This window comes from Dromaius novaehollandiae, chromosome 2, assembly GCF_036370855.1.
Source record: "Dromaius novaehollandiae isolate bDroNov1 chromosome 2, bDroNov1.hap1, whole genome shotgun sequence".
In the NCBI taxonomy this organism is placed as follows: domain Eukaryota; kingdom Metazoa; phylum Chordata; class Aves; order Casuariiformes; family Dromaiidae; genus Dromaius; species Dromaius novaehollandiae.
In genome coordinates this window covers 13878264-13950352 of record NC_088099.1, presented here as the reverse complement: position 1 = coordinate 13950352, position 72089 = coordinate 13878264, and the positions used below count along the sequence as shown (strand labels likewise).

The following is a 72089-nucleotide window of genomic DNA, read 5'->3' as shown; positions in this document are numbered from 1 at the left end:
CTTTGTTGAAACTTTGATCTTATCCTTATCAGCATTAGTTCTTTGAGCTCCTCAGATAATACGCTGCATAGAAGAGTAATGATCACAAGTTGGATAATTCTGCAGAAAGGGAGTGTTTCATGGAAAATGTAGAAAATCTTCAAGAGGTCGGGGGAAAAAGGTAGTGAGTGTTTCTGAATTGTGTTGAAATATCTCCTACGGCTCTTCTCCTCCCATTACTACCAGGATGTTTTAACCTTCCCAGGCAGTGGAAAATATTTTAAAGGGAGTTTACTTTGTATATTTAGCAATGTGGGAAAGCTATGAGAGGGGTGTTCCCTGAAAACAGTGACTCATCCCTTGTGTTGATCCTATAAGAATAAGGGCTTTGTTTACTATGGAACTGCTGAAATATGATACATTTCTATTTAGGCAAATAGCTTTCATTTTACGTACCCGAAATTAAAAATCCACAAAACTGAATGAAACTCTAATGATATTCTTACTTCTTCCAGGAATGGCCCCCATTTTTCTACTGTTTCTCAGACAGAACCCTTGGTCTTGAAGGCTCTGAGTATATTGGCATGTTTCCCATCCCAAGTCGCAATATAATTTACAGTCTTACTCTGATAAGAAAATTCTGAACATTCTTTCTCTCGGTTTGTGGTTGAAGGAGATACCTCTCCTTATGCCCAGGCATTTAATGACTAGAGCATTTTTCTTGTGCGACAGTGTTGGAAATAGGGGTATCTCTGGATAGCCAGATGATGCCGTATCCCCAGTTTGTTCTCTGATTTGAAGCACTGAATCCAAAGAGCACATTGCTTTGTAACTCCAAGGTTAAGTGTTTTCAGTGTAGCACTTTCTCTATTATTGAAAATGGTCCATTTTATTTGGAATGTTAGACTTCGCCTTCAGGTGAGGTCTCTCTCTAGCTTCTAAGCTATTAAGGCTTGGTCCAATAAATATTTAATTACTCCATACAAAAGAAAGCAGATTTTGATAAAAGAGTCCTTTTTCTTTCCCCACTAGCTACACAAGAAGCTTAATCCTTTACCTTTGTCTTCTTAATTCTTCCTGAATTAGCCACCTAATATAGATGATGTGAATACTGCGTGTGTTACTGAGGGCTGTGAATTCTATCTGGTGACCAAACATCTGAAAGCTGATGTTGTAATGCTGGGTTTAAGTACCTGCATAACACCTAGCCTACATACATATGGGAGCGGCCACAAGAAACTCTTTAAATCAAATTACTGTGATTCAGACTAATGTGAACCTTCCATCTTAATGAAGATCAATCTACATGTTTTAGATGTTTTTGCAGGGTTTGTAGTGTGTGGGTCGCATGTGGTATGTGTCCAGTCAGATAGTTTTCTTCTTTAGTAATTGGACAAAGACCTAATGATTTTGCTTCCTTGCTTAAGACAGGAGTTTAAGAAAAGTAGGATAGATTACACTTAAATTTCTGCTCATTGATCACTGAGAGAGTTCAGACTATTATCAATGTAAAATTTAGATATCTAGTATAAGCTGAAGTTAAGTAAGATGAATCTTACCCCAAATTGCAGTCTTCCTGTCACAGTTCCACTCTTCCAACTCTGGGAGCAGGAGCAACATATGTTCAATGAGAAACAACCAATTATAGAGAGGCCAATCTGAAGCAACAGAGCTCAACATCTTCTTCACATGCATTACTAGATCTTGAAAAGGTTGAAGAAAAGAGAAAGGTTTGAATAGACTTAAAGAAAATTGACTGTCACAGCCACTGTCTGTGGTGAAAGCAGTCTGGAAGGCTAAAACTGTTATATGTAGGGGGAAGAGTGTCTCCTTGCAGGTCATAGCTGCAAGCTTGATTGAATTCAGATAAATGATATTTTGGTTGCGGTTGCACATGAAATGCAAGAATAGTGGAAATATTTTATATTCTCACCCTATCTGAATAAACTTTCCAGCATTATGTAGGTCTCAGGAGGAGGAGCTGGACTGCAACATTCAATTCCATAAATTAATTTACCCTAAATATCTTGGAAGAAATATTTTGGAGTTATTAGACTAACTTTTATTGCCCTGATAAAGCAGGCAATAAATTGACCTCACGGAAGAAACTCTCTCCTCCCTCTTTTTTTAAGCTAAACTTAAAAAATGGGAGTTGTCCCATTTGTTAAGCTCAAATAATTGAACTACAACTATTCACTAACTATTATCTAAGTAGATTGACACTTTTCATGTCAAGCAAGCTCTGTCATACTATAATTAGTTTAACTTTCTCTTAAAATTCTGTTTCAAGGAAAAACAGCCTTGAAAGTATTTATTCTGAATTGAAAGCCCAGGTTCATTTCTTCCACTTGTAGTCTGATACTTCCATTAGAGCTATAATTCTGCTCTTTTAATGGCTTCAATGAATTGTTGCTAGCTGACCACAAAAGAGTACAATCCAAAGTTTTTCAGGCTTCTGGAATGAAACCATAATGCAACAGTGAGAGCTCCTCCTGTTTTCCTAGGAAACCCCACTGACAGCTTGGTCCACATGTTAAAGTCAGAGTCACAGCATGTCAAATCCATTATCAGTCTCACATCAATTCTCATCTGAAATTCCCAGTTACACAGTCCAGAACACAAAAAGAGAAACACTGCAATCAAATGCAGAAAATGTTTCACTTGAGTATATCTCTGTGTATGTATCTATACACATCTATATGTACGTTAATTTTAATATTGCCATTATAAACAGCAACTTCTGATGCCTGCTTATAATGCTCATAAAATGTTCAGAGTTTCGACTAATAACACATTAGCACTTAGCCAGCTGGAGAATTGGTGACGGCTGCCAATTACTTAGAATACTTCTGATAAACAATTGTTCCTCCCCCTCTTGAAATATATGGAAATGGACTATTGTTATTTTAAGTGATGCTGTACTGAAATGGCACCTGTGCTTGCTGTAACATAGAACATTGTATTCCAAGTGAGAAACAAAGTTACATGGGACTCCATGTCCCAACCTTTTTTCTGCAAAATTTATGAATCCATTCGAGACAAAAGAAGGAAAAAATGTGACAGAGTAGATATCTTCATTGCTTTCATTTGGACCAGGTTAACCTGTCACTTACTATGCCATGTACCCATCGTACCAAAAGACTGAGCACATTTGTGAAGCAATGAAGATGGTCCAGAGAGTGGGGTTCTTTTAGTCGTTATTCATGAGATATACATATACATTAAATACAAGAACATGCCTCAAGGGCTCAGTAACTTCTGTGCTAACAATTTAGGCATGCCTCACATTCCTGTTCACTCAACTTTTTCCATGAAGTCACCTAGTTCCTTCCAGTTGTTGCTATTTCATATTCCAGTAATAGGGACAACCCATATAATTTGTTTTTATGACTCATGAACTGGCAAAATGGGATTTAAATATTATTAAAATAATCCAGCATTCTTAACTTCCTGCATGAACCTCTCTTGCTCCAGTGCAATTCATGAAATAATTTCATAGCCAGTAGAATGGCTAGTTATGGTAAAACAATATGCTATTTTTGGGGTATATGGCTTTTTTACAAAAAAAAACAGTGTCCCCTTTGATCGAGTTAAACCTCTGCATCTTGATCAAGAACAAAGCAGCACTTTAAATATATTTATAGTGGTGAGAAAGAGAATTTTTTCTTTAGCTCTCAAGGAAGCAGAAATATCAAAAATTTTATTTGGTTTCAAGGACTGTGTTTTTCTTTGGGGGGAAACAAGCAATTACTCCACCTCCTCATTCTCCCATACAGGTGGGATAAATGCAAAGATTTATGATCGCATGTAATTGCACAACATACCAGTAGGAACCAATAAAACATTTGGAAAGCTATAAAAATCAATGTATTGGTCTCTGTTCTCCTCCAACATTAAATAGATAAACCAATACCAAAATCAAAACCATTTTAAAAAATATGTATAAACCTCTCCAGACATAAAACTATTTAGACATACTGATATTCACCTGTAGGACTAGGGCTGTGATTCACAGAGGCTTCGAAGTCTAATAAAAAGATTCACGCAAATTAGTTTTCCAATGCACAGAGTTGTTAGGATTCAGAGTCTGGTTGTATGTGCATACATATATGAGCCTGATATTACTAGTGTCCTCAAAGTGCAGGCTCAGGCTCTAAATTTCAAACATATCTGGAATTGTTCCAAAAGAAGGTTTGGGGTCAAACCCTTCTCCAGTCCATCCCATGTAAAACTGAGGTCTCTTCTCAGAACGTATTTCTGATTTTTGTCTGGGTCCAAGAAAATCTTTCCAAGCACTTCACTCACGCCCAGAGGTGCAGTCTGCTGAGTATATTTTAGAAAATTATGCTTGCTGCAACCGGCCTATGAAATCAGCAAGCTGCCTTCCTTTCTCCATGCTCTGTGACAGAACAAAAAATGCTACATTGTCCTGAGATATTGTAACATGTTATTTTTTCCCGGAAAAAACATAAGTCTGATTGAAGCCAATTAACAAGATTAGAGTTAAATGATTTACATGCTGTAATAAAAAAAATCTGCTATAGTCAGTCTTCAGATCTGTTTTATCCTCAAGGCTTTCCCATAAATGTCTCTTGCCAAAAAAGGACTGGAATGACCTCCAACACAGGCTACTTGACTTCACTGTACTCTTCCTTCTATTCTAATCAGACTCTGAATGGTAAATATTTACTAATTGCCCTCTGGGTAAATAATTAACAAGTCTTGATCTGTTTTGTTCAAGTAAAGTTCATCTGGCAACGCCTTCAGATCGCAATCTAGACAGGTCTATCTTAATTAAATGTCTTCTTCCTGTACCATTTTTAGAAGCAGAAGTTTCGGTCATGTGTGGATTAGATCTGTGACGGGGCAATAGAGCCAGGAGGGACCTGAAGAGTGCAGAGCCCGAGCGGTGCCTGCTCCAGAGGGAGCTGGGCAGGGGCCGGGGCCAGGGCCGGGGCTGGAGCCAGCACCGCTGTGGCAACCGGTGGCCCCGGCTGGACTGCGATGGGGCTGGGCTGGGGGGAGCCTGGGGGCAGCCACAGCAAGGGCTGCCGGCATCCTGGGGCCATGACAATCAGCAGAAAATTTATGCTACCACTCTTAACAGCCACATGTAACCTGCTATTTTTTCATATTCTCAGAGCTTTTCCAGATCTGTGTGGAGTTTTTTTCCATGATGGCCATGGTCGGATTCCTATGTAAAAATCAGCTTTCTTGCCAAACGCAGAGACTTTTCAGGAAGTCAGGAGTGTTAGAGCTCCTCAAAGAAAAGGTTGCAGTATATATATTTTTTTCACTGACTTCTGAAACAGTGGAATAACAAAAAACTTCCATGCACATTTCATGCCAAACCACATGCTTGAAGCATGATAAAGTCGTAAGTACCTAAAAATCACCATCTTACAATAGTATCTTATCCTTAAGAAGAGCTCTTGTCCCATTTTGTCCCAATGCCACGACTTGCAGAAGTAGCAGGTCTGAGATGAACGTTTTTTTAAACCACTCAGTACTGGGGAAGATTTTAAAGAACTCCATAAATGCTTACAACTGCTAGATGGATGGGCATTGTGGTCTGTAATTACTTAAAAAAAAACCAAAAAAAGCCTATACTGTGGTGAGTTTAATAAAATGATTTGCTCGACGAGAATTTTGCTTTAAAAAGAAAGTGTGAGGATGAATAAAGAACATAGAAGTTAATACTTTTAATGGCGTGTTAAATTAATAAGACATGCACATCTGGAATAGTACATTCATTTTAACTGTAATCTGTCTTAAAGGTTCAGGAACAAGTGACAAATTATTAGACATGAGGAAGAATGAAAGGAAGGACTGATTAGGTTAAAGAAGAAATCAGCAAAGGGAAGAGATGATAGACATACACAAACAATAATGCGAGAATGTTTTTGAGCATGCTTTGTTACCCTTTGTCAGTCTTTCTCTTATGGAATTTCAAAACAATTAGTTTTTGACACAGATAACAAGAACATCTAAAAAACATCTACCATATGCTTCAGGGCATACCTCAAATAATAACCTTAAGGTAGCAGGAAGAAAGTTCTCCTATTTTCTTAATTATCTTGTACATTTTCACCATGAAGCTGATCTTAATCAATTGTGTTAGTAGAGAGTGATCAAAGGGAATTTAAAGTTGTATATCACCCTAGTGATGTAGGACATTTCACAAAGTGTCTGAAGTTCTAAGTTTCTGTTCTGCTTTCCTGAGTCTCCTTGGATCATGCCTATTTTTCTTGGATCCTGTATTAGGTTAAGAAAAAAAATATCCAAACCAGGTATGTAGGTCCTTAATTTCATCTTATGCTGATATACAATATAAGACCCCAATAACCGTATGTTGTACTTAGGGAATTTCTTTTAGTCTAAGGCCAGAAGTACTAGACAATACCTAATGTGTCCCAGTATGGAAGTCATGCTATTAAATTATCAGTATTTGCAATAGAATTCAGTGACGCTGAAAAGAAAGACAAAAAAAAGGTGACAAGCCTTGTCAAGGCTTCTCTGGTGACTGTGGCTTTCTCTCTCTGATGAGATGAAGACATAAAGGAGATGCTAGTGAAGCAATTTTCGACATCAATTTATTAATACATTTAAATGACTAATCAGAGAACAGAGTAGTGTGCTAAACTGCATTAGAGTATAAAAAATCCTCCTCTCATGTCCTTTCTGATCTTTTCCCTTCTCAATATCTATTAAATGTAGATTACAAATAAAAGAATAATAAAATAAAATACAATAAAATAATATTAAAATGTTTACATAGCTTTTCCAGAATAAACTATCTTTTCTATTGTGGCTTCTGTTCATTTTGATGGTGTTGGAGGGATTTGGGTTATTCTGTTTTTGTTTTTCCTAGAAGCGTACAGAAGCTGGCAGCCAAAAAAAAATATTTGCTAGGTAGAAATGCATGGAAAGGGATAATTTCTCCCTTGAGACATTTACAATTTAAGCAGACATCTGGGTGGCAGGAGAAGAAATGCAGCACTAAAGAGGGTCACAGAATAGGTCAGTGGCAGAGCTGTGAAGAGAAGCCAAGTGTCATGTCATCAGCTTTAGGGTCCCTAGACAACAACAGCTTCTTGGGAAATTTCACTGATATCTACATACTTTTTTATCAAAATCCACTCAGCAGAAATAATATTTTGCTCTAATTCTCTAAGGCCAATCAGGCATGGCGAGATGCTTCATCACCTAGAACTGTAATAGAGTGCTGCAGTTGCCTCCAAAAACCTTAGGAATGTGTGTGCTGGGGGCGAGGGGGAGGTTTAGGGATCTTCTGAAGAAATATGAAAGTCGTTACATGACCAGAGCTTGTCATCTTGACTGCTAATCGAGATTGAGCCTGGAATCTGCTCTTTGACTAACCCGGCCTTCTGCCATCCTGTCACTCGCTATTCACTTCCTGCTCCGAGTTTTAAAGTTTTGGCTTGAATGTGGATTATATATGTGGTTTACAAAGTCAGGTAATCAATAGCCAGTGAAACATAGCTGGGGGAAACCAGGCGGGGTTCAGGTTTTTTTTCACTGAATAAGCTGTTATATATCTTGTGAGAGCAAAATATGACTTTTCTCATTATTGGACTTTCTCCGTTACTCCTGATCTTCTGACTTCTTCAGGTCAAAAATCTGCTGCCGAGATTGTGTGGGAAATTCCTGTTGAAATCAGAGATATGATTGCTATTGGACCCAATCAGTGTGTAATCTACTTGTGTTCTGGTTTTAATTGGGTAAAGACAGCCAGTTTTGAATATAAATAGCAATCCCAGTGACACGGATCTTTACACATCCAGAGCACAGATCAAACCAAGTTTTCAAACATGTTTTACATCTTTGCTTTTATATTTTGGGCTTCCAACTAGTCAAAAGTAGAAGTGCCATATTTATTTCATGTGTTATGTACTTCGAACTGTGACCAGAAGGAGAGACATGGAGTCACAGGGAGGTGTGTTCCTACCTGCCTTTTCTGTTTGATTTTGCTGGCTCAGGAAGTAGTTCGCTTGGTCATCTGATACATGGTTTTTCTGAACTTTTTGAGATTAACCTGTTGTTGTCTTACCTCTATAAGGGCAATGGAAAACTATAGCAAAAGCATTGTATTTTCTCAGGTAGTGTCAAGAATGTAAAATCTCATTTCAGGTCTTAAACTCAAGTTGCTGTTGATATTGTTGCTATAAAGTATGAATTAGTACATATTTTCTATTCCCATGTATTCTGGGTTTCTTATACAATATTATACACAGGACATGTTTTATGTACTGATCTTATCACACACAAGGACTCAATGTACTGTAATTTACATGAATTACAAAAAAAAAAGACAGAATATTTTCCCTACCATTGAAAATAGGAGAGCTAGTGCTTTATTTCATGGATATATATTTCTGTAGTCTTGCTAAAACCAGTTTCATTGACCAAACACTACAATAAAACAGCAAAGTTTTTATCTTCATCTGGATATTTTGCAAATGTTTACTCTTTCTGTTGCCTTGCCTGTTTTGAAGTTAACATAAAAAAGTACTGGAAAAAGAATTATAAATTGAGTAATAATGTCACTAAGGGTCTATGTTATTTTAATTAAAATAATGTAGGGTCTTTCATCTTCAAGGATCTCAAAGTAATACATGCTCTCTATATATTTACATCTTGCCAGTACTGTTCTCATCAAAGCCTGTGTTGATATTTTCTTTGATGTCAAGAAGTGCAGTGTTTGTCTTCAAGACTCCCGAAACATTAAACATGGGAGAGAGGGAGATGAACAAGGAAGACCAGGCTTGAAGAGATGCATTTGAAGGCTCTGAAGCACTTCATGAGAAATGTCATCTGTGGCCTACTACACATGCTTAAGAAAGTGTTAAGAACAAGGTGTGGACAAGGTAATCCTCTTTTTGCTGTGCTCTTCCAGTTTCTGGGAATCAGCAGCTAAATGCCTTCCTGATCCAAAGACTTTGTTTACATTCTTGTGTCAATATTCACTAATGGATATGTTCACCATTAAACCTTGCATTTCTTTTTTGAATCCATTATACTCTTGTCCTCCATAATATTCTGTAGCAACAAATTCCACCGGGCAGGTCCTATAATTATACCTACATATCTTAACTCTATACTGTGCATAACCTGTCTACTCTAAATGGTGATATCTCTTAAGTCTGTAAATAGTACCACAAATAAGGAATGCTGGCTAGAATACAAAACTTTCTGGTAGAATTGGAATAAAAACACACCATATCAGTGGTATTTTGTGCATCAGTATAAATCTCCTCAGAAGACAATCTCTTCTCCTAACAAAGTGCTTAAAATCACGATTTATGCAATTTTGAAGGAAGTTAGGTTAAGTAAATCAGCTAATTTGAGATAATATGGCAGTGCATTGCCTTTGACAACATAATTTAGTCTCTCAGTTCACTGAGGAGAAGGGACTTGAAGATACATTTTTGCTACAATATTTTAGAAGTAGAATAATTTTTAAGCTAATGATGATCAGGTTACTGATCACAAGCATATCCAAAAAGGCCATCTTTATTTGTTACAGCTCTTAACTTCATATGCAGATGACAGTGTTTTTTCATTCTGGCAGTTGTGGAAGAAGATAAAAAGATAGATTGAAATCATAGTTTCCTATCTTTCTAGGGTTGCAGTGTCCAGTCTTCAGTTCAGGCAAGTAAATGTTCTACCAATGACCTGGAGGGGCTGAAGGGTCAGAAAAGACTGAAGATCTGATTCTCTCCTTCTGGCATAAATCAGGAGTAACTTCAGTGAAGAATCTTGGGAGGACAATCTCACGTCTCTCTCCATATAACTTTTTAACAGTTCAAGTCTGGATTTTTTATTGAGCAAAACTTCTGTATCTCCTCTGTTCCATGTTATCCAGTGAGCTCATCCATTGCTTTGCACCTAAGTGCCAGATGGTTGCAAATCAGCAGTGTTCTTTATCTACAGAAGGTAGAGGTCTTTGAGCCGATAGGATTTTTAGCAGCATAAATGTATAGTATGATAAATAGCACAGTCCTGTCTTTCAATCTTAACAGAAGTGTGACATAGAAACAATGAATTAATTATAGATTAAATTTTCTGTAAATTACACTCCTTTATTTCTTCTAATGGTACCAAATGTGCTAGTAAGTCGTAAATTTGGCTCTCACAGCAGAAGACTAAAGCAAAAAGAACTTGTAGTATGAACACATTTAGCTTATTCTTCTGTCCTTACAGCCCTGTTTAGTAATAACTACTTTGAGGTTAGTACAAATGGCACCATCCTACAGATGTAGCTCTAACACAGTATGTGGTTTATGCTGAACCATTAGACCTATTAAAGCACATTAACATTAAGCAGTGTAATAACATGAGCTGTGCTTCCTGCATTACTGAAATGTTTCTCTCCTTAGTATTTTTATTGTGGAATTCCGTATGATTTATTACTGTGCAGCTAGGCTAATTTCAGTATTGCCTGTCAATACATTTTGGCCTTGTTTGGGCTAGTCTCAAGTCTTTCAATGAAATTCAGTTTGATTAGATACAACGACTAGTCCTGTTGGCTGAATGGGTGAGTTCCTCTGGATCATGAAAACACCAACTACCACTTTACCAGATTGTAATCTGAATAGATGCTTTATTTCTGCTATACTGAGTGTTTTTAGATGCATCATTCTGGGGGAAAAAAAAAAAAAAAACGGAATACTGATAACAGAATAGGTTCTTTGCTTCATATTTTTTGGTTTTTGTTTGTTTTGTTCTTGTTGGGAAGAGCTTTGTTTGTTGTTGTTGTTTTTAAAGACAGGCCATGACTGATACTAAGGCCATGGAGTGACAGCCAGAAAAATTGAGCTGAAATAATTTCCCTGAAGAAGCTCAGTAGAGAAGTGGCAGCATCAAAATGAGAAGTAAAATTTCCCAAGTTTCAGTTCATAGTCTCTCTTCAGTGCTATCACTATTGTTTTCAGTGCTGTAGCTGCCCCTTATGTAGTTGAGTTATATTTAAAGTTGAACAGTAGTAAACTTTCTACAGAGTGTTTAGTCTTTTATTGAGAACTTTCATATTAGCCATCCTCTTTAAAGCATTGCTGAACATTTCAGATAAACTACTGACAGATAACAGTATATTATACTGGACTAATACAGTATATTATACTGGACTAATGGAAAATCTTTTCATCTATAAAGGACATAATGCTTTCTTTTTCTGTTATATAAATCCTCACGGCCAGCTCTAGCAACTGTGTACCTGATATGTTCTTACTTTATCACAGAATAACTTCACTGCAAAATTGGAAAAAAATCAGTTCCCTTCCCTTTCAGAACTGAACTGCTTTCAAAAGCCGGAGAGCAAAATGGTTCTGAGCAAAATGATTTTCAGTGCTGAGGATAAAATGCTGTATTAAGGATTTCTTCTTAAAAGATATTGACACAATACAACTCCTAGTAGATCTTAGGCTATCTTAACTGTGTGTTATTGACTTCACTGAGACCACACAGGCAAATAGGCCTCCCTGTGTGTGTTCGATCCCTTGATCTATTGTGGTCATGCATTTAAAGATAGCAAGACTAATGACCATGTTTTAACAGTGACTTACCATAAAATGAGAAGAAGTGATATTTTATCTATCCCTTCTGTTTATTAAAAGGGAATTTCCCCTCACTTCGTTATTTGCAAGATAGTTAAATAGCAAGTTCCTTGCAATACTGTTGTTTATGCTGAATTCAGTAATTCTTTCATATGATTTTTTTCTGATGCTCTGAATACATGAGACTTTAGATCATACCTTAAAGAGAAAAATAGTTAAGCACAGAGTTAATGCGAAAGAAAAATATTGTTCAGAAAGAGCTTGCCAACAGCAGATCATGGCAGGCTTTTTCTGGGGAAAAAAAGAAAAAAAACTACTGCTTCTTCAGACAGTGAATTCAGTAGATCTCTTATATCCAGACTTTAGTAAAATGTTTTGGATGTGCCACGAGGGAAACTATTAACCAATTTAGAGAAGACAGTATTCAAGAAGGAACTGTGCTATGGATGGGGAGATAATCCAAAAGTAGGTGGAACTAGGGATTATGAAAAAGAGAAGGATCAGGCTGGAGGGCAGATATTGGTGGAGTTCCTCAAGGATCAGGCTGAGGCATAATTTTGTCTTTCATTAATTATCTTTGCACTGATATTAAAAGCACACCTAGCAAACTCAATTGCACCACAAAACCAGGAGCAGGGTCACTACCAGAAAGAACTGAGACTGCATATGCAGAACGCCCTAGACGATCATGAAGACCCATGACACAGAACAGGACAAAATGCTAGGTCATGCACTTGGCAGAATTTTTTGCAAGTTCCTACATTCTGAAAGCAAACGAGAAGGAGTCTGGGCTGATTACATGACATAGCTATGAAATACAACATAGCCATGAAAAAGGCAAATGCAGAATAATCTCTAGGATTATGCAGGGAAAAAAATAGGGGTGTCTTTAGGGTTGGAGAACAGTTTCCTTTTGAGATTAAAGACAGAAAAATGTTAATGCCAATTTTAAAGGACTTTGTGACACTTTACCTGCATTACTGTTTTTCTCTTTGGGTCATGCATATTCAAGAATAAAGAGCTCCACCTGAATTTTGTACTTATGGTCTACCATGTGATCGGAGGTGAAAAACTTGTTGTGAGCACACTAATTAGTGAAGCCTGACCTTTTGATCAGCTAAAGAAAGCCAAAAACTCTGGTATCTTGCTGGAAATATATAGGAATAAGGATGCTATGCAAATCAAGGAAGAATTTAAATTGCTGCTCCAAGAATAAGTGGAAATAAATATGAACATATATTAAGGTAGAAACTAGAAGGAGATTCCTAGCCATTCCAGCAGCTGGCCAACGTGTGTCTCTTAAGCAGCATGCAAGTAATAAGCAGTTCAAGTGCAGCTTTGTGCAGGAGCTGTAACATGTGACCTGCAACAAGGCTATTCTAGCATACGGGCTGCTTAATCCTCCAGACCCCTGTTGTCCGTTCCCATATGGCAGCAGCAACCAAGGAATCCAGCACTGCAATGATCTCACTGTGTTCCCAGCCAAACTCCACCTCACTAACAGGAGCCACTTTTCTCTGGGCTGTGAAATACCCTTGGAATATCTTCTGCCTAGAGGTTTCTGAGATATGTCAGGCAGGAGAGCTATGATAAGGTGACCCAGCCTTAAAACCCTGAAGTGTCATCTCCTCTGGGATCTCTTGTAGTGAACTGAAATATATAAATGTTACCTGGTACTGAGCTAAGTTACATATATGGTTTACTGCTCCTGAGTGATGTCCTAATTGACTGAGAAGGTGACTGAAACAGTCTAATCAAAAGAGATTTTTGTGGCCTGACTTGTGCTAAATCATAGAAAGGATACTGTGCAATCATGGTGTGCATGCATATGGAGAAAATTTAAATCTGCCATTTAAAGTTCAGTGGAGTAATGCCTAAAATAAACTAAACAGGTGTGAATAAGATCTGGAGCATTAAAGTAGGCTCTAGCATATGAATACAGTAACAAATCAATTGGTGTGCACATAATATAATATGTGATATAAGGAATTAATAACAACATATGAAGGGAACTTGGCATTTTTCATACCTGGGCTACTAGACGACCTGACCCTTCTACATATTATCTGGTCATGAATGCTTGTGCTTTGCTGCTTCCTATTCTTTACTCCACCAGAAATCAACCTAAATGATAACTCTGGTGTAGAATCAAATCTGTTTTTCGAAGTACCTGATTGAAAGCTCTTGTTCATGCAAGAGGTGTTCTGGAGAAGGCAACGGACTAGACATCTAACTTTTAAGTGACTAAACATAAGTCTGACCCTGACTGACTGTCAGGGATGTTTACACTCTGGAAATAACAAAGAAAACAATGAAAGGGAAAAGGAGATGGAGAGAAATATCATTTAAGAAAGTTTGCCAGCTTTTTAAAACAATATATATTTTTACCTTTTTTTTTTCCAGGATAATCTAACTTTTCAGTTTTTCATTCTTTCTGGGTGCAGTGGAGCACTGCAGTAAATTGTTAATCTCTAGGCTTCAGAAGAAGGAACAGAAGACAGTAACGAATACCTGCCAGCAGCTATACTGACTTTTAATAAGCAACCCAGAGCCTATGGATATAGTAAAAAGCCTTATAAAAACAAACGTACACACAAATAAACAAACATGAATCAATTATTTTAAAGTATTCTGGTTTGAGTTATTCCACATAGCATAAAATATAAGTACGTGTACAGATGACCTAGATAGTCTTAATTTCAGCGGTATGTAGACCACTGAATATGGTCCATGACAACTTTTCATGTGGCTTGAGGAGTTATAATTCCCCATCCAAAGTTTAATGAGTTTAACCTCCTTCATCCACTGCAAGTTTTCCCCATTCTCCCAGGTTCATTTGACTAAGCTTTTACAGTAATCTGGCCCAACAGCCTCACCCACAGCCAATGCTCTCTGCGGAGTTGATCAAAAGTCATCATTTTTCGCAAGACCCAACCTACCACATGCTGTATGAATGCAGGGGAGGACCAGGCAGCATTAGCAGTAAGGCTAGACCTAGTCAGGTTTTGGACTACACAGTGTGCCCCGTATTTTCTAGTGGTTACACCTGGGGATGTGGAGGCACAGCGGGAACAGACTATGGTGCAATATATGAGCACACTCTTGCAGCAACCTGGCGTTTTGATAATGATGCAGACGCACTTGCTAACAACTGCGTAGCCCGGGAAACTCCTGGTCAGCCCTACTTTTACTAACCACTGTAAGGTTTGTTACCTTGTAACTGCAACATGAAACATATCCTAGACAAAATTTTGGTGCCTACGAATCAATAATGAAGGAAACAAGTAGGAAGAATGCATTTCTCGGAGTTAGAGAAGTTGCTCTATATTTTTTGACAAACTGTCAAATCTGGCAAATTTACCTTAAAGTAAGAGTGTTCTATACCTGCACAAACTACAATAAATACAACATAGATGTCACTTAAGAAGAAGGAAAAGCACATTTGCCAACTATTTCATTTTCTCCCCATCCACTCTTCATAAGTGAGCCAGGCTAATATCTTGAAAGCTTATGAGCTGAATGTCTGTATCCCACCACAAATGCCGTTACTGATTCCGCTCAGTAGCAGAGTGAGTGATGCAAAGCAAGGCTTCGAATGTGAAACAGTTGCAATAGCTTTTGACATCTACTTCACAGTTTATTTTACACTGCTTCAAAAGTAGCTGGCTCTCCAATGCCATTAGTGCTATTTAGATGAATGGGCATTGCAATGGCAGATGCAATTCTCTGATGACAAAAACAAGGTAATGAACATGGGAAGGAATAATTTGAACTGCTTGCACACATTACTAGGTTGTAAATTAACTCTAAGCAATTACTCAGAAAAATAACTTTGAGGACTGCAGTGGAAATTTCTGGCCAATGTGCTGCAGGTGCCAAAAAAAGAAGTAAAATGTAAATATATATCAGAAATTAAACTGGAAATAAAGTAGATATTTGTTTATGGGTTTATATTGTTCTTATTCACCATGGTATTTGAGAATATCCCATGCAATGCCATTAATATTAAGAAATAGCCATAGGATCCAATGTAGTCTCTGATGTTTCATCAAGTGCCTAAGTCTCAGGTGTGTGCATATGTGTGTGTATGAGTCCTTATTCCCACATACATTATGTTTCTATTATTTTACAATGAGAGCAGGGAAAAAATGTCAGTCTTGTATCATTCTTTGGTTAGTATGCTGTATGTTGTGATGACACGATACAAATCAGGCATATACCTCAGTTTTATTTGAGTAGCACACACTTATAGAAGAGAGAGAGTTAGTTCATTTGGGCAGCAAACCTGTTGTAATAAAAAGCATAATTACCCACATTTTACCTGAACTAATTAAATGATAGAATGATGATAGATTTAGGGGAAGATGCACTATCAAAATACATCAGATATGTAAAGATACAAAGACAGAAAAATCAGTCCACTTTTGTTTATAACTAAGGTCTTTTGCTTAATCTTGCTACTCCTCAGCATATAAGAATTACTCATTTTGTGCTTTAAGTCTGATTATGCCTCTGCAAAAGTTTCCTGTCAATTGAATTCCATTGACTCTAACAGCATTTCTTCCAGTGTATATAAGTGTAAATTAAATTAGCACTAATTTTTATTAAATTCAACTGTCCCTACTATTCTTAATTAAAAATATCTAGGAAGACTCCAATAGTACTATTTTATAATGGAAAAGGCTATTCTAAATTAAATGAATCTAAATGTTCACTGGAATTTTCTTTTTTGACTGATACAGAGTAGATAGATCCTGATGATATTGAGAGACCTACATTTCAAGAGGAAAGACTTGTTTGTTTTTCATTTTTATTCAGGAAGTTTCTTTGATTACTTTGATTAATTTTGCATAATACTATATTAGTTTATGTTATTTACAATTCAAAAAATTTACAAGCATAATAAAATAATTCAATCTTTTTTGAAAGAAGTCATTTGTTCAAACCTAAAACAAAGTTCAAGGAAAAGTCCTTCTTGAGTAATTTGAACTAGGGGGTGGTGTGCATGGGTACTCTGAACCGAAACAGCACAAAAATCCACTTTGAAAAGGATTTTTTATTCTCCATCATAAATTATCTTCATCATCATAAGATCTCTTCATAAGTTATGTGTAGGAAATGTTGAAAGATATAAATAACACATTGGTTAGTTGTTGTGACACTAAGAACAAAAGTAAACTGAATGTGCATAAATTATCTAGACAGGGGGCCAAAAGAAGATATAGATGTGAGTAAATACTGCAAACGTAGTATATGTTACAGAATACAATCTTTTGCATGTATGGGAAATACCCAGTGACATATTTTTTCCAAGTCAAGTTGACAGAAGTATCCATTTTAAGAAAGATCTAAGTTTTTTGGAGCTACCTTAAACCAGCAATGTTTTGATGGAAAATGTTCTCTAAGGAGATATTCTTTTTATAGCATATTCTGTGTCTCCTCTGTCTTTCCCCTTACTTTAAATAACATGATATAGGCTTCTTTGTGTTTAATAAAAAGAAGAAGAAGATGGATAATTTAATATGGGTGTAGGAATGAAATGGAACTCTGAGTTACCAAGACCAGTTCCCCATTATGCAATGGCCAAGTTGATAATGATAAATAAAATGTGCCCAGAACCTCTGATGCTGAGACCAGCTGATAAGGAGTGGTTCATGCCTATTTCATTTAAATCTCTTACTCTCCAAAACTAACTACATGAGGAATGGTCCCTGGTTGATGCTAACTCCCTGTCTTGAGAATTATTTGAGAGAGTTTAGTTGGTCTGGGCCAAAATTATACCAGGAAGCAGTTTTACAATGTAGACAACTGAGTTCCAATTCACAAGGATGTGTTTTGATATTATTTAAATATAGTATAGAGAAAACTGATATCTTTATAAATTGATTGAGCTCTCTTAAAACTACTTACTTTTTGCTCTCCTTAGGTCTATTGGAGTGGGTTCCAGAAGTTCACTGCTTTAGTGAATAAAAATCTTTGTCTAATTTCCAGTATACTTTTATCCATATCTTGATTATACTTTTATGTTCTTGTTAATGATGCTATACAAAAGCAAACTAGATCACATTCTGTTTTATCAAACTCCTGCTTTACGTAAAAGAAGAATCAGTAAAGTGCATCTTGAACCAAGAATGCTGATAACAAGTTCAAATTCAAGTTGCTCTGCACTGAATATTTGACTAAGGTTGCTGCCAACATTTCCTGTAAATTAACTTTGTAATAGTAAATGGGATGCTTTATACCATCATGATCAAGCAGAGTACATTACTGAACTCTGTGGTTTTTATCGAGGCTTATGGACCCTAAAGACATAATGAAGAATGATGAAGTGATGTTAACTATTTGCTGAAGAAATCTATTTAACAAATGTGCTCATGCAATAGTTTCACAATAAATTATCATTCTGTCTCTTTATTTTGAACTTGATAATGAGTATTTTAAGGATTTCTATGTAATGGGACTGAATCACTGATTCTTAGACTGAATGTGCATTTGCTCATTTGAATATCTCAGTTAACATCAGTGGGATACTGATGTGATTAAGTGCCACTCAGGATGTAAAATCTTGTCCAGTGCAACTTTGCCAGCAGTTCACTGCATGCAACTTAAAATGGTATGAAAAATGTACAGGTTTTCATCCTGAAAATAAACAATTAATCCAACCGAGCATATTTTGATTAAATGGCTTTTCTATCCTGATGTATTGTATGATCATTCATATTTCAGCACCTGCTGAAAATAACTGTTGTTGGCACACGTTCAGTCTGTTTCATCTTCTGTAATATTAGGTAAACCTGAGTATTTATACATATGCATGCACACATGTAGCCTTACTTTTGCCTCTGGGTTAAGCTGATAAAATTTAGTGTATAAGATGGAAACTTAACCAGAAGCCATTCTACTGTTAGTAGAAATCATGGCTCAAAGGCTGCTATTCTCATAACCCCAGCAACCAAATATTCACACCTAAGAAATGTTTACAATTGTCACTGGGTGCGTGCAATTTGGACTTTACACCCACAATAGTTGTGAAATTTTGATGCAAGCAAAAAAAAAAAAAAATCTTCAAAGACCATTTTCTTGTCCAAGGGAAGCGGTTTCAATATGTTTCATTTTCCTTCATTACACTGATGTAAAAAAGAGGACAGATAATGAAAGAGAAACTTGTTCAAAGAGCTTGGAAACTAAAGTAGCTTTACTGAAAACCAAATCCAACACCAATGAAGTCCTAAAAGTGCCTACCAACTGAAGGAAAAGGCTTGGAGAGTTAAGCTGATAGGCTGCCTTACAGTGCAATATAATAAGGTCAAGAGAGTGGACACTGAGACTGTAGTCTCTCTGCATGCCAATGGCTCGTGTTCCCATTATGCCTATAGCTTCTGGCTATTATTTCTGCTTGCTTTCCCTCTGTATTTTTCTCCTGCTGTGTACATTAGAAAATAGAAGTGCATGCCGAGTTCTCACAAGTCCCTCATTCTCTGGTTTTCTCCCCAAATAAAAAAAGAACAAAAGTGCTTTTCGTAGGGATATAGCAGTCATTCTGTAGCTAAAGCTGAAGATTTTTTTTTTTTTTTTTTAAGGGCTGCTAAAGAACGGTATTTTTTAATTTCTATGGAAAAGGGGAAAATGAAAATATCTTATTCTCCTCAAACTATTTAAGAATTCTGGTGATTTTGTCAAACAAATATCAATGTAAAATTTTCAAAAAGGACTGGCTACCTCTAGTGTTCAAAGAAATTTCACTTTTATCCAGATGTTATTCTGACTTAAAAAAAATCGATCAGCTGTGATTATCAGCCATGTTTCGCATTCAACAGTTTCTGCAACTAACGCATTTCACAGGCAGAGTGGTACCGAGGTAGTGTTTTTCTGAAATTTCTTGAAGATATTAGAAAAGCTGTTGTAAAGATTCAAAGCCATACAAATGTTACTGCATGAAAATTGTCCTTTAAATTTGTTATCCTTTAAAACTCCAGACTGAACTTAAATATGTCAAATATATTTTAATATGTTGGCCCTGTTGAGACCTATTCCTTTTGGCTGGTTTGAAGATAAGAGGTCTGATATCACCGTGAGTTCGTTTGGTTGAATAAGAGATGTAGACCACAAAAGTCATGAGTCACCTTATAGTGTACGTATGAAGGAACTTCACATTCTTGTGGAAACTTTCTAAACGGTACTCTTAGAACCCAGAGTGTTGACCTGTACCGTCATTTATCACTTCGACACAAGGTACGATTCATGTGATGAAATTTACTATTCTGAACTGATCAGCCCATGACTTTTATAATTTGTGCAGATCTAGTCAATATACTCAACATAGTCCAGGTGCAGTTCATCCCCTATTTAAATATCTGTTAAAAATAGGTCAGATGAATCACATCGCTATGGTAGCTATTTCTTTGCTTTAGCTGTAAAGAAAGATTTAGGTCACTGGCTGAGATGTTAACATCTACATTGTAGCTGTTGAAAGTCAGGTGAGAGAAAATCCAGCTGATATGTTCTGAATAAATTATCTTACCACTCTGTGTGCCTTTTTTCCGGTTAACAGAATGGTCAAGATGAATGTTCACCTGCCTGCCAGAGAACTGTTACTCTTTGATTGCCAAAATTGTCTGCTTTCCAGAGAGTAAAGATTATTTTCTTTACAGTGGACATTCCTGAGACAAGCTGGGAAGCAATTTGTGCTTGACCTCACCTCAGGTCACTTCTGATTATTGGTGTATTTTATGGGTGTGATGAACGGATTGTTCATGATTGTAGACATGATGAACTCGAGCAATTGAATGATATGATAAAGCTCATCAGGATTCAAGTCCAGAGAGCAGGCTTGTATCTCAGATGCTCTTCTCTTGACCTTGAAGGAGAAATATGTACTGTACAAGAACTAAAAGTGAAAAATTTTAATCTGAGTGGCCAGTGAATAACCTGATTTTCATGGCTCCTAAGCAGTGAGTCCTGTGATTCTATAACGGGAAAATGCAAAAACAAACAAACAAACAAACAAACAAACAAACAAGAACAAAAACTAAACTGTTTATAAAAGTCAATTTAATCGGTTTCCACAAACACTGAAATGCCAGAATCATATAGCTATTGCCTGACATGATTACAAAACACAGTCAGGATTGTTTGCCTACTTTAATTATATAGTTGCCTCATGAGTTCTTACATAAAATCTTAATTCTCCACTTCATCTAGTCTATGATACTCCTCTCTATATATCTCTTTTGAGGGATCTTTGTCTTAATATATTTTTTAGACAGAAACTATTTTCAGCTTCTATCCTGAATATTGGCTAGTTAATCTCCTTGTAGCATAGAAATTCTTCCAGGAAATTGGAACGAGTAGAGGATAATGGCTGACCTGACCAGACCAAGAAGAGTGGCCTATATAGGGGGAGAAATGTAAAAGAAAAATAAGAAAAAAATCGGAAGAAATGGATGAACTGGGCATTGTTTCCAATGTAGAAAATCAGTACATTAAGAAAGACTGTTCTCAGATTTTTCTTGGAGGCGAGTAGGCTGATCTCCTCAGTATTAAGACTTCTTTGTCTATATTTATGAAACTAATTATTGCATAATGACTTATCTACCTGAGAACAGTTATGAGGCTGTATGTTTTATAACCTGCAATGCTAGTTTTCTTTACAAACTCTACTGGTTCAAGGAATGGATGACAAGAATTTTTATTCATATACTGATGAATAAATCACAAATGCCAAATTTGAGTGTTACCCTGGGTTCCTCATATCTTACTCTGCCTCTCCTAAAACTACCTTATCCTTCAATAGATTTAAAAGATATTTCACAAATAGAATTTTCAAACACTGAAAACACACCGAAGTGTGATTATGAAAATAAGTCTACTTTGGATAACAAATAAAGCACCTGAAAAACTTAGTTATTTTCTGATTCTCTAACTTTGTCTTTCTCACCCTTGTTCCCTTTCATTTTGTTCCAACCATATCCTTCTCATAGTATTTCCCCATTAATATTTCTTTGTCCCTGTAGCTTTTATTCTCTATTGTTCTGTCACTGAGGTCTTACTTATTGAATTTCTGCACAGAGTGAATTTTAGGGCATCTTACAAATCCATCAAGGTGATTATTTATCAGTGAAACTCTGACAGACCATTAATGACAGCAACACACAGCAGGCGCCACCAGAATTAAGGAAACATTTCAAAAATGCAAATTGCAAGTGATAATATTCTAAGACTCTAAAATGAAAATTAATGAGACACATCAGAGAGATGTGTGTGTGCATGTGTTTTGAGAGAGGATGTTTGTTTCTTTTTAAGCCATTTTGTGCTTGTGGAACCAGAGGTTGTTTTTGGCTCCTGCCTCCTCAGGTTGTGCAGTGGAGTCAGTAGATCTGATTTATGATGTTCTTTCACAGGTAGAAACACTTGCTATCCCCTTACTGTGGTAGTATGGTTTGATCCAGATCATTTGTTCCAGTTTTAACATACCTAAATTTGACTCTGATTTTACTTCAACTGATTTTCCCTCAGATTTCTTTGCCATAAGCACTTTGCTGTCTTTTGAGCTTAAATTAAAGCTCAACTAACTCTTTTATATGAAAAAAATATAAAACATGTAATTACTATAATGAAGATGCATTGCCGCTCTTTGGGATTTATATCAACAATTTTGTCCGATTTGTTTAGACATATAACACTGAAATGACAGTGTAACTCTCAAGAGAAATAACTAGAGATAAGATGATCCTTACATGTAAGAGATGAAAAGAAATAGGAGGATAGCCAATTATTTATACACACATTGTCTGAGTTTTGGTACCCTTCAAAGAGAGGACTTTCTCTCAAATCCACCTGATAGCATCAGACCTCTACTGTGCAACTTATTAATACTAGCGCACTGATTTTTCTTTTTTCAACATCTTTTATTCAAGGATCTAAAAAATCATTGCTAACGTTGACAAAATCTTCACAGCATCCTCAGTGCACAGTTGATATCAGAGACAGGGATGCAGGAATATAGAGTGTCCACATCTTTCTCTGGGTCTCTGTTAGGATGCCATATTTTCAGTGCAAGGTACAACTCAAACAGGAGGAATTGCTTTGGATTTATTGGATCTCAAAACGAGTCTTCAAAGCAGGGAATTCTTACCCTTGCTGAGACTTGCCATTGACTCCCATTTCTGGGAGAAAAGGAATAATTTGTGAGAAATTTTTAGGTTTCAGGATTTATTTTTATTCTACTCTGGCATGTTTTAATCTGTCTCTCTTCCTCTTCCTAGCCCATATGACAGAACAACTAGGGAAAGAGGAGAGAAGAGGGAGACAGAGGAGGGAAAAAAAGGGGGGAAGTGAGATAATGACCTAGAGTTGAGATTAAGATAGCAAGAGGAAGTTTCCTCCCTGCATAGTCAGCACCGTGGCTGCTCACAGGAGATGTGAATGACCCACATATGAAACCTGTGCTGTTTTTGTGATACTGGCTTTGAACAAAACAAATTTTCAGTGCAATGTATTAGTTTTCTCTCCTTATAACTCACCTTGTCCATTCCCCACAAGTGACCGCACTTCTCTACACACTGTTTTGGTTTGTTTCTTGTTGCTAAAACTGGCAATTCTTCTTCTTCTCACAAATATCCATGGAGCAAGTTGTCTTGTATCTACTGGTTTGCTTGCTCGCAATATCGTAGATGGCATCATTGGGCTGTTGCTGTGAGAGCCTTGCTTCAGGCTTTATGAAAATTAGATATGTTCCAGTTTGGTCTATGCCTGAGCCTACAAGAGATAGTTGCTCATAACACCGTAGCCAGCAGGAGTTTGCATTTCACTAGTATTTCACCCCCAACATTTCCTCTGAAGGACAAGGGGTCAGGAGGTGATACTGCATTTTGACACACACTGGAAGTGTGAAAATCGGTTTCTTTGCAGACTTAGGCAACAAAATGTGTCCCTTCTCTCATGTCTAGAAAGATTCAGCTCCCAGAAACACCCACTCCTACCTGACTAGTCTGTGGGGACAAGCTGGGGTGTCAATGAGGACAGAATTTAGCTCTTTCTGTGAGTGCAAGAGATTTGCAGACAGTGACACTGGAGCTAGGATACTCCTGCCACCTTTCAAAGTGAAATCCAGAGTCCTCAAGTATTTATCAAGCTCTATTTATATTTATGTGCCCGAAATACAATCATTTCCCATTGTATGGGACCTTTTACTTCTGACCTCAGGTTAGAGATACCAGCTGTGCTGATGAAATCCTCACCAGTGGGAATCCCCAGCTGGCTGCGGTGCGCAGCCGAGGCATCATTGCCAGGTGAGCTGCGGGGAAGCCTCCTGCCAGCAGCTCTCCAAGGTGTGAACCTGCTGGAGGCTTCAGACCTCTGACAGCCACTGCCATGCAGCACACCATGGGCTGGAGCCCACTCTCACTGCACCAGGGCAAACCCCAAACAGCTTCTCTGAAGCCAGGCTGCATATAAAATACAGACGCCAGGAAAACAGTAACTGTAAGAATAGAATATCCTTTCCCAATATTAAAAATCCTAATGAGGCTCATTTTATGCATGCATCTCAAAAGGGTTTAAGTGGGATGAAAGCAGTGCAGCATGCTTGAGCTGCTTCTTTTTGCCTTATCAAACAAGTTAGTGTTTCATTTTTATGAGAAATAGGGAAACTGAGGCTGGTATTAGTTAAAACAGCAAGTTAATGTCTTAGCTATCTGACTGCAAACAATCAGAAATTAATTTATATGTAGGCCATGTGCATCTAGATACCACCTTATACATTTACTTATACATTGTACCTGTATCTTCTAATGTCTGTCTTTTTATTGTTATAAAATATAAGCTCTTTAGGCAAGGTCTGTGGTTCTCTCCATACAGTGAATATCATTAGAAAAAAAAATGCCTCTCTTTCTATCAGTGGCTACATCCTTGCATTTAATTTTTTCTGCATGGAGTTGTGATAAATATCCTCTTTTCATGCCTGAACAGTTATTATTTCTAATGATTACAGCGTTTAACTGTAATAACCAAGGCTGAGCAAATATGTCATAAACAGCCAATCATTTATTCAATTCATTTTTCTTCTTGTAGTATTTGTGAATTGTCGATGACATTTTCATGGGCATATTAACCTATTGGAAATTAGTCATCAAAGAAATACTGCAGTTAATTCTTGGTCTGTAACTTCAGAAGCAGCAGGGCTGAAGTGTCCTTTGCAACTATCAGTGGAATTGTTTTTTCTCTCCTTTTTTTCTTATTATACAGAGTTCAGAGATTTTATGCAGGAATCATCTGCTGTACTGGAAAAAATGGTTTCTCATCAAAAAGCAAAGCCAAATGCTCCATCCACAAATCTAGTTCTTTGGCTTACAAACGTTCAGTTTTCACTAACAATGTTTTACTTTTTTGTACATTTTCTGCAGAAAATAAAATTCTGACCAGGTGTTGTCAGTGTGGTAACTATTGAATATTTGGATGTTTCTTGTGTATATTTCACAGGTCACATGAAATCTACCTTTATTTCTGAAAAAACAACTACTTTCCAGGGGGAAAACTTATGCTTATTCATTTCACATTGTCTTCTCACATTCAAGGTTTTTTATGATTAATTTGACATGTTACTGTTTCAAGACCCTCCAGCCAAGAAATGAGTTCTTTAAAACTAAAGTGGGCACAAAAACACTAAAACAAATGAACTTATTCATCAGGACAAGAGAGGCAATATTGTTGAAAGATTTTTGTCCAGCATTAGGCTGGAAACTCCAGCCGGAGGAGATGAGGTGGCTGTTTTCTGCTATCTGTCCATATAACCAGGAGCACACCAGGACACAGGGTGTCTCCTGTCTTAGCTGGGACTTCTGAGTAGGACTGCATATGAGGTAGATGCTAAGAATAATACACGGAAGAGATGAACTTTTGCACTAGAAACATTCATTTTCTTCCTGTCACTTCCTAATGTTAGCAAATATGTGAATTATCTTACTGGACTAATGATTGGAAAAAAAGGAAGGAAAATGATCTTGGATTTCTGCGAGGAAGAAAAGTCTATTTACACCATAGCTGAGTAACCATGGTTGCTATGCTACAACAATTTGTGGAGTAAAATAAACATATAAAAAAGTGGCTCTGTTATCAATGATGATTGATCCGTCCTGCAAGCCAAAATCAGCTGCTAAGCCTAATAATCTCCCGTGGCACTGCTCGCTGGAAAAACGAAAGCCGCGACCACCCTGCTGAGTCAATATTTACAGCTCGATGGAATTTAGTGCCACCAGAGGTACAAGCGGGCGCTGCGTGCCAGCGGCCGGCGGGGGCTCTGCTCCAGCGCCCCGGCGGCCCCCGCGCCGCCAGCGAGCAGCCTGCCCGCCACTGCAGATGCCTCGGGCCTCCGAGGGGGTAACAAGGTACCGAGTGTCTTGTGGGGCCACGTGGTCTCCTCCACAGTTGTGAATGGTGGTAACAGGAAATAGCTTTGTTTTAGAAAACAACATAGCTCATGTTCCTCCTGTTTTGCTTGCGAGGCAGAAATATTTCGCAGCTGATGTAACAGCATGCGCTTGAATGCGTTGCAATTTTTTTAACCGTTTCCAAAGCCCTTACTAATTCGATACGCTTTGGTGCAATGTCGCCTGCGAAGTTTCGTAATATTTCTTCACGTGTTGATCAAAACTGTAATTGCTAAGATTTCTTATGAATGTGTGAAATAAACTAAATCTAGTCAATAGAATTATTGTGCAAAATTCTGACAGTCTACGCAGTCTACATTACCTGTACAAGCAACTCAAAAGAATTCAACAGATCTGCCTGTGCCTAAAGATTGCCAGAACCTGGTGTTTCCCAAGGATTTTTTTTCCTTTTGTAATTAAAAACAATAAGCAGTCATAAAAGCCTAAAAATTGTTGTTGATTTTGTTACTTAAAAAATGATGCAGTTACAAGTATCAATTTCAACAGTGTATTTTTGCTAGTATGACTGAAGTAACAGCCATCTTTTGGGGTTGTTTGGTGAGGGGAGGTGTGGAAGAGAAAAGCCCAGATGCCTCCAGAAATGTGTCTATAAGCCATGATCAAAAACATATTGTGTAGCTGGAACTTCAAAGTGAAGATTTTTTTTTAAAAGGCCTTAGAAGACCAAGGTCTTTTGTAATATGAACACTAGTTGCTTATTAAAAAAGCAAGGAGGAGATGTGAGCAACGACAACACTGAAAGAAGCTCGTGGGCAACACCAGTAACTCAGCAGCGGTCCCGATTCGGAGCCTCTAATTCTTGTGCAACGGTACCTGTTCATGCAAAGCTGAATTTTACTACTGCAGGCATGAGGAAGGCTGATCTAATTAAGGCTGGGATTTTTCTGCCGAGGCAGAGAGGGAAAGGGCAGAGCATGAAGCAAGGAAAAGGAGGGGTCACAGAGTGCTGTGCATGCTGTTCCTGCTGACACTGGGCTAGGGGTGACAACAAGTGCTGCTTTTTGAATTTGTCATTTCTTCCGAGCATATGTTTTAATCAGAGGAGCATTAACACTGCCTGAATGTAGAGCCACTGCTACAACTGCATGCCCAAACCTTATAGGCATCAAACCTGTCTAGGCAGCAGGTCATAGCTTAAGTGCTAGTAAGCCACTTGACCCATCTTCTTTCTCTCCACTAAAATTTGCTGTCAAGTATTCTTGATGTGCTTTCAAAACAGAAAATATCAAAAGCATGCAAATATTTTGAAGCACGTTTACATGCTGCCCATTACTCTGGCCTGCATACAGGGTGGAGATGGTGGGCAGCACCATCATATTTGCCTATTTGCAAGCACTTGCACTCTGCCTGCGAGAAATGCAGTAGCAATGGCTCTTGCTTGTCCGACTTCTGCATTAATTCGGCATGACTAAAACGTGTACTCAGAGCAAATTTCAGGCTACTTCTAATAGACACAGAGTATCAGGACTCTGGTCTTGACTACTGGCCCAAGAGTCTCAGAAAATCCAGATTTATATCAAGAGCTAGAGACTTTAGAGTTTAAGCCATTTTTATTGTGCCTAAATAGAACTGTCTCCTTAAACACAGTGTGAGCCACTAAATTTCTGTGGTTAGAGCAGGTGCCTACCTCTGGCATCACAAGGTAGCAAAACAGTGAATTTTAAAAAAAACAATACCTGCACAGAATATCTGTATTTTGGGGAATTTAGGCCATTTATGTATTGATAGTAAATGTAATTTCTTTTACGCGAATCCATTCTCATTTGTTTTCTGCAGTGAGCTGTGAACATCCTCTGGCACCTTGGAAAGCAGAAGTTTTTAACATATTTGGAGAAGTCATCTAATAGTGAAAGTTAAATGACCTGTTTCTTGGCCAAAGGAGTTTTTGGAAATTGGTTTTGCTGGGGAGGGGGTATCTTATAATTTCCCATAGCACAAAGTACGTTTTAGTAAAAACTAAAGGTTGTCCCATCACCCCATTTGCAAGTGCCCACGCTATCTCCCTGGCAAATAAGGCACCTGATTTCATGTGGAAAAAAAATATGGAAAATACTACATCTGTGATCAGATGAAAGTTTTTCAGGAAATTCAATGATTTTAAACAAAAAATAAATATTAAAATGTGATTATTTTTGAGTGTCTACCAAGAAAAAATGTCATAAATCACCCCCAAGAATTCTACTGGAGGGGGGATAAAATATTTGTTGTAAAGCTGTGGGTTTACAAAGGTTTGCATTATCTGTACTTCAAGTGTGATTTTAGTGAGTGTCAGAAGAAGGGAGAAGCAACAGTGCAGGCCAGCAAGCCTTCATAACACAGTGAGCATCCTTGGGAGAAATGCCAAGAACTAGTAGTTTGACCCAATGATTGCACATCAAGATGAACTAGAAAAACTCAAAAGTTTTTTTTTTAGAAATTTCATTTAAAAGAAATTTCTGTAAAAAGAGAGAAATTATACTACAGTGAAGTGGTCACTATAGTGACCATTTTAAAATAAAGGCCTTTTAATGATGAAATTTGAATAGTCTATATGACTTAGAAATCTTATATACTTTTTGAAATGATGCACACAACAAATAAGTTATTGGATGACCTTAAAAAGAATTTTGAATTTTTATCCAGATGAGATTTGGGGGGGGCTGAATATTACCTTGCTTATGTGAAGCCAAAAGAGATTATTCAAGGTTGGCCAAAATGTCTTTTTGATTATTTTGTGAAAAGCATTCATATCTTTTTTCAGCTAAAATATCTGAGCAATAATGATTTAGAAATTCTTTTAGACTTCACAAGGTACTTTGAATTATTAATTTCCTGAATCTAAAGAAGAATCTTAAAGACACCCAGGAGATTGATAAAAGCTTGTGTGAGGGAACGTGAAAGAAGCAGAATTGTCAGACAGCCAATTCAGAGCCTGGGTGGGGGGCACACAATTTTGCATAGCATAGCCCACGAGCCCTCAGGGGAGGAGCTGCATACTAGCCAAAGAGCAAGCAAACAGCAAATTGCTCACAACTTTGCAAAAAATTTTGAAAATATTTATCATACTTATGGTTTGTGGCCATTTTTAACTCTCAGACTTCATCAAGATGTATAAGAGGAGGAATACAGACATAGGAAAGGGTTTCGACCACATGTTGCAATTTTTCCGGCATTGTAATGGGGTGCTATGATCCCCTAATTTATATGAATCATGCACAGAAGTGACTCAGTTGTGGAGGAAAAAGGCAGGAGAAAAAATTTGGGGATCCTGAGTACCCTTTGAATACGTTGTCCTGCTCTGCTTGTTCCTTTAAAACACATCCCTGTAAACACTGGTATGTGTTTTATAGCTGCGGTTTGGGCCCAGTTTTAATCTCATGCTTATTTTTTTCATAGCAGAATCATCTCTCTGTCCCAGCACTGAGATCAGTACACAAAGAGGGAAAAAACAAACACATTTATCGTTATTTGATTGAATAGTGCACAGCTCTGTGGCAGAGATTACCTCTTATCTGCTAATAAGCAAATTAAACATGTTCTAGAAGTGTAGATGGAAGAGCTTTACCACAAAATGGCCAAGCAGCCACCACATCTCTTCTGGGGTCCTCCTGCACTAGAGCTCAGTGTGTCCTTCCTATTGCTGTGTTCAGCTTTATCTATTTAAAAAGTGTACTTTCTGTAGAAATACAGACCTTCACACTGACTGCTATTAAAAATGTGCATTCCCATGGTCATGTAGAGTCACTATTTTCCATTGTCCTGGAATACTATAGTATCACAATAATATTAACCAGTTAAAAAGTCAATCCTGAAATTATTAAGTGGTGTCTGTTAGTTTTATCCATTTGGAAAAGTAATTGTCCATAAACTTTCCGTTGATTTGTAATATACATATTTAGGTACTGTGACTGTCTGGGCACATAGAGTTAACTAAGGCCATTCTTATTTTCCTAATTTAGCATGACCTATTAGTCACCATTAATTGTTCTCTGTTAGTAATTTTTGTTTCATTGATTAGGTGACTCAGTGGTATCCAATCATATAATGATATCTTTAGGAAAAAGCTAGAAGGCAGCAATACTAATTAATATGAAATATTATCCAATGTGCAGTATCAGAAGCTACTACTTCACTGAAATACGATTGCATGGCCACGGCTATTGCATAGGGTGTGAAAAACAATTGCTTTTACTTTTAGCATGCACAATAGCTCATGCATTTCTGTAGCACCCATTCCCATTTTGTGTTGTGTTGATGGCTTCCTCTGTATATGAAATATAGCTTAAGCTTTTAGGTTTCAGAACACTGACTGAACCCTGGGATTTTAAATTCCTTGAGTTCTGGTGTTAGAATAGAGCAAGGTGAAGCAGCAGCTATGCTGCTAATTAATGGCATATTGATTTGTTTGGCCTAATCTAATCATAGTCTTTATAATAAATCATAAGGTGTTTTGCAATTAGGAAATCCATACTAAATAACAAAAGGACTGTTATCTTTGTAACCTTATTAAGTATGGCTTAATGCAGAAGTGTTGTTTATATAGATGAATTTTATGACTTTTCATTTGTGCCTCATTCAGTTTGGAATGTATTACTTTGCCAAAAGTCACTTAGAAAGTATATATCCAATACCCCAGCAACGCGTTTGTTCCCAAGGGAGTTTTCCAAATCCTATTCCTACTTACATACTTTCTTTCAAATGCCCTCTGCTACAGGCATTGCTTAAAACAGTAACTACCAGCACTAGTATCTATCTGGACATCTACTGGAAACTCCAATTTATAAATCTAGCATAAAGATACAGAATGTTTGTGTTTGCTTGGGGGACCATTTAAAATATTTGTTTTGTATACATATATGTGTGTATATATATATGTTTATATACATATATATATATATATATATGCATATATATTGCCTTCTAAAACTCAGAAAGGAAAAACAGTATCATTCCTGGGCTGGTCACACTAGGCTACATCTCTGTTATTGATGTCTAATGAGTAAAACTAGAGACACCGAACCAGAAAACCATTTGTTCTCTGCACACCGTGCCTTCCCCTTTCCTAAATGACTGTTTACGTAGGATAATTGTATATGTAGATTCATGACCAACATATGTTTTTCAGATGTTTCTATCAGAAACTTCTATGATAGAACAGAACAAATAGCGGGAATTCACATCCAAAGTTTCCATAAAACTTCTTCTTAACTCCTGTTTTGAACATAGCCTGTAATATCTGGGTACATTGAAAACCATAGCAAAACCCGATTATTTCCACAAGATCAGGATCTTCAGCCATAGAATAGAAACACACACATTTAGCCTGCATGTTTGATACTCGGGAGGAGTGCAAGATTAGAAGTGTACAGACTGCTTTTCTATCTTTGCTACTCTTGGATGAGATAAGCTTTTTGATCATACAAGTTCATATTTGTTTCTCTCCAAGGCAGCTTTCAGGGGGAAGTCTAACTAACATGTTTCTTCCAGTGGAGTAAAACCCAATCTTTTTGCTTGAGCTTAAGGACATATTTTCCTACTGTTAAGAAAAGCAGTGGAGATAGTTGATGTTTCTTGTGCAGTGCATCAGATGCAGATTTCTAGCTTCACACAAAACGTCTTTTCCACTAAGCTGAACATAACTCAGAAGAGAGAATGTAATGACTTAATAAGAGCTGTTAATACAAATAAGGGGAATAAAAATCAATTTAGGAGCAATTCATTAAATTGAGATTTATGTTATATGGTAAAAAATAACTGTGGTATTGAAAAAGAATAACTGAAATTAAGATTAGGAAAAGGACCATATCTTAATTTGAATTTCCATTCTTAAAAAATATAGCAGAAAGAAGAAATGATTTCAGTTAAGCCTTCAAATACACAGATTCAATGTATCTAAAGGTAAAATTTGTCTCTAAGGTAGCCTAATTCTCATTTTCACTTTATTACTCCAGCAGTGTAAAAATGGCCTGACTGTGGGTGTAAAATCAATTTTCCAGAGCAAAGTGCAAATTAGAAACAGACTGAAAGTTTCTGTAATATTATTGTGCTGCGATTCGAATATGCTCTTCATCAGCAAGTAAAGGCAAAGGTAAAACTGAAACAGCCATAATTAATAAGCTCAGTAACACCAATTCATTCTATTGTACCTTACTACTATAACTTAGGTGTATAAAGAGTAGGCTGAGTCCCTTGACAGAAGATAACATCGCCATTAATACATATAGTAAGGCTGAAACTGTGCTCTCTCCTTACCTCTGAATATTTTTGCTCTGGTAGATTAAGTCCTACCTCTAGCGTTATTGTAGTATAGTTTTTTTGTTGATTTAGTTACATACTCAAGGGTGTACTCTTCCTATGAATGGAGTACATAACTTCCATTAATGGTAGTGGGAGTCATGTGTGCATATCAAGAGGCGAATGTTCCCCTCTAGAAATTATAAAGGAAGATACCTAAGGGAATAATATTTTCTACAACTGCACCATTATCCTGTCAGAGACTAAAAAGTTAGCGTGTACAGTAATTAAGCAAGCACAACAGGCAAATTCAAATTTCAGGAGTCTGGATTTTATTGTTACAGATGTTCTTCAGCACAGCGTCTGCTCAGCAGTTCCTTGGGTTATAAATGTTTAATTTTTAATCTATTTTTTATCGGTTTTGTGTAATGCAAGTTCCTTGTACACCAAAAGAATTTTTACAAGTGTTTTTTATGTCTTGGAAGTTTAAGGTAATAGTGATTGTTTAAGATTTGTCTTCTAAAAATTATCCTCCACAATAAAAGCGCGGTGTTATTTTTAACTCTACATATGGATTCATTTGCTTTTAATCTATGCGCTGAATTTGGCAGAGATTAAGGAGCAGATTTTTTTAAAAAGGTACTCTAGGTGCTTGATTCCACTGAAATACCTACATGCCCTTAAAAACATGTCACATTTGAAAGTGGTCTTAGGCTCCAGTGTCTCCTTGTGAATCTAGGTTGCAGATACTTTTGAAAATTTTATTCTGAAGAGCTATCAAATGAAGATAGGGTACACAGCACCCTGCAGGATCAGATCTAGTGAGCAGGCATATCAAATGTACACTTCTCATTTATGATGCTGTTTACAGATGGTAGACTGTTTGCACAGATTGAATATTCTCCTGTGAAAACCATACAAGTTACTTTGCCAGTGTATTGTTGGATTCACTTTGGGTTACATCATTTATTTGCATTGAAAATATCTATTTAGTTGACACAGGAACTCAAAACAATAGTTGCTTCAGCAGATATTTATCTTTTTCAACTCAAACAGCTGTCTTCTCGTATTTGCCCGACCATGTGATGTGCGTTGTTAGTTAACAGGCGCTGATAAAAGGTAATCAGTTTTTGAAAGACTGGAAATATAATAACATCGTGATTGGGAGGAAAAACTCCTGATGGTTTAAACTTCTTTACGTTTTATCTTCTGCCATCTGCTGTAAGCCAGAAATATGCTCATCCACACAGTGATCCAGTCACTCAGCCCACTAGGCAGGAAATTACTATCTTCAACTTTACAGATTTAAATATTCCTCTGGCCACTGCCCCATCTAGTACAGCTCTCCTTGTGTTCCTTGTTAAAACAGAAAAGGCTTCTTAATTTTTAATCTATGGACAGAGATCATCTATTATATTTTGTACAATGCAGTGGACCTCTAGTCAACAGCGCAGTATAAATAATAATCTACAATTAGCTGATTTAGATGTTGATTTAGATGGTATGCTTTCTTGGGGCAGAGACACTTGTATTTACTTATTTCTCAAAGGTGCTCTAGAAGACAGTAATGATGACCGAGTACTAAAGAAGTAGTTAAATATTTCAGAAATGCCTGAGCACCTAGTTCACGGATTTCCATGGGTTTTAGACATGTGACTAAATCTGGAACCAGAACTGATGCTTATCTGTGTCTTTATGTGCCCAAATTTGCACATCTGTCTCTATACCCCCACAGGCTTTCAAAGTGAATTTGGCGCTTTTAAAGTTAGTGACCCCTAACGCTGCAACTGCTTGCAGCCCCACATCTGGAAATACGATTAATAGAGGAACTCGTTCTTTAGGCTCATGTTTTTGCAGTGAAGTTTGGAGAGAACTGAGCTGTGGGCTCGCCGTGGGCAGACCAGTGGCAGGAGCACACTGGAAATGAGAGCCCACGCGCCTGGAAGCCGATGCAGAGGCAGCGCTGGGCACAGCTCGGGGCTCTCCCAGGCAGGGCAGGACCCTCCGCCTGGCACAGCAGCTCGTACGAAACCAGGCTTTGGCTTTAACCCCACCTGAGCCACAAGCACCTCTCTGCTTGCGGCTACGCGATGAGGCGCTGGTGGGTTTGGTCTTTCCATCAGCATCATGTTTGCCTCCAGGCCACTCTGTGATTTACGTGCTACAAAGGAAAATGCACAGTCGAGCACAGAGCGAGAAAAGTGGACCCTGTTGCTGGGTGAAATGGATTCCAGCTGCATTGCTTCACCTTTTACTTTCAATCAAATATATTGTTGGAAACTGAGCTGTAATAACATTTTAATATTCTCCAGTTATTAAACAAAGAGGAATAATCCTCCCTGGTAATCCGAAGCATTCAAAAATGAGAACCCTGGTATCATAAGACTGGTATAAAAATTAAAAGATTTAAAAATAATAAGTTTTGAACTTCTTTGCATTCTGATTCTTCATTCCCATTTCACTGCTTCCAGGTTTTTTTCAAGAGCCACTAAGGCTGGAAACTCCCTTAAAAAGAAAAGGGGAAAAAAAAGATCAGGTTCTTATATGCCTCTCTGGTTGCTAGGTCAATAAGTAAAAAAACAAAATATCATGAGACATTGTGGTAAAGTCACAAAGAATAGCAGGAGCATCACCCACAGTTTCCTTGGAAAAGCATAAATCCTCCACATGGCTGCATAAGCTCGTGCAGCCAGGGTCAGGGCCAGTGCTCACAAACCCAGCCAATTTGCTGACGGAGGCCTCTCTGTCTTGCTGCTGTACCTGATGTTACAACTGTTGAAAGAAAAAGAATGTTTTGTTTCATTTTTTCCCCCTTCATGGAAAATATTTGGGGTTTTTGGCAACATGCCCCAAACCAACACTTTTAGATAAAAACCCAAACGTCTGTTTGTCAGAAAGGCCTGGAGACTGAATCTTTTCTGCTTTATACAGATCTCTGACTCGTCGTGGAACACGGAGTTCATATGAGTAATGACCAGTTTGTTCCATAACTTGAGCTTTTAATCTGGGCCAAATCTCTCCTACTACATCATACATTTTACTATTTTTTGAGGATAAAAAACAGCACAAGGAACATGTGGTCATGATACATTAGGAGGCAGAGTCTGTCACTGTAGGGATTATAGGAAGCATAAAGCACAAACTAGACACCTTTTTCCGCAGCTAGATTTTGGATTCGTGTGGCCTCTAGATAGAAAATGAAAGCATTTGGAGCTGTGGTTATGGAACATTTCCCACTAAATTAGAGACATTTTTTCTCTAGAACAGTGAAAAGTCCTCCCCTCGCATACACTTACTCACGCAAACACACGGAGTGGCTGATTTTACTTCAGTTTATCTGCTTGTTCCTCTAATATTCAGGAAAAATCTACTTCCATAAGATTTCACTCTGCTTCTATCTCCACATTTTTAGGTAAGTTTTTTTCTAAATTCTCCTTTATGTTCAAGTTCCACTTGCTTCAAATTTCAGTTCCTCACCTTACAGTTTAATTCCTGCCTATCCCTTTCCTTCTGTTCTACAGCCAAGCAAATGTCCACCCAGTTGTAGTCACAGTTACCACATGGGGAGTCTGTGTTTTCAGTCCAGGTTTCCACTTGCTTGGTGGTGGCAGAATCTGTCCTTAAAAAACATTTGAAACATTAAAACATTTGAAATCCCTAAACCTTCTAGTATTAAATTTCCTAATTAACTGTGATTTTTTCCCTATTATTTTTCCCTAGACAAAAGCTCCAACACAGATAATGGATCTCCTAGTAACACCTGAATATCTTTTATTCGATTGAATGTACACAGCTGGACTCAGCGCACTTCTTTGACTGATGGTGGTGGAAATATTGACTCTGGTAGTGAAAGATGAAAATACAATATGCAATAACACAATACATCCTCTGCTTTTAGAAGTGATTTTCAAGGCTAGATATTTAGTAACTGCTATAAGAGCTGTTTGTAGATCAATTTTTTTGTTCCATGTCCTTCGGGAAATGACCTTGCTGCTAAGAATGAATAAGGCAGCACATATGCTCCTTTAGACATACTGAACTAAAAGGAATATCCTCACACATAATGGCATTTCTTCATGATTATTTCTATACAACATATAGCTCATGACTGTAAATCACAAGGTAATCATCCTTCTGGATCACATCCTGCATCCACCGAAAATAAGTACAAATTTTGACTTCAGAAGCAGTTCCATCTGATGAGCATAGAGCCAGGTTGTAAATGATAATTAGGGGTATAAAAATGAATATTGTCTGAGTTAGACACCTAGTCTCTGTAAATCCCACTTGCCTGGAAAATTTCTCAATGACTTCTGTAGGCATTGGTACTGGCTCACTTCCAGACCAGCAAAAATGATAGAGGAAAAATATTATTGTATGAATAAAGACTGTTTTTCTTTTTTTAAAAAAATTGATTTATTATGACAGTTTTCATGACGTTTTTCATGACTGAAAAGTATTTACCATGTGTCTAAGTAATTCTTGTCCTGGAGAATCTTCACTAAGATATGAGAATCAAAATTTCATCTTGCTGTTTTGTATTGAGCACTGAAGTCACGTCATATTATACATAGCTCTTTTCAGTCAGGGTTACAAATATCCATGTATATGTTTTCAGTTTTAGCTTTCCCCCACTGTTGTATACTGCTTGCTTTAAAATATATTTTTTAATTTTTTATGTATACATCCTTGCTGGAAAAATGTATCATCAGAATGTTTGAAGAACACATCTGAAAAACAGTGAAATAAGAGTAGCAAGTAAAACAGAGTGAAGCATAACTCACTAAGAAAGACCTGAGGTAAGACCAGCTATAACTTACAAGAAAAGTATGAAGTTCTGATTTTTTTTTTTTTTATTACCTGGTTTCTGGTTTGTTCAGCAAAGAATTAGGAGATTCAGTTCATATATCTTTTGGAACAATACTGAATTCTTCAAGCATCCGTAGTCTAAGACTCCCCATAGGTATTGGTGGAACTGGAAAAAAAGAAACCATTCATATTCCTGTTTATAGTGACTAACTTCCGTCATTTGGTAGAAGGAAGAGAGAGTGATTTCTGTTCCTTTAAAGCAGCTACAGCTGTGATAGAAACTACTAATGAGTACATTTTCTGGGAGATGTCCTTTAACATCAACACAACCTTTTACATTCACCAAATAACCTGTGACTGAACAACACCACCATTATACAGCATCACTTCTTGCCCATCTCTATTAACCTGAGAGAATACAGAGAGGTAGGAGGTATCTCAGTTAAATGATGAGGAATTAAACCAAGGCTCTCCATACCTAGAAGCAAGGTGCTGCCTTCTGGAAATAAGTGGTCTCCACGGCTGCTTGCTTGTCCTCTGTTCCACCTGCCCCTGTGGTGGGAGGGAGCCCTCCCTCCATATCTCCTCATTTGAGAGAGGATCTGGTGGGCAGGGAGGATGAACTCTGCTTTGGAATGATTTCTTCACCTTTACTGACGTGAAGATGACTGGCCAAGAAGCTCGTCTCACCAGTCTTAAGGTGGTGAAATCCAAGGTCTCCGCTCAACCGGCACTCAGTGGAAACAGATGCAGGCACCTCCACAGAGCAACTCTTATCTGCGGGTGGGATGAATCGGTGAAGTGGGATGAAATGTCTGAAAGTCTGAGAGGTCATATCAAGGCTTACCTTAATATTAAATTTAAATTTGTGCCTTGTTCATCCATAGATCTTTGGAGCTCTCTAATACGAGTATCTCATTACTTCGGACATCAGTTTCTCAGTGAAGTAAATTTTAGAAACAGGAGGATAGTAGATGAAATCATTGCACCCTCAGGTGGATGAAATCATTGAACCCTCAGTTCTCTTCAGCAAGGATTGGAAAGAGAAGCAAGTAGCTCAGGGAACAAAGAGCATGAAGAATGAAGGCACAAGGTACTCCACTTTCCAGTATCAGAGAATCAAGTTTCTTCACAACGGATGTCATTCATCTAAGCTAATCTTAGGCATCTCCATCTTGGCAGTCATGTTAGGCACTCTTTTGTTATAGATGGTGAGCAACGGCATTTTGGGGTATGAGTCACCTGCATTACAGACATCTAACTAACGTTTATCAAGCCATTAACGTACCTGGGTTTTTTTTCCCTGTCACAATGAAGGAAGCCTAATGTGAGTAGCCTAAAAATTGATGTCTTCACTGTGGAAGTCTACATTTGGTCAGAGGAATCCCCTCCACAGTATGAGAAACTACTCCACCTCATAGAATCAAAACCTGAACCTTTCCTTGTGTGAAAAGTGAAGGATATCTACATTGCAGAATATACTTGACTGTGTGTATAACACCTTTATTTTATATAAATAAACAAAAACAAAATCAAGAAAATCAGATTTATTTGGCAAAAGCTGGAAGAAGACTTCTGTTTTCATAAACAAATCTTTGTTCTCTAGTCTGAGATTATTCTCATGGAAAACTAGAAGACATTCATTATTTTTACTGCCCTTGATTTTTTTTTTTTTTCAGGGATATATTATTCTAACAATATTCAGATGTCAATGGGGGTTTCAGGTACTTTCAGAATTGAGTACCGAATCTCTTATGTTAATCAAGGTCTGTGCCTTCACTCCGTCAGTTGGTTTCAATAGGTTTGCCATGAGGCTTCCCATAGACAGGATTTCAGAGATGCTGAGCACTGCAGTTATTAAAAAGAGAGGGAGCAGTTCTTGGGGCATCAAATAATACGGCCAGAACATTATGCACCTAATAACATTATACCAGAGCTGTTTTCAAAAAGCAAATATCTTCACACCTGTTTTGTCTTCTCTTTACTTCTACTCCCTTAAAGATATTAAATATTAGTTCTTTCCTACTGCTATGAGGCTGTACCTTCTGCTCACTGCACAGCCAATATATAAATACATTTTAAGTGGACTTTTTATCTTGCCTCACACTTTTTCATGATAATTTTAATAAAAAATGCTATGTACATAATGAACAGAGAAAACAGAACAATGTACCCTCAAAATACAATTTTGCTATCACAAAAAATGTTTCCTATTCATGGGTACATATTCTACTCAACTTATTTTTTTATTACATTTGAACTAACATTGAATACTGTGTATTTGTAAGGAGAGAGGTGATGATGCTTTTCCTTCATGTATCCACTTAGTCATAACTAGCACTGTTAAAATCTAGAGAGATCGACATGTCATAGAAGTAAAATGAGATGGAGGGGGGAAGAGGAGAGAGAGGAAGATAAAATATTCGGTAATTCAAATTATGTCTTGGAACTGATTTTGCAGTGATAATATATAATAGATAGAACACTAACTACTGCACACACATGCTCATAAATATACAATATGCAATCTTTTTTCTTCAGAGAAAGAGTATGTGTGTGAATATATATATACTCACCTACGTATTTTTATATAAACTGAATCATATTTACAACAATTTTTATAATCTATGATTGTTAAACAACTCCAGAAGGCCTCTTGGTAAAAAATATCTATAAGCCTACAGCAAATGTTGGCCTATGTTCAGTTCATTTTATTCATATCAGCTAGCTAAATGGTTATATGAGTTCACACTATAGTCAGTGCAGAGAGAGAGAGAGGTGCTTCCAGAAACTAATTCACACAACCCTAAGAGACACATCAAAAATATGGGGGGGTTAATAGTTTCCCTCAACAGTTTTACTAGCTGTGGATTAACTTGCAGATGGCTAAATTTAGCTGAGAAGATTAACATTAATAAGCCAACGAGACAATTCATATATATCTAAAAATGAAAAAAGAAAAAAAACCCCTAACTAAGAATTACACCAAAGCTTCAGAAATCATGACTGAGGCTTTTCAACATCATAAGGTTTACAAATACTTCTGTCTTTTTGGAGTGCACTTAGGCCATGTTTTCCACAGTTTTCATGCTTCCTATGAACAGGAGAGCTCAAAGCACACTTTTAAAGCACAAATTAACTCATACTACTTGCTTCCAGAATATGGGACTTTACAACAGAAAAAAAACTCAAATGTACAGTTGATCACTGTACATTATTTGTATTCATACTTTTCTATCTTTCTTGGGATAGAGGTAATTCCAATGGCTGAAACTGAACTGTACACTTACTAATAATTTGACTTTTTCCTTCAATAAGTATTCCTCCTTTGATTGATTTTTCCCATGTATAAAGTTGTTTCTGAATTTATTCAATTAAGTCATGATTTTTCAAGTGTTTAGTGATTTTGGATGTCCCAAGGTACAGAATTCATTTACAAATTTTTCTAAGGCTTCTGATTTGCAGGAAGTGATGAATAAATCAGAAGTCAGAGATTCAATATTGCTTGAGTTAATTCTATAGTTTGAGCGTGACTTGCTTGCAATGGGCAATTGTTAGTTGGGACAAGTCATACACTGTTTATCGGCATCTCTGTTTAGAGATTTGTTTCTCTTCCATTTTAAACTTATAAAAGTGTGCGTCTTTTGACACTGACACCTCTGAACCTCCTCTGCCTTGAATCAATCACTCATAAGCGTTCAGACTAGAGCTTTATATACGTGACTCTTGTTTTCTACATACATTAATAGGATACATATCCAGACCTGCCACATGTTTACCTCTTTTTCCATGCAGATTTTGCACCCAGAAATGAACACATGGCAATTAAATACATCTGCTTTTAAATTATTTCTGATGACACTTGGAAGAGTAGGCATAAACATGACATTCATGTTTCTATATGAAAAAAAGTAAAACTCATGTATTTGCAGAAAGTGTATTTGAAAGGATTTATGTACAATGGTAGTACATGTGACATACTTATTTGTCAACCTGACCTTTCAGGATGATGCTGTTGAAATGAATGAACACAGGATGCAGAGTAGGCTTTTATGTCTGGGAGTCATCACATTAATTCTGGGCCACCATCTGGATGATATCCATGTCACGACCACAACCAAAGTGATTTTATTTAAAGATTCCAGTGCCCCTTTCTGCTGTAACCACCCGGGTCTGCCAGAATCCACAGCAATGCAGAAACACCGAGGGTTCCACAATGTTTTCTTTTTGCTTATTTGATTATATGGGGATGGATAAACACAGAATGAGTTTTACAGCACAGTGCAGCTTTCTCAACATCCAAAAGACACATTATCATGTTTTTAAAACTAGAAAACTCTCAAATAGTCCTCTGAACTATTCTGAAGGATATTCTTCTCTGAAGGATACCCCAAGGACTCCATCACTTGAGATAAGCCACCAACACAGTCCAGGGAACGATGAGGAATCTTACTGGGTTTGAGATTCTTTTATCCCATTTGCTAAAAAAAAGGGGGGGGGGGGATGATTAATCAATACAGTTTAACCTTTTTTACTTTACCTGTGCTAAGGTTAAATATGAAAAAACACTTCATACCTACATTTTTATTCTACTATCATTTTAACTGTTCATCAGTTGTATTGCTATTTACTAGAAACTAATTAATCATTTGCTGTCTTCTATTTAAAGCTTTAATTCACTATTATCTTTTTCCTTCTGTTTGGAAACATATGAACTTCATACTTCACACTTCTCTTTTGTAAGTTGTTTTTACTCTGCTGTAACAGAAAACTCAATGAACAAATTAGAGACAAATAAATTATACTAGTATTTTCAAAGTATATAAGGAAGATAGGTGTTGCAGTCCCAGGAAAAGCAAAAGGAGCTGGGTGTCTAGCTCCCTAGTCTCTGTTGAAAGCTTTAAGTCTGATTTTCTAAATAGGAAGTTTTACTGTATAGGACAATGCTCTGCACGCCTGCCATTTTAGCCCCGGCTGGGCCTACTAGCGATCCAGCACATCTGGATCACTTCATCAAGCTATGAAATAGGAAGCCTTCAGCCAAAAGCTGAATGAAAAGCTCTCCACAGCAGTCTCCATCAGACTTTCCCAAATGCGGAGGGGAACCCATGATGCAGAGGAAAGTGTTTTGTCACTAGTTCACTGACACACACAAACTAAGCACAGGGACATTTCAAAGGAGTATGAAAGCTGCACAGAGGTCAGCAATCCATTAAAAGACACAAATAGGATTACATCTGCTTGGATCCAGAGGAGAGCCAGCAGGCAATAGACCATACAGGGTGATGCCGTACGGACTGAGGAGTCTTCACACATAGTAGGGACTGAAGAGTAAAATTGCAGAAATTGAACGATTTTTATTCTCCCAGGTAGGAAAGGAAAGAGTAGTTTTTATGCCCCATCATTTCAGGCCTGGAAAATAATTTTGGGGCAAAAAGGAAAGCTGCCTCTGCAGTAACCAATACATTTGACCATATCCCAAGGAACTAGAATACCTCCTTTTGCTGTCTTTCCAAAAGGCTTAGTTTTATAACTCTTATGTCAACCTTACACTTCTGTAGCAGGAGAATTTTCCTCAGCTCCCTGCAGTGTCCGTATAGTTGCGGCACTGTTGCAGTAGCAGCTCATGAGACAGGTCCCACCCATCAGATGTACACCTCTGCCAAAACTTCTGAGACCTGAACCATGGGCCAAGCTCTGTGCTGCCTTTCCTTGAGTATGCCCTCGCGCAGAAGAAAAGGCCCACACTTGTAATGGAAGTGTGCAATCCTGTCGCACACTCTGTCATGGCTTCAGCTTAAGCACCTTTAATTAGGTTTGCTTGCCATGTATGAGGTCAGGTTTCCAGGTTTAACAGACTGCACTATATGTACTTGCCTAAACTTAAATCAGTAATGAGACTTGGCAGTGTGGAGGGCTGGGTTCTTTCTTCTGGACATATGTTTTCAGTTATGGGTGAACTTTTCTCCTCCTCATGCTAAAGCCCTAAAACATCTTGCCGCTGCAGTAAATTTTTCAAGCAGTGTTTATTAAAGGAGTGTGTGGACATTCCATATGATGTGAGCACTTCTCTTATTAAATTTGTCATTTGTTGACAAATTGGCTGCAATTATAGTATTTGTAAGAACATTACGAGTTCTTTGTGCTGACATGCCTAATTGCATAATTTTCTATATGCATTACTAAGCAAATCAGAGGGAATGGCAATGGTGGATTTGGATCAGCAAATAAGAAAATCAAAGAAACCTTATTTAAATGATAATGGTAGGATGTGCATTATGAATAACTATTAGGTAATGAAATATACTTATTTGATTTTTATGGTACAAAGCAGACCTCTTACTGAGATGCAAACAGCTCAGGGCCATTTCTCAGCATACAATAGCTTTCCGCATTTGGGGAGGAGCCCTGCAGTATTCTGGGTTGGCATCCAACCAGCCTAATACAGACATCTTTTATTTGTCTGAAGAAATAGGACTACAATAGTTCTTTCATATAATCCTCTGCTTATTGTCTTGAGGTTTTTGTACTCCAGCAAGAAGACATTAAGAAGTGGCTCTCATAACCAACAGCCAAATCAAAGAAGAAAGGTTTCATGTCTGGATTTAAAAACACCCATGCAGAGCATGTTTTTTATGGCCTATGGAGATACTGTTCTTAGACAAACCTCAGAAGTCTTGGTTCTCTGAGGGTATCTCAGAAACACTACCAAATTCAGAAGTCGCACTCCAAACAATGGGAGATCAATGTGTGTCAGCACATTGACTGAGATTCAGGTCCAGTTCTTAGTTATACCTTATATATATACCTTAGTTATACCATTACGAAACCAGAGCTGCTCCACTAATCCCAAGAAGTTCAGATAATGTCAAGGAGAGAAGAAAATAAGGAAAGAAGAGTCAGTGCAGGCCAGAGCTTCTACAGAAGATGATATATTCCCCTGCTACAGAGACATAATTTGCAGTAGTAAGGATGGGAGACTGGTCCAAATAAATGTTGAGTCACATTTGCAAAAGTTAGTTCCTAATTTAGAAGTGTGTGTGTGGGTGTGTGGGTGTGTAATTAGTGCAAAGTGCTCAGATGTCTTCTTGTTCTAAATCCAATACAGTATCTAAAAAATTGATCTAACAGTTCCTGTGCCATCCAATTGGTGCTTGAAATCAATGTTGCAAAGATTTTCTAGACAACTGCAAGAGCTATGAGCTAAATTAAGTTCTGAAAGTGTTGCACCTGAGCCAGCTTCCATAGGAGTCAGAACTTCCTTAGCAACTTTCCCAGAAACAAGAGTGATGTTCCCAGAAATTGATGGGGACATCTGGATGAGGATTTGTTCAGTTGTTTGTAAAGGTCTGTGAGAATAAGTGTGCTGTTGTGGGAAAGCCTGGGCAAAGAGGTAGGGTTTGCATTTAGCTTTTAGTGTGGCAAATAGTTATCCTTGTTTCTTCTTCACAGCAGAAAATGGATGTAAGCTTTGTGTTTAATCCAGCTAAATGCAAATACTGTTTTATCTTCATAATATCCAGAATAACTATTTTACCTAAGAAGTCAATTTCTTAAATAGTTTCAGGACCATATTTCTGGCTACCTATTGTTCATTTGCGTGTTTTTAGAGTATGCTTAAAATATACAAAAAAAAAAAAGCAGTCAAAATTTGGCTAGTCATGGACTATAACAATTTCTAAAGCAAGATGTGAATTTTTCATTCAATATGAACCACAGATGTTATAAGCATTGGCTATCCATAAAGCCACTACTATGTCAACAGCGTATTACTATAAGAAGGGTAACATTAACACTGTAGAATTAATTCAAAAAACCCTAACCAAAAGCTATGCAGATTTTTTTGCTCTATTTGCACAATGCAAAAATAGCCTAAATACATTTTTAATGCAATCAGCTGAAATCCGTAAATCCAAATTGTGTGCTAACTGCTCATGCTGATTAGTGTGAAATATTAATTTGCACTAATCAGCTTGAGGCAAGAGAATCATAATAAACTTGACACATACATTTCACGCTTTACAGTGTCAGAACTTGTTTACTGTGCAGCGCCTGTAAACGCTATCGATGCTGTTAGTTATGTCACCGGGGCTGTATATTCAAGGTGTGCCTGGAAACGTTTCCTTAGCCAATGCCTCAGCTAGCTCAGTTTTGTTGTGAAAAACTAGTCTTTGAGAACTGATGGTCTGCACCAGCCAAATGTTGTCAGAAGCATGTGTCTCTGCAGTGGGCCAGAACATCTGATGCCTACCTTAGCTGGTTCGTGACTAAGCCACTTACACTCATGTTTCCGCTGCTCTCTGTGTACCAGGGTGTGGTTAGGCTCCACAAGCCAAAGGCTTCATGCATCCCTGTACATGAAACATGTGTGTGTACCAGCAAAACCAAACTACCATGCTCAGCCTAAGAAAACAGGCCCAATATTAGATAAACACACAAGAGAGTATCGACATGTCAGGTTTCACATATTATGGCTGTGGGTCACTCTTTGGGCACCCACCTCACGCTTCTGCAGGATGGTGCTTTCAATTCCTGCTTTTGTGGGTTAGTGTCGTAGGCAATAGGCATCTGGTTTGGAAAGCACATCCTCCCCGGATGCTGTGTTACACCATAAACCCGTCACGTCACGTGATAAACAGGGTCCCACCTCTCCAGTACCTGACCACTATGTAACATGCAGCACCTCAGGTGCTGCGGCACTGTAAAAATGAGACTCTGACAGAAAGCTAATGGGGAAACAAAATCTATAGACGTGTACTTAAGACCATGGCATGCCCAAGTGAGAAGGGATAATCCGTGCAGACACAGCTGTTGCTCACTGTGCCCAGATCGTCTGTGCTCCCTCCAGCTTTCCCGCTCTCCCTGCCCTGCTCTCTGTGCAATCGCTCTGGTGGAGATCGTAGCACTGCAGAGCATAAGGGATAGAGATGAATGAAAATATATATGGTCAAAGTTACCATTTGATTGAACTGCAAACTGCAAAGGCCTATAATTATACTGGCAATTTGGTGACCACCTTCCTCCTGTATTTTTCACATCAATTTAACAATAAATTTCTGCAGGAGGCAACTATATGGATGTTTTTCTCTTAGTTGTGTTTTGCTTTACCAGCCAGAGAGGTGCTGCAAGTGAGGTCTGAAATGTGGGTCACTCTGTCTTTCACAAAGAAGAGGGCATTCCTTGTGCTGTGCCAACAGACGGCATGGAAAAGTCTGAAATCTTGAAGTGTGGTGTGTTTACCTGTGATTAATATGACCTAATAAAATAACACAATTACCTCATATGCATCTGCTCCCCAGGGCAGGCAAAGCTAAGCATATTGTGAAGCAGAAAACACTTTGCTTAGCACAAAGCTAAGTGCTCATAACAGCCTCATGGACCCCGGTGAAACCAGTGACTGCCATTTGCACAGGACCTGATATACACTTCATGTGTTATGCTATTTAAAAAGAGGTAATATACTCTAAACCATACCAGTTTGATTATAGTTATTTATGTTTCCTAGAGGCAAATGGAATTTGCTTTTTACTAAGAAAAAAGGGCATTTGAAACTTGAAACAGATTGATAGTGTCAGTTCTAACAGTAAATGGCCACAAAGATCAAGTAGCCTGAAAAACGTTCATCATTCATTGGTTCTGTTTGGCTTTTGAGCAAAATATGTAGACTGGGAACAAATTTCATTCCTAGTTTCCTTCCCCCACCTCTCTGATGATTTTCTTTGTGTCTAGATCAAAGGAAATTAAAAAAAACACTGGTAACTGTATGTATACAGATGTTCAGCTTGGGATATTTTTTTTTGCTTTTAGTGGACTGCTAACAGACTACAAAACTGTCTTAAAAATCTTCCATGCGATCATTTATCTGTGTATTTTCTCTCCACTTTATTGAACTATAACGTAGCTAATCAGAAAGTGCAGCAGTTTACCAGCCAAATGTTTTTATAGGTGTCTCTAGCCTGAACGAACACAACAACTCCATTCTTTCATTTTTCCCAACTATGTCAAGATTCATAAATTAAGCAAAGTGTGGCAGAGTCAGCTGCATGAAGCACTTTTAAGAATACTAGATGTTGCCACTTTTATCTCTCCTCACACAAGTATATCTCAGTTAAGCCCCTGACAGCTGGGAGAGAAAAAATCCTAGGACGGGGGGGAAAAAAAAAGCATGACTCAGATCCTGGCTCTTACAGCATTTTTACCTCTGCACTAAAGAGAATTCCATTTTTGGAGAAATGCAATACTTTAGTCCTGGCCACTCATAATTCATTATATCTTCTCAATATCTCACATACCTCTGTCAGAATTCAGCTTGTGTGATTATATCTAGAGAAACTTAATTTTCTTTTTGGTTTCAACTTATCACATCTATATGTAGCTACATTATTCCTTTTTAATTCTGACTTTTTCACCAGCTAAAGACTTTCTTCCTGGATTATTACCACCAGCATTTTTCTTCTCACAACTATTTTATCATATTTTATCCATTTCCTCCTCTTTTAGTCTTAACAAGAGCTAGTAAGAGCGACTCCAAACAGATTTTAATATTTAACATCACAACAAGATTATTCTCTAGTATTTTATGCATTCTTATTTACTAAGTGAACATTAAGTGAGACAGACAATATCCACAGCTTTGAATTCTAAGCCCTTCTGTTTTTCAGTTTGGGGTTTTAACTTAGTATGCTGTACATAACTGTATATGCTGTTTTGCTTTATTAATATATTTATATTCTCTGTAGTCAGGAGAAAAGATAAGTAACATATTGCATGTTAAAATTCAGAACTCAATCTTTTTCCTGGAATTTATTACTATTCGTAAGACTGGGCTTCATTGTTTTAGGTTCTCTACAAACACATAGGAAGAGACAGCAATTACTCCATGGCACTTGTAATCACACTTATGTGTAATTAATTAATTAAAGAAAATCAAGAAGAAATCATTATAAAATAATTTAACTGGATCCACCAAGGGTTTGTATCATTTTAACTTCATGTATTTAAAAAGTAATTTGGTGGCACTGATGCAAATTGTGTTTAAAAATAAGATTCAAACATAGGATATAAGGCTCCTGTAAGCCTCCAGGTTTGTACATGACATACAGTAGAGGAGCAGCATGTCATGGGTCACTATGCAGAAATGGGTGTCTCACGCCTCGATCATTTAAACATCTTGCCTAAAGAAGGCAAGTGCAGTTCAAAGCAGAGAACAATGGAAAAAATCCCCAAACAGGAAATATCTGCTACAGACATTAGAGATGCAGTAGATGATCCAGGTGCAGTCACATACTGACCAGGAAGGCATATTAGGCTTTGTTGCAGAGAATAGACAAATCCCCAAAGCATTCAGCTTGATATGCAGCTGCAGAGCACAAGACAAACAAAAATTATTCCAGCAATAAAAAAATACAATAGAAATCAAAGGATATAGTTCTGCTTCTAAAAATAACGCTGCTCATTAGACTTTACCTAACAGGCAGTATGCAGTCTGCTTACTATGATTTTGAGATGATCTGCATACAAACCATACCAGTCCCCAAAGGCACAGTGTTTTGCAGGAGAGATATAAATTTTAGTGGTTATTAGCACCAAAATTAAAGAATAAAAGGCTAAGAATGTAATGAGCTAATATAATTATGTCTTAAATGTCTCCTTTATTTTGTGGAAAGAACGTTATAGAGTGTACAGCAGATACTAGGAGGAAAATAGATCCAGCAGCAAAAATGAGGGATGTAACTTCAGTTTATCAGGTTTCCGAGACTTCCAGATCAATTGGCTTTACGAGTTGAAAAATGCGTATGTATAGCCCTGAAATCAGGCTCCAAATCTTACTAAGGAACTTTGCCTAGTTACCAGCAGACTTGTTTCCCCACAGAAGGTCAATGAATCAGGTTTTCACATGCGGTGAGAAGATTTTTTTGAGAAGTGCGGACCCAAAGCACCCACGGAGTGGCCTGGTGGGAGGAGGATAAGAGGAGATCCGCTGTCCTACCTGTGTGACGCGGGGCTCGGCAGCCACGGGGAAGCGTGCAGCTCGCGGGGACGGGCAGCTGCCAGCCCCCCATGCACAGTGCTGCATACAGGGAGCAGCTTCTCCTCTCAGAGTCCCAGCACCCTAGTGATGGCTTCAGGCCACAATACTGCCTTCTGTGAGCTAAAAAATAAATCAAGTAAATACTGAGACCTTGCGCAGTAGCTGAGAAACGTGCAAGACAGGTTCATAGGCCTTTGCCAGGGGTGCAGGAGCAGAAGCCCAGGCTTTCTTCTGGTGCGGTAGGAGAACCCTGAGCCCAGGAAATGCTTTCCTCTAAAACGTGGACCAGCTGGATGAAACAAACTACCATAAAGTAATTACAAGGCTGCTTCCAATCTACATAGGGAAAATAAAATATGGGAAACATTACCAGAGTCAAAAATGATATAAACAAAGAAAGAATATATGGTTATAAGGAAAAGGGAAAAGCCAGGAAGGTCGTGACTTTAAAGGTGTATAAGAAAATTCAGCTGCAGTCCAGCTTATCTACAAAGCCAAATGAAAGCATTTTCTGTTGGACTGGCCCATCTTGTGAGATGGGTTGAGTCAGTCATATGCAATGCAAGAGAAATGCCGTATTATCTTTGCCATATGAGAGTCTGCCCCTCCCTCTCTGACTTGTCCCTGCAAGGCAAAATCCATCACAGGACTGACTGAATTTGAAATTTGCCACAGCTGGAATAAAAACCTCAGCCAAGGTTTCAAAAACAGCAACCTAAATATAGGTTCTTAAATATGTGTAACCTGATTTTCAAAAATGTGGAGTTCTGTCAGCTCCCTTATGAAAATCAGGTCAAGTCTCCTGGACTCCTTAGAGATCCAGTAAGCAAGTACAGGTACTTTTGAAAACTTCAGCTCTGCTTTGATTTCAAGAGCTTTGGCCTTTCAAGTTCAGCACTGCAAATTCAGTCTATGAATAGAATGAGCTTACATTCCCAGTTTAGGTACGTAGGAGAAGGACCAGAAGACCACAAGAGACAGAAGATACAGTGATTTTTTTGACTAATGTCTCCTTCTGGGGAATAAATCTTGGGTTATTCTAGCAGCAAAAGCCTACCTCCTATCATGCCAGCTGAACTGCTCTAGATAGTCTAAACAGGGGGCTGAGAGCTCTGCTTGTCACTTTGGCCATGTCCCATCCCACATCTTCTAGAGAAGATACGGGAGAAGATACGTGCAAACTCAAAATCTACCTAAGCAGAAATTTTGGAAGCTGGAGGATTTTCTACATATTTCTATGGTTTTATGGTGCTTTGTAGACATACATTAAACAAGTTGAGAAGAAAATAAAAAGGACACCAAATGGTATAGATATACAGTCCAGGCAATCGACCGACATTTCTAATTCTGTTGTAAATTTGGATTAACCCCCTGAAAGTAGCTTTCCTGTTTTCCAAATAATACAAGACCAGATTGAGTGTGCTGATTGCCAGAACGTGGCCTGAGACAGAGCTGAAGGCATTCGGCAGCTCACAGGTTTGGCCACTGATTCTTGTGTTAGAACTAATTATATTATTTGGAAAACAGGAAATGAAAAGGAGACTTCAGAAAGAGGATTTCCTCAAGGAAGGGAGATTCTGAAGGGTGTGGAAGACCAATTCTTTGAGGGCTCTTTGAGCTCATGCCAATCTCAGGAAAATGGAGATAGTCCTTTAACTTAAGAATGAGAATTGAAGTATAATTGCTATACAATTGAATAATTAAATGATAAAAGTTGAAATGAATCAAAACTATCATAAACAAAATGAGTATTAAGTAATTAATGCTTATAACTCCAAAGCCCCCTCAGACAAGGAAAGGCTCCTCGTGTGTTAGGCTTGCCTGTGAACCATCAGCCTGAGATTATTATATAGAGACATTAATTTCTAAAGACACACCAGACTGCCTTTACTGCATCATTAAAAACCACTGGCTTTGTTATCCAAAAGCACTGTATCTTTAGCTTTGAATAGAAGCTGTTATTTTTACAACTACATGTTAGGCATGTGTTATTTCTCTAGAATATAATTTGTGGTTGATTTTATTTATAAAATATAGTATCAGTGTGTGACACATTATTTTAAATTAGCCATACTAGCCTGATATTTCAACAGATTTCAACATAAAGTTCTTCAGTGAAGCTTCTACATGTGTGGAGCCCATTCAGAAGACTGTCTTTTCACTCAAAACATAGCTAGTAAGGGGTTTATAGTGTATGAAACTAGAATAGTAGCCTTTTAAACAGTTTATCAGCTCCCTAATGGTACTCACACTGTTTTGCTTTAGAATTCACTAGAAACTAATTAGGGCATGCACCGAGGACTGAATGTTTGTACATGCTTAATAAATATAGTTATTTGTAACCCAGAACTGCATGTGTATTGATATGGTTTCTGCTAGGCAGACAGCAACAGTCACAATAGCATTTAATAATGTCCGTAATTTTAGGACTATAATTCCAGTGAAGTCAGTGGGTCCTCTTAGGTGCTTACACTAAGAAATATGGTGGAATGTTTCAAACACCTTAAAAGAAAGCAATCTTAATATTTTAAGATACTTCATAATTTCTATATTTAGAAAAAATTACTCCAAGGGAAAATTATCCTGACAGAATATACTCTTAAATATTTTAAATGCAGGTTTATTTTTTATAATTGTTGACTGAGTCCTAGAAAGATACATCAATTACTAAAAATAGACCTAAAGTGTATGTAGGAATAAATTTGACTTTCAATGGTAGCTTCATTTCCATAAAGACAGCACCATTGAGGGAATACACCTAAAATTAGGCAATTTATTTATGATTCAGTAGCTTCATTTACATACTACTGTATCAGCTCTGTTTGCTCCTGTTAGTCAAAACTACACAGCAATTTAGTCTGATTTGGAGGCCTGAAGTGAAAAAGCCAAATTCATATTTAGGCACCTGGGAATTATATCTTCTAAGCTATTTATGCACCTAACTCTCCCTGAAAAAAATGACATTGACACCTAAGTATCTTTGAAACTGTGGCTTCTTCTCCATGAAAATGAATTACTTGTCAGAAGTGCTGAACATCCACTAGTTAAGTTCATGAAAAACAAATATGCACAGCAATGGCGTTCCAGCAAGAATGCACAGGTCTAACTTCAGTCACCTCTTTTAAATATTGTGAATTCATGCTTCTTTTTCTACCAAATATTGTAACACCAGTGAGGATGTTATGAGAGACAGTGTCAAAAGCATTGCTAAAGTCAAGATGCACAACATTGACTGCTCTACACTCATCCCCCAAGCCAGTCATCTCCTCACAGAAGGCTGTCAGGTTGGTCAAGCATGCTTTCCCCTTCATAAATCCATGTTTACTTTGCCTAATTACCTTCAAGTCCTTAATACATTTTGAAATGTTTTCCAAGGTTATTTTCTCCATCACTCGCCTAGGGATCAACATGAGGCTGAACAGCCTCTGATTCCTCAGATCCTCCTTTTTGCCACTCCTGAAGATGGGAGTGACATTTGCCTTCTTCTAGTCCTCAGGAACCTCCCCCAGTCACCATGGCCTTTTAAAGATAAGTGAGAGTGGCCTTGCAGTGACATCAGCCAGCTCCCTCAGCACTTGTGGGTGCATCCCATCAGGGCCCAAGGATTTGTGTGTGTCCAGTCTGTTTAAATGTTCCTTAGCCTGATGGTCCTCCCCTGAGGGTGTCTTCCTTGCTCCAGTCTTCCCCTCTGGTCTCAGGAGCCTGGTATTGGTGAAGACAAGTAAAGACTGAGATGAAGACATTGAGTACTTCAGCCTTTTCCACATCATTTATCACCAGGTCCCAGGCCCCATTCAGCAGCAGGCCCACACTTTCCTTAGTTTTCCTTTTCCTGCTGATGTACCTGTGGAAGCCTTTCTCTTTGCCCTTCACATTCCTTGCCAGCTTCAGCTCCATCTGGGCTTTGGCTTTCCTCATCCCATTCCTGCATGCTGTGTCTATATTCTTCCCAGTTCACCTGTCCCTACTGCCACCTCTTGTGCACTTCCATTGCCTCATGGTTGCTGCAGCCAAGGCTGACTCTGACCTTCACATCCTCAATCATTTCTTTCTTTTTTGAAGTATGAGGTCCAGCAGAACCTTTTTGGCTCCTCAGTCACCTGTGTTAGGAAGTTGTCATCAATACACTCCAGAAACTTCCTGGACTGCCTGTGCCTTGCTGTGTTGTCTCTCTAGCAGATATCAGGGTAGTTCAAGTCACGTAAGGCCATGAGGACCAGGGCCTGCAAACATGAGACTTCTTTCAGGTGTCTGAAGAAGGCTTCATCTACCAATTTTTTCTTATTCAGGCAATCTGTAGCAGACATTCACAACATTGTCCATATTGGTCTGCCTGCTGATCCTGACCCACAAGCTCTGAGCTGGATCATCATCCATCTCCAGGCATCACCCACCCTCCATGCAGTCCCGCTGCTCTCTCACAGAAAGGGCTGCTCCCCTTCCAGCCTTCCTGGCCTGTCCTTCCTAAAGAGCCTGTATCCATCCATCATAGCACTCTAGCCGTGTGAGCTTTCCCACCATGCATGTCTCTGTGATCCCAATGAGATCATAGACCTGTAACTGCACACACACCTCTAATTCCTCCTGTTTCTTCCCCATTCTGCATGTGTTAGTGTACAGGCAATTCAGAGAGGCCCCCAGTCTTGCTGATTTCCCAGAACAAGGGTGACTGCTTCCCCCATCATGCTGCGCTCTTGGCACTTCTTCAGTTGTGTGCATACACTTGGGGTGGGCCCCCTTCTGCTGTGTTCTGTTGATTATGAGGCATCTGTTGTCCCTGTCACCCTGCACCATTTGCTTGCTAACCTGGTCCACCGCTTCTTCACATGTCTGTGGGTCATCCTCCTCCTTCCCTGCCGATCCTACTTTAAAGCTCTCCTCTCCAGCCTGTACAGCCTGTTGGCAGAGATGCTTTTGCTCCACTTAGTCAGGTGGATCCCTTCTCTTCCTAGCAGTCCTCAGTCCTCAAAGAGGGTCTCGTGGTCATAAAAAACAAATCCCTGTCATCGATACCAGCTGCACAACAAGTAGGTGACCCACAAGGGTCCTCATGCAACTGAAGAGCACGAATAATCTCGCAGTAATAGTACTGTCTAATTGCGATGCTCTCTCACGGCATAGGCACGTGAGGGCTAGTCCCTACTCTAAAGAGTGACTCCATTGGGCTGTCAGTCCCACTGTACCACTGTGGATATGGTGGTTTCACTTGGACTGTAATAGTGCCTCTGCACTCTGCCCAAGCGTAGATCTGATTTGTAGGTCTTGATGTGCATGCCTACCATGGAGCAAGAAGCTGATCTCAGGGATTCTGGAGTGTTTAAGTTAGTATCAGATAGTGTTTTAGTGACTGCAGGAATCTTTGGTGAAGAGACAACATTTTAAAATAACACAGTCTTGATTTTTAAAGAACCTTGGTTCCATCACAAAACTTCATAAATAGGTCAAAAGGCAGTATCACTGTAAATGTGTCCATATTAAAAGAAGTCCTGGTCCCAGCATTTTATACTTGTCCCTACTCTGCTAATTACTGTGAATTTATTATTGTTTCTAATCTGAATGTAATTGAAAGGGCAAAACAGTAACAGCTGTAGAGCTTCAAAATGCTTTCAGTCATTATCATTTTATCAAAGTTATTGCAAGCAGGTTCTCTTTCTCGTTGTGACTAATCTTCAGTGTTTGGGAAAGAACAAGCAGCAATAAATTCCCAGATGCCTGCATTTGACTAGAAATAGCAATTAGTCAATGCCTGGTAATATGAATTTCAAATGTGTTTGGCATTCTTTCAATATTCATTGATTACTGTTATCTGCTCAACAAATTACAATGCATCCATAGGTATGAAAGAATATAGGATTTGAAATACTGGTTGAAATCTCGGTTGTAGAGAAGGCATTGACTTTGTCATTGACTTCAAATGAATCACTGGTCCTTTGAGCCAGGTGTTCTCTAGCAGTGGTCAATGGCTGATGCATTAAAAAGGAAAAGAAAAAAAACAACCCTACTTTATTTTGATTTCAGTAGGACTGACTTGCGGCTTTTCCAACAGCCTTCAGATGAGCACCCCTAAATACACTATATTTGTCTAAAGTATTCCTAAATATTCTTGGACCCCACTAGCTACTGCAGGCTCTAATAATATGTACCGATTAGCACGGGAAGCAGCCTACTCTAAAGCAAAGAGTGTAGGAAAGACTCAAGAAACACAAATTGTGCTTTCTTTCTGCTGTCAGTTGACTGGTAGATCTTGACAAGTTAGCTCACCTTTGTAACACAGATGCTTGAGAAAAAAAAAAAATCCATCCCATCAAATTTTGTGCAATATAAAAACGCGTCCTTCCAACAAAGAGGTGAGACTAATACCTTTAATGTGGTGTTGCAAAACCCAAATATATATAAGTAGATCACATGGTAAGAACCTTGATCCTTTGGTTGTCACTGTTCTGGGATGCGTCTCTTGCAGTCAAAATCATGGAAACAAGTCTATTTCTGAGAAAGGTGTCATTCAAGCAAATGTACACTGATGAAACACTTTTTTAATAGAAAATTCCCAGCCATCTCTATCGTGTGTGCCTCTGTACTCCACTGTAAACTAGGGACAATGGTTGCAATCTCTTTTCTGGAGTGCTTTGAGATAAAAAGTGTATAAGAAGAATTAAAGCTAGATCAACAGAGATATTAGAGTTCCTAAGCCACATGAAAATCAGTCAAGTCAGGCAGCAAAAATACAACTAGGAATTAAATACCATTGCACATCTGGGATTAAATAAAGAAAAAAATATATATTTCATTCAGGCCTGAATTTCAGCCTTGAAAAATGTCATATTACACTTTGAATAGAAGCCTCAAATCTTTATTCATATTTTTGGCTAGTTCCCATATTATACTGCTGTCTGGCTGAGTTTACATATGAAAATACTGGTTTTCTCTTCTCTCTCCTCCTGCATTTCTCCTTCTCCAATACAAACAGCATGGAAGTATCACTACTTAACAAAAAGAAAAAAGCCTTAGGAGTGGGCCAGCTGCTGGCTCATGCACAGGGAAAATCTTTTTGATTTCTGACAGGACATTCTGGAAACATCCACTTTTCATTTCAGGCTTTTATGTGACAAAAACAAGCTCTTTCTGAGCCTATTAAATCATTTCAGTTTGAGACCACTGACATGTTACGTTTTTCTAGTGCCCCATATTGTCAGTCTGGTTCATCTCAGGAGAGAGTTAAACATAAACATTTACTTTTACCTGAAGTCTCTTGTGGATATCAGTCAAATGGTTAAAAAAGGAAGGGGGGAAAAAAAAAGGTAGAGTGGTGTGAGTGTGGCAACAATTTTTCCAGGAAATATGAGCGTATGTATGGCCCACTTAACTGTGGGCCATTTTATCAACCCACATCATTGTGGTTATTGTAATATATGTCTTGCTGTGGCAGTATTTAAAGATTCATGTCAGGTTCATTTTGCAAGGCGTTATGAATGGGCTTTGCTGCACCTAAATTTAGCCATCTAGAAATTAGGATCTAATTTAGTGCCTAAATCAATCATTTAGGCTCCCTTTAATGAATAAGGTGTCACCAAATTGTCCATTACAAGAGACTGGCACCTCCAGAAGGAAATTCAAACCACCTTATACTAAATTTCTACTTAAGGGCTCCCTCCCATCTGGTGACAGAATAGGGCAAAGATGATGGAGTTAAAAGAAATTCCGGACACTTAGGATGTTAATGATTAATGATTCCTCTCTCTGAGGAGTCAAATAATAAAAAGACAGTCACCATCCCCAAATGTTCACTCTTTGAATTTATGCTAGTGTGGAGAGTCTTTGCAAAATCACCATCTTCCCACCAGATGTATGCAGGATAGAGATTGGCAGTGTCCATGGCTGCTCAGGAGCACAAGGAAGGAGCACTCTCCCTCTCAATCAGCTCAAGAGAGCAGGAACCACCATGTCCTATGAAGCAACTGGAGGAAAGAGCAGGGAAGTATGCATGCATATGTTTGTCAGATCCCAGGCACCAGAGCTGGTTGGCTGCATAAGAGCGGTATGCCAAACCTTAAACAGGATATTACAATTTCTCTTTTCTTGTTCAAGTGGGGAGCTCCAAGAACATGTGCTTTTCTGAAGAACAGTGTCTGACAGTTTCTCCATGTAAATGAACAGGTCCACAATCTATTCCTTTTTTGAACAGAATACTAGAATATAGGTCTGTGAATTTATTGTTCACTTCCCCTAAAAGAAAATACAAAATTTAATGTTCCATTTTTTCTCTATAAATAAAAATGAAAAATGCCCCTTTTACCTCACACATACAAGAAGTCATGGTAAAATCTTCTCTGTGTGGTGATACAATGACGTACAAAGGTCATGCAGAGCTAAGGCCAACGTTATTTTTTAATAAAAATATTCTACGATTAGTCTATTCTTAGTCTCAGGTGATTTTTTGATTACCTTGTGTCTGAGTCTGAATACTTATTTATTCTGATATTTTAATCTTCAAGAAGTCTTAAACTAGATTGTTTACAGTTCATCATTGATATATATGAAAAAAAATCCCACAGGTGTTTATGCTTTTAGTGTAGGGATCATTGCTCTCTGAAAATAAGCTATCTCTAAATAAACCTGAGACTTATCAGTGAGCAAAGCAAGTTTTATCTGAAGGCTGAGACTCAGGTCAGGCTGAAGATTTTTCTTCCAGCTTTCCGAAACAATCCATCTAGTAGCCAAATTTGGTGATGTTCCCCAAGGACATTCCCACTGATTCCAATAGTACTACTTAGCAAGTGCTGAACACCGTGAGTAGAGGTGTAGGAGTTTGACATTTAGGAAGGATGAGCTTAAAATCTGGGTACACGCGCATATTCTGAAAGGAAGAAAGCAAAGGTCTATCTTGTATTTCCAGACAGGATGGTTTGGACTACACTGGACTAGACGTCTCAGTGGAGACAGCTTATGGTTACTGAACTTCAGAGATGAAGAACGGCTAAGGGAGAAGTGCTGAGGACAGAAGTAAACAGATCTTACTTGGAAATAAGAAGAGAAGGGAAGATTGCAAATCCCAGAGATGCACTGGTATAAACAATTAAAAATCTAAACACCAGTGGTCTTTGCTGGGGGGAAAAAAAAATTCTACTGGGAGTTACTGTTCTACAGTCTGACCATTTTGGTAGACTTAACTTCAAACTCATTAGGAATTGCTAGGTTTCTAGAGTCGGATAAAATGTAGCTACCTGAAACTCTGCTTCCTGGCTGAATCCCTTTTGCTTTACCAGCTTGCCTTAGACCCTGGCAATATGTAAACCTGTTTTTCCACCTGTAGTTCCTTAGCTTTTGCTGTAATGCATCCTGTATGACATTCCCTGGCAATATCCCCAGAATTCAGCTTTACTACTCATTCTGGCTTGCCATGAGGCTTCTGCTTCTGAAGCTTCCCACTTCAGTGTCTTCGAGACAAAGAAGTAAACTGGAGACAGAAAAAAAGGTAAGATAAAAATGGTGGTTTTCTGTTAAGCAAAATTCAGCATGATTCTTACGAAAACATCAGTATCACAAAAGTTCTTATACTGATATTGCACTGACATCATTTAAGATTATTTTTCAGAGGAAAGGAACCTACAGAGCAACTGGAACTCCCATGTTACAGGGAAGATGTTTCTATTTAACTGAGCCGTACCCTACAACTGTTACTATAATAGCACTTAGGGTATTTCTACATTGCACAACATCATGCCATGTAGAGATATCCCAGTGATCTATAAAAAGGCCCCACTGAGAAACTAATTAGTCAAGGCAGAGCTCTGTGTTAATTCTACTCTGCTGCTTCTGGTATTAAGCTAGGTCTTTCAGAGAGACAAATAAAAGACACACAGAGATGAAAAAAGTGGCCTGAGGATACAGAGGGTGGGATTCATCTCACCTGACTTTAGACAGACATCAACAATGTAGACATTCAAAACCAAACTAGTCCCTCAGGCTCTACTTACAGTCACAGGAGATAAATACGCCCTGTTAAGGGTGCCAATCATCTGACCTATTTCAGACGTCTAATCTAGGAGGCAATGAATTGCTCCTGGTTTCTATTGACTAGTTCTTCACTGACTGTCAATGGAGCCAAAAGTCAGATGCACATGTCTTCAGTACAGACGTCTGCATTTAGTCAATTTAATCCCACTTGCAAAGTCAGTGACAAAGCTGGGAATGTTTTCTTGTTTTCTTTACTCCTAGTCCTGTACGCTATTCTCTAGATCATACCACCACTTTGTTGCCTCTCCTAGTAATGGCAAGAGTTGTAGCTATTCTCTATGGTATTTAGAGATAGTACAATTATCATATAAATTAATAGTTTATTTAATAGACTAATCAGGTACCTAAGTAGTTGGTTGGTATCAAAAACTAATTTGTTATAGAGTAAACCTAATTTTCATATAATTAAAATCCATTCTGTGAATTCAGTTGCATTCACACTAGTAAACAACACAATGAATTAATACTTTAAAATTGGTTCATCTGTAGAACCAGAGATGTGATCATACAGCTACAGTGTTGGGGCTTCGAAGAGAGCACCAGAGGAAGAAGACACAGCACTATGATGTTGCCCAGTCATGAAAAATGCTAAAGAGAAATGCATCTTTGTGTACATCACAAGATCCATTTCCACTAGATGTGAGTAAGTACTAACAACTCAGCAAATACAGGCAGTGTTATGTGAATAAGGACTATGGGATTAATGAAAATGTGCCTGCAGATCTTAGCCTCAATTTGTGGCAGAAAATGGATATTAAACAAAAGATAAAGGAGACTCAAAGATCTCATTCTTAAATACACTAGGGAGGGAGTTCAGCTACAGTTTTGGCAAATAAATCAGTTCTCCACAAGGTAGGTGTCTACACGTGAGCTGGGTGTCTAAGTTCCCAGAAAAGTCAACAGAGGCATAGTCAATATGTTCAGTAGAGTATAGAGGACTGCAGGGTGGATCAGATGTAGGTATCTCCCTCAAGGTGAGCTGAGCCACTCTCTCGACTCTATTGAGTCTAATGGGAAAGTAGATGCCTCTCTCAGCTGTAGACACCCACACTATAATTTTCTACACATAGGCGTTTTAATACAAAGCTCAACTTTAAAGACACATTAGACAATTGCATCATCTCCCTACCTCTGCCACAGTGGTATTTTTGAATTAGAGCCAGCCACTTATGATTAACTCTCAGCTGTTAATATTTTTGTTCCCTGTTTTCTGGGTGTGATTTCAGAAATCCAGAAGGGTGAAGCACATGGATATATGACTGGAATATATATTATCTATTCAATACTATTACACCTCAAAAATTACAGGGTAGGTATCTAAAGTTGGTCATCAGAAATTAGTGTAGGTTTTTGACAGCTTTGGCTATAATTTATCTTCTCTTCAGTTCTCCATCTGTAGAATGGTGGAAATAATGCACCTAATTGCTAGGGCTGCTGTGAATATAAATTCATGATGTTTGTGAAGCACTGACAAATTCAGAAAAGATCACCATAAAAAACAAATGAGGAACATTGTATGCGGTAGAGTTTTTAGATTGTGTTTAATAGGGCCTGGAGCCACATATTGAATAAAAGAGATAAAAAGAAATATTTAATAATTATCCACACACAGAATTAAAAATAGTAGATGATCGTGTAACTAAAGTCTGTGTCAAAACATACATGCACAGAGGGCTAAATGAAGGTTTCATATGAAATTTCTAACCTTTGCAGAGCAATGCTAGGAAAATAAAAACAAAAATCTCTAAGTGAAGTTCAAATATTTTATCTTAGTGAAGGAGGTAGAGGTGGCAAGTCACTTTGGCATCAGCCAGTGCTGTGCTGCATGTCACTTAAGAAACATGAAAGTGTTTAATACCCTCTTTCCATCACCTCTGGGGCTGTATTCAGCCACCAGGACTGGTGTATTCTTCACTCTGTGGGGAACCTAGCTCCTCCTCTCTGTCCCATTCATTCCCTCGTCCTTCCTTCTTGAGGCTGTGGTTACAATAACCTTTTCTTTCAGCAACTCTTCCAGCTTCAGCGGTTGGATACATGTTCCTGCCTACAAGCCTGCGGCTGTGGAGCTGCTTAAGGAACCAGATCAGAAATGTGATTTGTGTTAGAAATAGCCTTTTCTCTCCACCTTTGCTTTTGTGTTTCTTTCAGGATGGTTTTAGGTCAGCCCAGCCCCTGCTCTGGCTCGAACAGTAGCGCTGGCAGAACTGGAGGGCAGATGCGGGGTGAGAGGGAGCATCTGGGAGGGAAGGAGGCAGCAGGGAGATGGCACAAGGGGAGCTGCTTCGACCCGCGGCGGTAGGGAGAGAAACGCCCATGCAGCCAGCCCTGCAGCTGCGGGCCCCTCTCATCATGCTCTATCTTTAAAAAAAGCCCCTGAGAAAGACACCCGAACAGGTGGTTCATGCAGAAAGCAGTTTGTATTTTAATCTTTTTTTGTCTCCTAACATGATATGAAAGTGCTATGCTCAGTAACAAAAACCCCCCTGAGAATTCACCTAGCTTTCCTGCTCTTGTGTACTTACTTTCCCCAGTGTGAAGGAAGGTTGAAGTGCCAGCTGTTAGAAGAAATAATTATTGCAGTACTTCCTGCCAGCACTTCAGATTTTAGAGAGGAGGAGCAGAAGTTACCTGATTCCACACTTCTTTTTTTTTTCTTTTCTTTTTTTTGCCCTTACTACCTTACAGCCTTTGCCTGTAGTCAGTGAATCGGCTTTTACCCTGAGGATTCAACATTTTGCTACAGGCAATCATTACAGCGAGCACATTTCTCCAAGTCATATTCATGGTGTCATTTCAAATGAGGTATGGGCTAACCCTGTCCATAGACATAAAAATCCTTCCAGAATTAAATCTAATCTCCACCTTCTAAATATTTAGGTTGATGCTGGTGACTAAGGCATGTTGAGAAATGTGTTTGTATTCAAGATTACAGAACACAAAGGCAATAACTGTAATTTGCATCGCCATTGTTCACAGCTTGCTTGCTGCTTACAGTTAATTGCATAGATAGGGACCATCATTTACTGCTGATGCCTATGTGTATTTCATTCATGTACAGCAGTCCCTTCCTTGTCCTTATGTTAACTGTCTGTCACTAGCAGTCCAGCAGCTACCTCCATACGGGCATCTGAACACGTTGTCCCGCCATCCACTCTGCAGCCACCACCCGCCACCCCAGACAGACTGTGACCGACCATTTCTGAAATAACAGCTATGTGTACTGGTTTTACAATGGGTTGAAACCAACTGAAACCTGGTTCAGTTGCTTTCTTGTTATCTTTCCAAGACCTGATTAAAGTCTATTTGAATGATGCTGTATTTTCTCCTGTAGCTGCTTCATCTCATTTTGTAAAATGTTGGCACTCAGAATAAAAATATAATTAAACTATGGCACAGAAGCAGATAGCTTTGATCCCACCTAGCTTAGCACAGAAGACAAAACAGGCACATTTAATCCACTGTTTGTTCAGTTACAATGTGCTAATTTTAAGCTATGCACATTCCAGTGACTGAATGGATATATGAGGGACGCCAAAAATTAACGTATGAATTACAATTATTGCCATACAAAGGTTGTTATAGTGTGCACTGAAAATCTCTAAACAATGAGGTCATGTCACTGTAAAACATAATGCATGGCTAAGTCTTAATGCGAGAAAGAATTTCGAAATGCCATTTTTCTTGAGTGTAGCCTGCGATTCAGTGGCGGCTATACGCATGTGTTTGTAGGAAAAAAGGCCATTTCCCCTCTCCCAGATTTCCCCACTCTCACACTCCAGATTCTCCTGGCTCTTCCCTCCTCACCAAACCTCCCCCTGCTTCTGCTGCCCTCTGGCTTTGCCTCTGCTTTCTGCACGTTGCCCGAGGATTGTCTGAGGGCGTTTGTTTGTCCGAAGCCTTCTCCGCGCAGGCATGCAGCTCACCTGATCGGCAAGGCTTACATGCTAGTCATCACACACGCACGCACGCACTCTGCCAGGTGTGACAATACCCATGTTCAGCACTTTTTATCCTCAGAATGCCCTACAAATATTATCTAATTAATCCCCTGAACACCTAGGCATGTTTCTCCCCATTTCTTAGGGGGACACAGAGGAACTGAGAGATTAAGTGACTGCTAGAGCTCCCACTGAAGCCAGGGAGAAAAACCTCTCAGCACTTTGATGGGACTTGAAATCAGGTCTGAAGCGATTTGCCTAATGCCTATGAAATGTCAGGGTTAGAGCCAAGTCCCCCGCAGCTGGGAGTTTCGGGGACTGGCTCCGACGGGCCGGGGGGGGTCCTCTCCCAGCCCGGAGAGAGGCCGAGCGCCGCTGTCCCTCTCACCCCCCCAACCACACTCGCAGTCACGAGTGCCATTTCTGATCTTTAGCGGCAACGTGCAATGAATTACACTTGGGTGGCTTATTAACATGAAGCACGTTAGCGAGAGCGTACTGTATGTCTGCCACAGATGGAAAAACTAGCCATCGGTGACTGCAATCCATGCGTTGCTTTATGAATGCACCGTCCTCCAGGGAGCATCACAAAACCCCGCTCAGTGTCTCTGAATGCTGCATTTTACATTTAGATTTTCTGGCTTAGAAAAAAAGATGTGTAAAATCACAAGCAGGCATAATGTTCCCCACTGACTAGTGCATTTATGAAGTCTTTTGTGGTGGTGTTATTACAGCAAGCATATGAAATACAGTGTTCATGAAACTAGCAATAGGGAAATAAATATGCCTGTATTTTTTAAAGGAACAAGTGGCTGATATATAGGTTTTATCCCACACTTTGAACTGGGAATATTGTGTTCCTTTTCCTAGAGGGGGGCTATGAAAGCGCAAACTTGATAACCACATGGAAGTAAGCTATCCCTGAGAGGTCTGGGGTAAGACAGGCTTTTTGAGGCTTTTGGTCAGAGCCAGTCTTGGGGTCCCCCTGTGGACCCTATGTATCCAGTCATGCTGCCCTGGGAAATCACAGGGGTTCAGGCTGAGCCCTCAGTTTTAGGAATATGGACGTTGAAGGTGCGTCCAGAGGGATTTCACATTGCCTGAGGGCCTGGCAAGAACGTTTCCAGAGAGGGACCCAAACGGCAGCAGAGCTGGGCTGGGTTGCTTTTGAGCAGAACTGCCCCAGCCCTGGGGCCACGCAGGCATCAGTACCAGTCCTCTGGGTCTAAGGAAACCCAGTGTGCACAGGAAGGATGGACCGGAGTCTCCCGCTTTAAACTGCTGAGCACACATTTCTGAAGCATTTCTCATGCAGAAGCCTCAGCAATAGCCGAGCGTATTCCTGGATATTATGAGAATGGCAACGAACACAGACCACAGGGTTTCCTCCGTTTCTTTTGTCTCACACGGGGCCTTTTTACACCTGAAAACCATAAAACTGCTGAGGCTGAGCTTTCAAATCATGTCTTTCACAAGATGTTCACCACATTTGGCTGCTTCCCATGTAATTGGAAGGCGGCATACCCCCCCTTACCGCGGGGCTGTAGCTTTCGGTGTACCCTAGGGAACCCAACGATATGCACACCCAAACCTTAACACACAGCACTCGTGCGGGTTGAGGAGTGCTCCAGAAAGTCTGCATTTTCTTAGATTTCAGCTTATTTCTAAGGGCCAGCCCAGAATTATCCAAAAGCATGACACGGATCACTTCAGTACAAAACAGCACAGAGACTACTAGGAGATTTATTCCCATGAATATTCACCCTGAATTCCAAAGGTCCCTTTTTTCCCACAGGGAAAATTCTGGTTACTTACCTCAGAAGTCATAAGACTTACTTTACTGTGGATGAAGAAAGATTTCTGAATAATAGGTAAGAATTCAGAGCATCATTATGAATAAGCAGATATCATGAATCAAGCCCTGTTTTCATACACATAGTCAGTCCAATCTGTTATTGAAGTCAATGAATTATTTTGTGGAAATATGTAGTGTAAGCTCCAAGTCCTTCAAAAACAAACCACACAAATTGCAGCAGAAGTTTTGCTTGAATGAAGACAATAGGGTCTAGCCTGTTGCAGGTGATTCAGCCTTCTGCAAAATATGTTTATATTTACCAAAGTAAAATCTTCATTGCTTATGTTAGTTAACAAGAAAACAATCAGCTAATTTGCTAGACTTTGCTGTACTCTGAGAAGAATGTATCCCTCTTCAGAAATGGGTAATGTTATAACCTCAGGTGTATGAGAACAGTTTCTCCCCTGAACACTTGCGTGGGTCTTACAATTTTTGTTTCTGAGAACCTTACAGTCTTTTTAATATATTTTTTAATGTATTTATCCTCATAACTCTCTTCCAAGATTGAGGTATAAATCTCAGTCACACGACCAAGTTACTGTAGCTTAACAATTCACTCTGCATTATTTGAGACATGGTAACTGTCCTTGTGCTAACTCAGCCTGTAGCAATCACAAAGCTATGCTATTTATCTTAGACTTCTTTCACTGTAAGCTAAGTCAAGCTGAATTTGCTGTGAGCTAAGAGTATGTGCACAGGCAACTGTTATGGCTTGCCTGACTCAGAGGGACTCGCACAGCTTAGGCAGCTGGACGGTGCATCAGAGCCTACCAGAAAGGATGGAGTGGTTTGCCTGCAGTCACACAGAATATCTGCGACAGCACAGGGAGTCCTAGTTAGTCCTGAAACCAGTGGATAATTTTTCTCTTCCGAGCCATGCAACACCATGATCAAAGTAGCTGGTGGTCCTAAGAGAACATTTACTTCAAGCATTTTTTTTTCTAAAGGGGATCAAATATACGAGTGACCTTGGTTTCAATAGCTCAACACTGCGCTGAAAACAGTGATGAGAGTAGCCCTACTTTTGCATATATTTCCCTTGAATAGTATCCTTTTTTCTCTTTCTTTTTCCTTTTTTTTTTTCTTTTTTACTTACAGTTGACTGAACTAACATCTCTTATCATGGTCTGCAAAGAAAAGCTGTAAAAAAAATTAAATTGGAAAAGCTAAATTATTTATACAATTTCATGTGCTGGCTGTTTTGGTACAGTTGAGCCTTGCTTCTTCCTAATAGCATAAGACTATTAGGAATTGTAATACTCTTCAGGGGATGTAAGATTTATCAACCCTTGCAGAATGGGATGGAAGCCAAGGCAGGAGATTAAGGGATACTAGTTAAATTAATCAACCTTCTCTCCATATATTGGCCAGGAGAATGCAGTAGGTTGTTATTCATACATTTTACACAGTAGGAGCACAATTTGACCACAACCATATGTTGAATTTAATATTAAATGTTGGATCTTTCCAAAAACAACCCCATAAAAATGTCAATACTTTTTTTTTTTTAGACTAACTACTCTATTCATTTTTTAAAGGCATTTGCACATAAAAAAATGAAAAAGTGCTTTTCTTTACTAGCTTTGAAAAAGACCTTCCATTTTAATCCTGGTTCAGGACCCCACCATGTTTGTTTATGAATAAAAATTTAAAGCAGAGATTAATGGAGAAGATGTAAGCATTACAAATACTCCTTTTTGTCTTTTTTTTTTTTTTTTAACCGTAAAAGGATCAAGATGGCATTCTCCCTGCCAAAATGCAAACCTTGAAGCACTATCTTTTGGTTTATGCACAATGCTGAAGTTTAAATTTACTGGAATGAATACAAACTATTATTTCTGTCTCAGTACAAAATGAAAAGCATCATTATATAAGCAATTTTTGGAATGTGTCAGACTTATAGAATAGTATTTTCTCAAAACCCTGAAATTGCTTAAAGAGTTATAACATTAAAACTTTGGAGATCATTAAATTAGACCACTTATTCCTGAGCAGGTGGAACCAGTAAATCTTATTCCTGAGCAGGTGGAACCAGTAAATAGCATCTTTCTTTGTGTTACATCTAATATCCACTACATGGAAGGACGCAAATAGGTCACACACTCTGCATTGCACAGTAGATAGCTGGTCTGGTCTGTAAGTTTATACTGTCAAGCAGGCAGCTGAAGCTGGCCTATAACCTGTACTGGAAGCACATTTGCAATGTTCTTCTGGAGCGAGGAGCCTTTATACAGTCTTGCATCCCTCCTGGGCTCAGCTTAGCTTCTGTGGCTTTACAAGAGAGTCGGTTGCTGTGCTCTATCTGTTGTTGAACACCAGTAGGTCAAGTCAGGCTATGGCCACCACATCTTCAAGGCCAAGCATCTTAATGCTTGGCTTAATTAGCTTTTAGGGCCATATTCCCAGCTTTGAGCCAAAGATGTGTGTGAACAAAATGAATCTATCATGGCAGAAAGTGACATGCCAGGAAATGCAATGTGCCTTGTACATTCTTTGCATGAGGGGACTCATCCTGCCAAAAGCCTGAATTCAGGAATGCATTTAAGGACATGACTACAATAAAGAATATACGTAAACATCCCTCCTAAATTACACATAGTTAGGTCTGTGAATCATGGCAGGAAAACAGGATTTCAAAAACTCTTCATGGTAGCTCTGGCATCAGAGCAACTAACAAAGCCAAGTAAAGATCAAAACATTTGACAGTGCAGTTCAGATATTCAATTCTTTTAGGCAGATGAAAGGAGAAAAAATTAAACTTCAGTGCTTATGCAATCAAATATGTTTCACAACTGTTTATTCTTCTATGCACTCTAGCAACAGTGTACACTGAAGGGCTGTAATTTTTTCGTGCCAACAGTTGGGATATATTTGTGAAATAATCAACATATGGCAAAGGACGGTTAGGGTATGGGAGGATAAGAAAAAGAAAAAGACAATGGCTTTATAGTCTCCACATCAGGTGCAGCTTGTGCACCGTGTCACATGAAGGGGGACTGCAATATCGTACGGAAAACCTTGACTGTGTCGGTCTGTATATCAGCTGAGTGAGGAAGCGGCCCCTCAACAATTAGCACTGTGTTCACCCTCTAACTGAAAGGGATCAGCAATGTGACTGTGCCAAAAATGTATTTAAAAACCTTATTAACAGCAACACTTTCTATGACAATATAAAAGCTTCTTCTGAAAAAAACACGGAGGAAAAAATCTTCCACTGAGAAGATAACAGTGTTTTCAGTGGAAAAATAAATCAATTGAAAGTGTAATGACTTCTGTACAGTGTCAACAGAAGTGTTTGGTTCATGCAGTCATACAATGCATAAGTCATTTGCCTGACATTGTATCCAGTTGCTCTTATAGTTTACCTGAGTAAGGGCCTGTAAAAATTCATTTTTCACTCTATTATACATCAGAAGTGTTGGTTGTGAGTGAAACCCTTTCTAATGTTCATTTATTATAAGCCAAAGACAGCAGCATTGACATTAAACCAAGTAACCTTATTGCTTTTCAGTTTTTATCCAGTATGTACTCTGCATTCATCTGCACTTTCACAGACCATCTGATCTGAAAGGGGATTATATAATCCTCTCTTAGACGTACATAAACTCTTCCTGAAATAAAATATGTGGTTCAACACTCCACAGGCATTATATTATAGCAACAGCTACAAAAAATAGTCATAAACATTCATTTCACTCTGATTCACAAAATCATCCACTGGAATTTATTGATTTGAGGACCAATATGGACTTTTCAATCATTTAGTCTGACATCTTGTGTTACACAGACCACAGAATTCACAGTTATCCTGGTATTAAATCTAGTGGACCCTTTTCTACGGTCAAGGCCAAATGCAGTCGTAATATAGATGAGGAACCTCTTTTCCATCCCCTGAACCAAAAGCGTGTGCACCGTAGAAGACTAATAGAAGGACTGCTATACCTGTAATTTTCCTCTTTTCACTCCTTTCCCAGTAAAGTCTGTGGCTGATATTTTATGTAAACTTTGGAGCAATAAAATGCTTCTTAGCACAGCATTGCCATTGGAGGAAAAGGGAGCAAAACATTGCTGTGTATCTGCTCAGCATTCAGAAAGACTGAGAATACAAAGTAATAGTGGAAGAAAGGCATAGAGTTCCCATTTAGCGAAATGTGAGTAACGCTGTGTGATTTCACACAATCGACCAGCATGAAAGTAAATTCCTAATAACAAACACAATACACACAATTAAGACAGGAAATAGCTTGGAAGGAATCCACCAGCTACAGTACATTTGCATAAACCAGTCAACTAAGGCTGAATTGCATTCTCTCTAAGCATAAATTTACTCTAGAGTAGCCCCAGATTAAGAAAACATCAAGTTTGTTTACAAATTATTAAAAAAAAAGAGATAAAGCAGCTGTATTTGATGAATAAATTGTTTGATGAGAATTGTTTATGCATCTGTACATCTCTACATGCATCTGTACACTGAAAAGTGAATTATATTCAAAACCTTTAAATGAGAAATAAATGCATTAAATCCAGGTGAAGATCCATTCCAAGCCTGGGTTATACTCTGGGCAAACCTGGTCAAGAACATCAATTTTTGTGCAACAGCATCCCATATGGCATCCCTGGCTTATGAACTCTATAACCAAGTAAACACTTACAACTAGTCTGCACAGAGAAAGGATCATACCTTGATAATCCACCTCAGCCATTTTTTCTTCTCAGCCTCTCAAGCAGAACAATGAATAACTGGTGAGATCAGATGAGTTGTTCTCACAAAATCCAACTTTTTTCCAAAAAGGGTGCGGATTTGTTTATTGACTTCTGATTGCACAGTGGATAAGTTAAAGCAGTCATTCAGTTGCCGAAAGATTAGAGATAGCAGAAAAACTCCCAGTGACTGAGTGTTTGCATTTGTAAATCAGGTGTCTGCAAGTGTGTCTGCCTCTTACAAGGGCCATCTTCTCTTTCCCCGTCTCTCCATGATAAGGCCAGTGGTACCCATTGAGCTTTGAAATGGTCAGAATCTTAATGGGTCTGATTAATCCTTGTGTAATGAAATTGGGGGAAATTGAAAAGTTTTAAACTGATTTGCAAGCTAATTCTTTAGCAAAACATCAAGTGGAAGAGAAGGAAAAAAAATTTCTGTGGATGAAATATAATACATGTCAAGGAAGAGCAATACATCTTTCTTCCCAAGAATTCTTAGGACTTCATTAATTCCCAAGCTCATTTCTCTGTGTTTATTAATGCAGTGTTGCCAAATCTCCTTCTCCTCATGATTCTTTATTGCCTCTTTTATATTCACAGGATGGGTTTCCCTTGTGAATCATCAAAATTCACATTATTTATATTTGCCAGACTCCCTCTGTCTCCACAGATATGTCATGTCTGGGTACCAACTGGGCTTGTTTTCCATGTGCATATAGTATCACTGATTTCTTTTAATCACTGACCTAGGGGCTGTTATCCAATAGATCAGCAATATGAAAAGGGTTGTGCTGGTAAGACTATCAAGAAGAGTTAGGCAGCTAATCATCTGAGATGCTTTTGTAAATCTTGTTTGTCACCTATTGCATTCTAGAGTACCTCAATAGCTGTGCAAATTTTGCCTTTGATCTACAGCTCTTCCTTCATATTGTAATACCTATTGTGTTGCAGCATCCACTCACCCACACTCAAGGCACCATACAAACGCAATAAGAGACATAACCCATCCAGAAGAGCTTAAAAGACCTTTTCTGAAAGTACAAAAAAGGATAGAAAATAACTGGAAAATGTTCAGAGAGGGAAGACAAGGATGACCAGGCTCGTGGAATGGCATCTGAAAGAGAAACCACATAATACGTAAAGCTTATGCAGTACCTACAGCAACATCTATTCTAGTAAATTAAAGTGACCAGAGAATGTTCTCTGGCCCTGAAGCCAAGCGGCATGACACAGCTGTTGTCCACACAGTTGAACTCTTTTACCTACCCAAACCAGAGCCACCACATCCAGAATGGCTATTGGGAATGTTTCCTGGCCCAGGCCAGCTCTTGCAAATGACCATAAGGCAAATAAAAGTCTGGTCTCTTTTCTCTCTTACCAGCACCTAGCTGTAAGGTAAAATGGAAGCTGTAAAGAAAAATGGAAGAAAATAGCCTCCCTGGGTCAGGTACCTCTGGAGCTAATGGGCTCCAAAAATTCAAATGTTTCTAAACATGGGTTTCTGTTGTTGCAGAATAAACCAAGGCTCTTATTTAGCAAGTTTTTGGCATGACTTGTATTATCGGCCCTTGACCGTTGGCAGCCCTGGAATGCAGTGTTCGTAGTGGTTATTAACCAATGTCACTTAGTAATGATGTCCTGTTCTGTCTTAGTAGCTGTGGCTACTCCTGTTGCACAGGAACATGCAGAAAATAAATTCCTGGTTTCAGTGTCATTTCAGATCCTTGTATATACACAAAAGTGACAAAATGCTGTTCTAATAGCTCTGCGGGGCTCCAGATGCTGGAATTTATGTCATTGCTATGGAGACTTGTGTGTGAGTTTCCAGAGAGCTGAAGAATAGTGTAGTAATTCTGCATCATTTCTGCTGCTGCTTCCAGAATAGCTTGACTGCCTATTATGATAACTTCTATTACTGAGTTGGAGGAGGGGAGAGCAAGGATCCTAGGTTTTTGTGGGTTTTTTTTAAAGCAAAATTCAGCATCTGTAGTGTGCTAAGAAATATGGTTATCATCTTTCTCAGTTGTATACACATGCTGGTGTTATTTGATATTCCTGACACGAGGAACATGCTGTTTAAAAAAATGGAGCAAAACAATGGGAATTACTCCACTCTCCCAATATTTTCTGCTTTCCCAATCAAAGAAAAGTACTCAAAAATCGTGAACATTATGTTTAAAAATAGTTCTGTTGAAATATATCCAGAGATCATAAGAAACTTCCATATTTGGAAGAACCTACAGTATGTTCTGCCAAACTATTTGGCTTTTCTTTAGGTCAAGGCAACCCTGGGCTTTGCTGCTGTTCCCATGATGTGCTATAGATGGGGTAAAAGTGCTCTCCTGTCATTTCCAGTCTGCAGTACAGTCTGTGCGAGCCAGTATGGGATACGCCTTTGCAGTCGGTTCTGCATCAGAAACCTCACTGGCTATGAAGGCTTGTTCTCCCCTGCTCTACAGTAATGTGCTTCCTGTGGGCGGCCGTGGAGAGCAGGGAGAATTTTCTCCAGAAGACCGTACGATTTGT

The 72089-nt window shown here is 38.5% G+C and overlaps 1 long non-coding RNA gene across 1 annotated transcript; it reads right to left on the bottom strand.

Moving 5' to 3' along the window:
• Nucleotides 1-36884: 36884 nt before the first annotated feature.
• Nucleotides 36885-49088, bottom strand: LOC135327428 (uncharacterized). The gene is made up of 4 exons (XR_010387542.1): nucleotides 49014-49088; nucleotides 37503-37801; nucleotides 37076-37190; nucleotides 36885-36945 (listed from the first exon to the last, which is right to left on the bottom strand). It is a non-coding gene; the product is annotated as an uncharacterized LOC135327428 (long non-coding RNA).
• Between the last annotated feature and the right edge of the window lie 23001 nt (nucleotides 49089-72089).